This window comes from Lemur catta, chromosome 9, assembly GCF_020740605.2.
Source record: "Lemur catta isolate mLemCat1 chromosome 9, mLemCat1.pri, whole genome shotgun sequence".
In the NCBI taxonomy this organism is placed as follows: Eukaryota; Metazoa; Chordata; class Mammalia; order Primates; family Lemuridae; genus Lemur; species Lemur catta.
Window position 1 is genome coordinate 24,274,763 of NC_059136.1, and position 69,886 is coordinate 24,344,648.

The window sequence follows — 69,886 nt, forward strand, 5'->3', positions numbered from 1 at the left end:
TGGTGTGTGCAAAGAATTTAACCTTGCCCAACAAGGGGTCTGGCCTCTGACCTTGGGCCTTGCAGGTCGTCACTACGGCCTGGAATGTCCTGCTTGATAAGAACGTCCTTGTCTACTTGGGGACAGAGCCCAGGGAAGATGCAGGCACTGTGCGTGTCGGCACACAGCCTGGCCAGGGGAGGCAAGGCTGTCCACCACTTCTGTCTGGGATGGGACCTCAGAGCCAGATCCTACGACTCCGCGGGGGGAGGACACCTAGAAGCTCGGCATTTGGACCCTCCCGGACTCTGCCCCACGCACCCCTGACCTGGGTTGGTTCTCCATGGCATCTTTCCTCTGTAATCAGCCATAGCTGGGAGCGTAAACTCACGGGGGTCCTGGGAGTCCTAGAGAACTGTCAGACGTGAGGGTGGCCTTGCAGCTGGTGTTGGGAGCATGCCCCGGGGAGAAGGTACCCCAGCCTGGGAGCAGGGCCACTGGAGCAGATCCCCTGGAGCGGTCTGTGGTCTGGACAGGGACATGTCCTCTGGGCCCCATGGACTTCCTGCCCCATTGGGAAGGCCGGGGTGGGAGGCCCAGGACTATGTGCTCTAGCCCTGCCTGGCCGGGCCTCCAGACACCACCCCGTCCCAACCTCAGTCCCTCTGGGAACCCCTCAGGGCCCACGGCCGGAAGGGAGGTGCTCTCTGACCTCACAAAGCCCAGCTCATCTCTCCTCTTACCTTCCTTTTCCTCTTTGAAAAGTGCCCTTCACCCCCCACCACCCCTCCACTCCCTCCTCCCCCAGCAGCCGCAGGAGTCGGACAGCTCTGCCCCCAGCTTCCCTGCCCCCACCCCCAGCCCAGCCGGACACTTGAGGCTGGCATCGTGAGCGCTGGCCCTCTGCTTCCAGCAGCCAGATTCTCTTCAGTGTTAAAATGCTTAAAATATAAAGCACATACAATTTTGACAAAAATAACGTTTTGCGTTTGATTCTCTTTTAAATTTCTATACCAATTTCAGCTCTTTTGGGGGTTAAAAGACCCTTACCAACTAGGAAACAGTCATGACACCAACACAGTTAGAAGGGAGGGTGCTTGTGTGGCTGCTCCCGACACCAGCTGCAGGATGCCGCGAGGGCCCAAGGCCACGCTCACATCTGACAGTTCTCTAGGACTCCCAGGACCCCCCGTGAGTTTACACTCCCAGCTACGGCTGATTACAGAGGAAAGATGCCGTGGAGAACCAACCCAGGTCAGGGGTGCGTGGGGCAGAGTCCAGGAGGGTCCAAATGCAGAGCTTCCAGAGGTCCTCCCCCCTCGGGGTCGTAGATCGTGGACAGCCTTACCTCCTGTGGCCAGGCTGTGTGCCAACACGCACAGTGCCTGCATCTTCCCTGGGCTCTGTCCCCAGGCAGACAAGGACGAACCTGCTTCCCGGTCCCACAGGCCTGGGGGCCCAGACACGAGGCAGCAGCCCCAGGACAGGCTCCTCTGGCGCTCAGCCACCACTTCTGTCTGGGATGGGACCTCAGAGCCAGAGTGGCACTCCTTGTATGGATGGGGAAACTGAGGCCCAGGAGAGGCTGGAAGTCACCAGGGTGACCCAAATGGTCCCCCTCGCATGGGCAGCAGCACTGAGCTCCCCCTTCTCAGCCCACCCCATGTAGCCCTGAGCCTCTTCTGGGCACCAGGCTGGGATGGGAGTCTGGCTGGTTCCACAGCAATTGTGGGTGGGTCCCTACACCTCCCGAGCCTCAGTTTCCACACCCAGAACATGGGGTTGTGGAAGGGAGCCGCACTGCAGGGGAAGCCCAGCAGGTTCGTCCATGCAGGCCTTAGTCCATTTTCTCTGTCATAATGGAAGACCACAGATGGTTCTGGAAGCTGGAGGTCCAAGCAGGTGGCACTCTGCCCACCCAGACTGGTAGCCTCTCTCTCACCCACCGCAAATTGACCCTACCCAGATGACCACAGGTGACCTCAGTGCTGACCTCATGGGGACCTCTGTGAGAGCAGCAGCTAGGCCATAGGGACTGTGCAGTGGCCTTTCCAGAAGCCACTGTGGGGACCCATGTTGGCATGGTGGGGTTTGCTGTCCCCAAGCCCCCAAAGCTGCCAATGCCCTGCTCTTCTCCCTGGGCTGCAGCCCGCCACCCCTGGGTGCTAACACTGCTGTCGGGGCACTCCAGCTGTGATCATCCAAAGCCACACTCCTGGCCCCAGTCCTGGTCCTCCCCCTCCCCATCTCCCAAGGGCCCTGGCCCCCAGCCCACTCCCCAGCGCAGCTGGCGCAGCGTCTCCATTCCTCAGCAGAGCCACACTCACCGCCACCCCACAGTGGCGCCTCCTGCCCTCCCAGCCTCTTCCCAGCAGAGCAGACCACTGTTTTCACTAAATTAATATTCAGTGTTCAATTACTGTGAGCCATGAAATACCATCCACGGCAGACAACTATGACCACATTGCCTTTGTTATATGGCATTTTTTTTTCTGGAGTTTCAGTTGCTTCTGTCCGGAGCACTGTTCGCCTCTGCACACGCTCACCCCCCGCAGGACCCCAAGGGGCCAGTTTTGTGTTTGCTTCTCATCTCTTGCCTGGAGATGCCCCTCCTGGGATAAAAAGGTCTTTAAAAAATAAAATCACTGACTAAGGAGCTGTGAACTAAAAATAAAATCCTAAGCACCCCCTCTAACTGAACAAACTCCTCTTGGCCAAGGGGACCCCAGAAACACCTTAAAACTTAGTTCCCAGCCATGACGGGGTGGGGGGCAGAGCACGATTACACACGCACGATTTCCCTTCACAAATACTCATGACTCCTCCAATAGTTCGCTGAACACGTGTGTTTGACCACCCTGCTCAGTGTAAAATCCTGTTCCCTTTGTCAACGGAGAAATACCCGAACTCTAAAATAATTTAAAGAGGTTTGTTCTGAGCCAAGTATGAGTGATCATGGCCAGGAGCCAGGTCCAAGAAGTCTTGAGCAAGGGGCCTCCCGTGGCTGGGTTACAGTTTGGTTTTAATACATTTAGGGAGACAAGGATTGCACTTGTGACTGACTGTCACAAGTCAGCACATGTAAGGGGGACACTGGTTTGGCCTGGAAAGGCGGCATCTGGAAGCAGGGCTTTGCAGGTTACAGGTGCGTTTCAAGATTCTTTGATGTGACATTTGTTAAAGAAATGAAGCTTTGTCTCAAGGCTTGGAATGTTTTAAGTTAAGATAAGGACTCACAAGATCTGTTTGGTAAATTGAGGACCCGCAGGTGTGGTTTAAGCTTTGTCTGGCATGGCTTTAGGCCTGGTAATGAGTCACAAAGGGCATCCCCAAGAAGGGAGGGGGCATGATGAGACTGTCTGACCTCCCTTCTCATGGCCAGCAGCTCAGCTTTAGGGTATTTCTGGGGTCCTCTTGGCCAAGAGGGGGTCCCTTCAGTTGGCTGGGGGGGAGGAGCGTAAGATTTTATTTTAGCTCACACCTTTTCTCTCTTTGAAGGATGCGTGCCTGACTTCTGGCTGGGGCTCTGCTTCTCAACCTCTTGGAAGGGTTGCCCCCCAGGTTGCTACCCTTTTTGAGAAATAAAGCTCTCCTTTATCCAAAGTATAAACCTCATTAATTTTATTTTTTAGTTAACTGAGCCCAAGCCCCTATGTGGCCTCCCACTGCCTCTGGGTAAAGCTGGGATTCCAAGCCAGCTTTAGGTGCCCCCAACAGCTGCCCCAGTCCCCTGCCCCTCCCCTCCCCCCTTGCCCCTCCATCTCTCCCTCTGCCTCCCTCTCGCTCTCCAGCCCCCACCCGCCTCTCCCCATCCTGCCAGGTACTTGGTCCTTCCAAATCCCCTGAGAGCAAAGCTCCTCCAGTGGATGGGGTGGGGACCCCCCCCAGCTTTTTCCTGCCACCCTCCTCTGCTCACCTGGTGTCCCTCCCTTCCACCCGGTCTCCACCTCAGTGACCTCTGAGCACAGCCTCCTCCTTAGTTCAGCCCTGGGAAGGGCCGAGGCTGGTAGGTGTCTGTTCCCCGAGGATCTGGTCTGGAGTCCCTTCCCTGTCCACAGCTGAGTCCCAAGTGTGGCCCTGACCCTGAGGGGAAGGGGATAGGCCAGGAGGAGCCGCAGGGCTGGGGAGAGCAGGGTCAGTCCCAGCCACCGTCCTGTCTCTGAGCCGCGGCTGGATGCTGAGTGTGCCAAACCTCGGCCCAGGGGCAGTTAGAACACGCTGCTGGGTGCCTCACGAGACACAGGAGAGCCCCTGCCACAGGTGGCTCTGTTATTGCTTCAGCTTGGAGGGATGGTCAGCCCAGGGGACCCCAAGGCTGCCTCTCACAGCACCTCTGCCTGCTTCTCTGGCATCCCACTGGGAGCCACAAAGTGGCCAGGATAACCCCATCTCCACCCCTGCTGCAGGGAAGGGCCACTGTCTACCGAACTCATATTCATCCTCTAAAGCCTTGCTCTTATCCCCCTCCAGGGAAACAACCTGCACCCCACCCCTTGTGCCACTGCTGTGCCTCGGACGCCTGCCAGGTGCTCCCCAAGGACAGGTGCTCCCCAAGGACAGATGCTCCCATGTAACCCTGTGTCCACCCTCCCTGGCCAGCAACTCACAGAACCAAGTCACCCCTGAGCGCAGCTGGCGAGTGCTGCCCTGGGGCTCCCCTCCCACCTGGGCTCCCCTGTTCCTGCTGCCTGTCTGGCGTCTTCCTTGCCAGGAGTCTGGGCTGTGACGGCGGCTATTTTTAGCCCCTGTTCTCCCCCGTAATTATCTTGTCTCTGTTTTGCCTTGGCGCTGGGTACAGTCCTACCGGAAGATGTCGTCTGTCTGTCCACACCCGGGGGGAACCAGGGATAAGGCGGACCCATACCCTGAAGTGGGAGGCGGAGGGGGACGTGGTCAGAGAGCCTCGTCCATTCATGGGCTCCCGGGGGGTGTGCTGTCCACCTCAGGAGACTTGGCCCCACTCAGCAAAGGCCAAGAGGGCCTCACAGGAGGTTCTGACAACTCTCAGCAAAGGGGACGGTGCGCGGGAGGGTGGCTGGGGTTTCAGACTCTGGGTCCCCCTTGTACTCTCACAGCCCTCACAATGGGGCCTGGCCTCGGGGAGCAAAAGCGCTTGTGCTCTCTGATGCCCGGATGAAGCAGGAGGCTTGCGGTCCCCTCAGACTCCTCCATCTCTGGGAGCCCCATCTGCGGTAAGAAGCACACCGTGCACTCCTGTCGCCCTTTGCCACCCGCGAGGAGACCCCAGCCGGGCTTTGCTCCTTTCGGCACCTGCAGGTAACCCCGTGTCGTGTGAGGCTTCCCTATCAAGAACAGATGGGGCATGGGCTGGAGGGAGGTGCAGCGGGAAAGGGGGACCTGGGATGAGGGAGGTGGCCCACCTGAGGTCACTCAGCGGTGGAGGCTGGCAGAGGTGGGGCAGGAACCCCCCAGGATCCCGGTCTCCAGCCCCAGACCACGATGCCACCCCTTGGATCTGGCTCATGAGCACGCCTGGCACCAGCTGGCCCCTGCTCCCAGGGCTCCTGTGGCTCCTCTGGCCTGGCCTAAGGCCCATAACTGCGGTGGCGGCCTGCAATCGCTCTTCCTCCATCACACCTTCCGCCGGCCAACCCCAATCCCCCATCGCCAGAAGGTGGGACATGAGTTACCTCCTTCAGGAAGCCCCCGATGACGTTTGCTCTCATCCAGGTGAGTCCTAGTGTGTAATCAGCCCTAGACAGACACCCGCACCACAGCCGGTCCCCGAATCCCTGCTGTCTCCCCACCGAGGGCTCAGGGGAGGCCTGCCGGTGCCTCCCACCCCAACCCCCTAGGACAGACCCGGTCACTTGCTGCATTCCCCTCACTCCACATATCACCGCCATGGTAGGCAGAATGGCCCCCCAAATACCAGCATCCTAATGTGAGGTTACCATGCCACACGGGACTTCCAGTTACTCACCAGCTGACCTTGACTCGAAGAGGTCATCCCAGACTACCTGTGCAGGCCCAGGGTAACCAGCAGGCTCCGAAGGAGCTCAAGAGGGAGGCAGAGAGAGAGGTGCTGACAGGGTGATGTGCTGCAGCCACAAGGCTTCGAAGGAGGCAGATGGGCCTGAGAGCCAGAGACTCGGGGCCTCCAGCGGGGGCGCAGCCTGCCAACACCTTGATGTCGGCCCAGTGAGACCCAGGCTGGCCTTCCGGCCTACAGAACTGTACAGTCCATTGGGGTGTCTAAGCCACGAGCTTTGTGGTCGTGCGTCAGGGCCACAGCAGGGAACTGAGACAGCCCCGCATCCAGCCTGCTCTGCGCCTGGACTCGTCAGCCCAGTTTCCCTAAGTCCTGCAGACCCCTGGGCCCATCTGGGGTGTGGTCCTTCCTCCTTTCTGTGTGGCCACTCTGTGCCTCAGTTTCCTCACCAGTGAAATGGGAAGATGGTGCCGTCTCCTCCTGGGGCTGATGCGGGGCTGGATGCAGGTCCCGTGGGGGCGGACGGGGAGAGGCTTTTCCTCACACATTGGTAGGTGAGGCTGCCTGTCTGCTTGTCCCTTCCCAGAGCTTGTCCCCTGGGGGTCAGGTGGGGATCCCTTGTTGGAGTCTGGCAGCCCCACCAGGGCCCTGGAAGCTCCTGTGTCTCAGGGCCTGGGCGGAGGCTGGCACTGATGGGAGCTGGTTCGAGTGGGTGGAGGTGAGGGACAGGGGCTCTGCTCTGCCGGGCTTCCCCTGCCCAGGCCTGGGGCTGCCGCTCTGTGGTTATTCCTCCCTGACTGCTCATTTGTGGAGTTATTGTTCTTTATTTCGTGTCTCTCTGCATTTCCATTCTTCTCCCCTCCTCCACCCCCGGGTGTTGCTATGGGAACCAGGCCGTGGTACCCACAGCATCCTTGATAGATAGGTTTCTGGCCGGGCAGAGGTGTGGGGGGTGGCACTGGAGAAGGGTTTCTGGAGCTTGTGGCTGGGGATCCCAGGGCCAGGGAGGGGAGGGGTAATTAGACACCCACACTCCTGCGTCCAGCACCCCCACCCCGGACAGCCCCCACTGCTGCCTTCCCTTGCTTCATGGCCACGGCCACCCCTGTTGTCACCACCATGGGCCTGGGTTCATGTCATCACTGTTCAGGGGCACCTCCCTCACAGCGGCCTCAGCTCTGTCCCCTTGCCTCCCCTTTGACCTTCCCTTTGACCTTTGGGGGGAGGAAATGGGTCACACACACAACGGCTAAATGCCTGCCTCCTCCCTCACAGGGCCCAGGAATTTGCTTCAACGTGCTGGGCCTCAGCCTTCCCATGGTAGAACAGAGTGATGTGGCCCCTGCAGACACTCCATGCAAGTCCTTGCTGTCCCCTTGGCTTCCCCTCCTCTTGCCTCGGTTTCCCCATCTCTGCAATGGCAGCACTAGGGCCATTGTCAAATCACTGAAGCCTACCAGGCTCTCCATCTGCTCTGAGCTGCCCACAGGTAGGCAGAGGGGGTGGCTCCCGGGGAAGGAGGGAGGCTGCGGCTGAGCAGCCAGGCTCTGAGCTGCAGCCCAGCCCGATGTGCATCCTGCCCCTGCCCCCGCACCCTGGGAGCTGCGTGCCTGGAGTCACCACTACACAGGAGATGGGAACAGAGCAGGGGGCTGGGCCTTCCCCAGGTGGCTGCCAGAGGGGCAGGGTGCTTAGGGGTGGGCTGCAGGCAGGTGTGGGAGCAGGGAGCTGAGGGGGCTGAGAGGGGCTCTGTGCAGCCAGAAAGTGGAGGGGGGGTGTCTCATCCCACTGGGGGGTCCTGTGTTCCCTCAGACTGGGCACTGAGGGCTGTGCCTCCCCCGAGACGGGCCTCACTTTACATGTCTGTGGCCCAGTGCTACCTCAGGCTGCCAGTGTGCGCTTGTCCACGATGCCTGCAGGGGGGAGGACATGGGGACACCAGCAGGACTGATTGTCCCTCCCCAGGGCAGGGCTCCTATGCGGGTGCAGGTGAGCCTCGGGAGGCACAGGGGCTGCGTTTGCAGATCTTAAAGTGCTGGGTTGCCCGGTCCACACTCCCTCACCTTTCAACCAGGCAGGCCTGGAGCCCCAGAGGCTCCCTGCTCTGGAGAAGGCCCTGCCTGGCCGCCCTGCTCTTGGGTCAGCCAAGTCGAGTCGCCTCTGAGGCCTGGGGTGGCTGGAGATGGCCAGATGGTGGTGGAGCATCATTCCAGGAGAGTTATGGCCAGGCAAGCGGTTCTAGGACCCCTAGAGCCAGAGTGCAGTGCAGGCCAGCCCTCTCCCACCAGCCAGCGGGGCCTCCAGAGTCGAAGGCCAGTTCCACACCCAGCCCCCTAGAGATGTCCCTCCAGACCACTGCTGGGCATGGGGCTGGCAGGAATTAGGGGCTGCCTGACCCCGAGCCTGTGGCCTCCACTCACCCCATGGTAGGCACCTCAGCCCCAGCCCCGCCACAGGCCCACCCTACAGCAGCCTGCCCCATGCCCAGGCCCTCCTGACCCCACCACTACCCCCGACTGGCTCTGAGCCACCTGCCTGGGCATGGCCCCCCTCACCTGGCCTCGGCTCTTCCCAGGTCATTTTGTCCACGAGCCTGAGACTCCCTTGCGGTGGCTGTCCCAGCCCCTTGGAGCTTGAGTTACAAATGCAGACCCCCTGGCTGAATCCAGGGCCTGCCTGCCTGGGTAGAAGCTGCATGTCCATCAAGCCTCCTAATGGTGTTAAGTGGGGCTAATCAGAGTCAAGGCCCAAGTCTTAGCCTGGCCCTGGGAGACCTGCCCTCTCCCCTCTAGGCGTCCCCACCCCACACAGGAGGCCACACACCCCTGTGCCTTTGAAACCTATGTTTCAGGTGAGGGAGTGTGGACTGGGCAATGTTCAAACAATGTAGAGCCATATGGTGTAAACAGTAATCAAAGTCTGACTTTTATAGAAGTATAGATATAGCCAGAAGTTAACCAGCCACTGTTCCCTAACTTCCTCGCTGCTATAACTGGTCACTGCTTAATGGCACTGTCCTCCCTGACAGGCGCAAGCTGTGGCTGCCCCGCTACTTCTTTAGATAATATATATGGCCACCGTAAAGCCCTAGGGCTTGTGCTTCTCTAGAGAACATCACTATCACAAAGCCCAGGACTGATCTTTGAGGTGTTTTTCAGACTCTACTTTCCAGAGGGACCCACTGACACCAACCAGACCCAGGGACAGGCGTGGGAACAGATCCCACAGCCTCAAGACCCTCCCACCCAGGAAACCTCCCAACCGCGAGGATCATCACTGCTTCCCAGCCCCATGAGTTCATCCTCCACTAAAGGGACGACATTATTAAGAAGCTAACAGGAAAAAATAAACTAACAAATAAATAAATAAATAAACTCACAGCACATAATTGTCCCTTAAAAAAAGATCACAGTACACAGAACTGCCCCTTGATTGATTAACCACCTGGGACTTAAATTGTTTTATTACAGAGTATATTTTTCAACACAGCAACAACAACAAAACTAAATATATTTAAAAAGTGAGCTCTGGCCGGGCACGGTGGCTCACGCCTGTAATCCTAGCACTCTGGGAAGCCGAGGCGGAAGTATCACTAGAGGTCAGGAGTTCGGGACCAGCCTGAGCAAGAGCGAGACCCCGTCTCTACTAAAAATAGAAAGAAATGATCTGGACAGCTAAAAATATACATAGAAAAAAATTAGCCGGGCATGGTGGTGCATGCCTGTAATCCCAGCTACTCGGGAGGCTGAGGCAGGAGGATTGCTTAAGCCCAGGAGTTTGAGGTTGCTGTGAGCTAGGCTGACACCACGGCACTTTAGCCCAGGCAACACAGCAAGACTCTGTCTCCAAATAAATAAATAAATAAATAAAAATTAAAAAAAATAAAATAAAATAAAAAGTGAGCTCCTTGCGCCAGGTCCTGCCACGTCACATTCCGAGGACCCTGCTAAAGCCAGTCTCACAGAAGAAAAAAGAAAACCAGAAAGCAGACAGGGCCATTTCACAGCTGCCTTTTACTGTCGGCTGACAAGAATCATTTCATGCTCTTCCTCATAAGTAGGGAGAAGGATGAGAAGGATGTGGCGGGGGTTGCCAGGGAGAGCAGAGAACATACTCTTAGAGAACTTACTTAGCACCCACTGGGCCAGCCTCTGTGGGCTCCTTCAGGTACTTGGCCAGGAGGGGATTCCACAGGGACAGAGAGAGGAAGTGAGGTAGGACAGACACTTGTGTCTCAGGTTGGGGCAGTGGGCGGTGGGGCGGGGGTGCTCCTTGCTTTCAAATGGAGAAATAGTAATTTGTCAAACCCCAGACCCAGCTTCACAAAGACCAAGTCAAGGAAAAATATATATAGTCAGGTCTGTCACCCCCTGTGTGCTGGGGGGCACCTTCTCTTGGCAGCAGGGCAGGAAGAGTGAGGTGGGGGCCTCCACCGGGCCAGCTCCCACCCGCTCCCAGCCGGCACCATGTCACATCAGGGAGCACTTCCTGGTGGTGGCAGATCCCACAGCTGCAGCTGCCCCAACCCCAGTCTGCAAAACTCCAGAGCCAGGGGCTTCCACCTTTGTCCTCTACTTACCACCAGTGACCCGGGGTGGGTGACAGGGCCCTGTGGTGAGGCCAGGACACATGCCATGGGGTGCATAGAGCGTCCACGGCCTGCCCTGGCAGCTTCCACACATATGAGGAAGAGCATGTTTACCTGGACAAAGGTGCTCAGGTGGGCCAGGTGCAGAAGAGAGCCATCTCACGGTGGCCCTGGCTGCGTAGCGACCCCCCAGGGGCTGCAGCAGCAGCTTCTGGGCCAAAGCCTGGCCCTGGGCAACCCGCTCGCCACCGATGCCTGGAGGGAGCCCTGACCCCGACCACACCGGGCCTGGCTGTGGCCGGGTATCCCCGCCCTCCCAAGTCTACACGTGGGAAATCAGCCTGCCTCTTGCTCCACTGCTGGGGAAGAGATGTTAGAGGAAACATTTTTTAAAAAGTAAAATCAGGATTCATTCAAATATGAAGTGGACATGTGTCAAGGATTTGTTTTAACCCGTTCATTAATGGAGTAGCCAGCAGGAGATTAAAACTAGCTCGTCATTTTCAAACTCCCAAAAAGGAAATCTGCAGACCCATATGGTTTCACTGGAGAATTCTACCAAATGTTTAAAGAAGAACTAATACCACGTCTACACAATCTGTTCCAGAAAATAGAAGAGGAAGGAACACATCCCATTTCATTTTATGAAGCTGATATTACCCTAATATCGAAACAAAAGACAATAAAGAAAAAATTAAAAAGAAAGAAAGAAGGAAAACTGCAGTCTAGTCCTGCCTGCTCAGCAAGAGGGCAAACCAGTGAGTGCCACACACAGCTGGAAAACACAAAACCTCCCTGTCCCCACCCCCACGGCCCCCGAGACCTCACGGACCCCACTACACCTTACTGTGCAGACAGCCCCTCCTTGGGGCCCCGCCCTGGCTGAATGCCCAGGAAAAGGTAGGGGTGGTGGGGTGGACGGGCATTCCTTTGTTCGTGCCTCATGTCCTGGAAACCTCACTGGCCGGGCCCTGCTAGGTGCTTTGCAGGCACATCACCCATCATTCAACAGGCCTTGGCTGAGCACCCACTGAGCTGGCACTGGGACCCAGTGGCGACTCTGCTGTAGCTGGGAACACAGGGTCCGAGCTCTTCCTGCAGGCGGGCGAGGCAGGGAGGGCTCCCTGAAGAAGGGCCTTGGTGGGGTGTGAGGTGGGGTGGGGGGAACAGGACACCCAAGCTGCACCTCCCTCCTTTCTCTAATCCCCAGTGCCCGCGGCAGGGAGGAAGCAGGATCGGGGTCGGGGGTTGCCCAGGGTCCAGCAGCCCGAAGTACAGCAGAGCCTGGCGTGGGATTCCTCCTGCCTCTGCTCCCAGACCCCTGGCTGGAAGGGGTCTCAGATGCCACCCACACCCTGCTCCCTCCTCAGCTGACCCGGGTGCAGTCTTGCCCTGGTGGGAGCTGCTAGCACTCATTCGGTGCCTTCTGTGTGCCAGGCATGTTCCAGTGCATCTTGGGCCCTTCACTTGCTGTCCCAGCCCGTGAGGACCCCCGTCTGACCAGGGAGCCTGAGGCTCAGAGGCCGCAGAGCCCTCTCGCTCCATGCCATCTGGGGGGCTCTCCCTGACTGGCTGTGTCCGGCAGGTCCAGGCGGGACCACAGGACCCACTACACCCCTCAGCTGGGCTCCAGCTTTGGGGGGCCCCCAGGCCCCTTAGCTTCTCCCCTCCCTTCCTGGGCCAGGAACCCCCCCAACACCTTTTCTGCTAGGCCACGGGCAGCTGGTTGACTGTGGTGGGGACCCACTGAGAACCTGCATGTGGCAGGTGTGAGAGTGGGGCGGTGTTGTGGTCCCTTCGCAGGGTGGACATTGTAAGAGTGGCCAGAGGGGACCACATTGTCAGCCCTGAGCCCCGCAGCCAACTCTGCTTTTGGATGTGTGACTGGAGCCTTGGTGAGCAGCCAGGAAGCTCGGGGCTAGGGACATCGAGGGCAGCCAGGTGGCAAGCCCCTCTAGGCAGCTAGCTGTCCCCTGCACTCTGGCACCCAGACCCACCTTGGCCCTGGTGGGTGCTTGTTTTGTACTTGTTGAATGGACCAAGGCAGGAGGGATGTGGGGAGCAGAAACTGTCTACAAAGGGCCTTAGATCGGGCTATGCCACTCCCAGAGCCCGACATTACTCGCCCAGTCCTGGGGTCCCCGCCCCTCCCTACGAGCCTCCCTGCCCGCCAGCTCTGGCCGGCTGCCCTGCTCTTCTTCCTGCCTGCAACTCCTCCCTCTGGCACCGGCCCAACATGCGCACAGCCAGCTTCTTGCTGTTTCGCTTTGGACCTCATTCCCCGATTACCAATCTAAGGGCAGTGCCCCTGCAACCCTCACAGCCCTGTCCGTTCCCTGGGATTCACGTTAATGCTGCCTTTCTCTTACACAATTGCATTCACACCGTGGTTTTTCTGTGACTGGCTCGGAGCACTTTGCAAATAAATTTTCAGTCCATCTTCATCACAACCATCAGCTGTAGGTGCTGTCTCACAGTTGGGGAAACCAGGCACAGAGCAGTTCAGTAACCTGCCCAAGGCCACATGGCATGGAGTGCAGGAGCTGGGTTTGAGCTGAGCTCCCAGCCAGTGGAGTTTGCTCACTGCCACATGTCACACCTGGCACAGCTGGGGCCACTGTGGGGCTGAGGAAGACGCTGCTGCAGAGACTGGCTGCAGCAGGGGCCCTGCCAGGCCCAGGGCTTGGGCGCCCTGAACCCTGCTGTCCGTCCTACTAACCAGGCCCCACTCCCACCCTGCCTGCCCAGCTCTGGGGCTTTGGGAAGCCACAATCAGGCAGAAAGGGGGAGGAGCGGGAGGGAGACAGCAGGTGGTGTGGGGGGTGAGGTGGGGAGAATGTCTTAGTGGGAGTTGCTGCCTCCTAAGAGGGCAGAGGACGAGAGACGCAGGGGGAAGTGCTGGATTTGATGGGGTCATCGCCACACCTTGTGCTGTCTCCCAGCCTGGGCCAGATGGACACCATGGTGACCGCTGAGTGACCGACCGAATCAAGTGGAAGGAATTGAAGTGGCCCTGAGTCTCCTGCCTGGCCTGGCCTCCTCCTGTCTCCCTGTCAACAGGTTCCTTTATGGCTGTCCCCAGCGTGGCCTTTCCCACTACGCTATTTTGAAACCTCAGAAAGCTTCCTTTTGGCATAAGACAAAACCTAAACTCCCAAGCCCTGCATTTTTAAAGGACGTTGCAATGGACACCAACCCACTTCCCCTCCACATGAGCCTCATGGGCCTCCCTTCCAAACACACTCCCTCCTCGTGCTTGCCCACACCCCCGGCACTCCTGCCCCAGACTTGCTGGGCCCTTCCCACTCCGGGCCTTTGCATACTGTTTTCTAAGTTGTGATAGCTTTCCTTCCTCACTACTTAGCAAACTCCTATCTGTGTGTCAAGCCCCAGCTCAAACGCCCCTTCCTCCATGAGGCCTGTCCGGCTTTTCCCAGGCAAAAACTGTGTCCACCAGGCACTTGCCTTTTTGAATGGCTCTCCCTATCTGGGTCTGTCTCCCCAACTGGGCCGTGAGTCCTTAACGGTGAACACTGCCTTCATCTCGTCTTTTTGTCTCTTTCCCAAGCTGATGGGGGACAGAACATTCTGGGTGCTCAATTATTCCACGCTGAATAAATGAGTCAGCTGGTGACAGCCGGGCGCTGGGAGCCGTGGGCTGCAGCAGGACTCAGAGACTCGGAGCCTGTTCTCTCCCACCCTGTCTCTCCCCACCAAGAAGGGATCTATCCTTCAAGCACAAGTTCCATGCCTCTGCTGTCCCTCTCCCAGGCCCGCTAGTCCCACGAGTGGACCTCGGGCGGGAAGCAAGCAGGTAAAATGCACAAATCGGCTACCACAGGCACAGCATGTGGCCTTGGGCAGAGTGGGCCCCTCTCTGGGCCTGGTGTCGCCTTGTGAAGCAAGCAGTTCGGGCATCCCAGACTGTCCAGCCTCTGCCCTAATCTCTAGTGGTAAATCTAGATTTCTATATACCCCATTCTGGGTTTTCCGACGGCTTTAGTAGTGATGGGTGCTCACTGAGGAATGAAGACAAAAGTTCTGGGGACATGAGAACTCGGCAGCTAGCCCAGGGCCTCTCGGTGGGATCCCTTTCACAGACACTCGATGGGGTGGGTGGGATCGTAGACTCCGCCACCCCAACCTCAGCCCTTCTCCTGGGCCCCTCCCAACCCCCAGCCTGTCTTTGCCACCTTTTCTCACCCCCAGGATGGAGCCTCTTCTCCCTTGGGCTCAGTCCCTGGCCTGGACACCACTCTGGGGTCCTGTGGCTTAACGCCCTGGTCACTCACAAGGGCCTTGACCCTAGCCTGGCCAAAGTGGAGACCCCCTCATCTCAGCCTGCTTTGCCCGCTCGTTCACCCTGCCCCCAGGACCTTGGGGCTGCACTAGTGCAGCCTCTGCGACACCTCTCCACGACACCACCCGGCACCCCAGGCCCCCACGCTCTCCAATCCAGGCTCCCTTTCTCCATAAGCCTCACGGCTACGCCTTCCCCACCCTCCTCCTTCCTCCCTCCATCCCATCTCATGCTGCTGCAGCCTCCCCGTCACGGCCAAGCTTCTGCAAATGTACGTCTAAACGCCATTTCAATGGCACCACCTCGCCCCATCCACACCCACTGTGCCCCCCGCCCCCCACCCCTGGCACTCCTTCCTGGTGCCCCGGCCCCAGCTCTGGGTGCTGCCCCGAGGCCGCCTCTGCTGCCCACGGAGGGTGGTCCTCCTCACTTAAGCAGCTCAGAGCTCCTGGGTTCTCTCCACCTCAAGAAACACAGCCACACTGCTGGTGACAAATTCTCCCAAAAGTGTCCCTGGCGCCAGTTACGAAGCTGAGATATTCTCATGATAAAGAACCTTCCATGCCCCGCCGGGGGCGGGGTGGGGGGCGGGGTGGTGCTAAGCGTCTCTCAGAGGAGAACTCTTTAAGCAAATAAAACCTGTCCACCAACAGAGCTTCCTCAAGGAAGCTGTCCCTTTGGGCTGTTTGAGGAAGACTCTGTTGGGGCTCAAGCCACAGTGGGTGGCTGTGTCCTGGCTGCAGGCACTGAAGGGACGCCTTCCCAACACCAGAGTGTCCCCAGTGTGGGGGAAAGGGTTTACTGGTGATACTTCAGACTAACGGTGGCCGCTGGTTTAGCCACGTCCCCAGTCGGCCCACTGGTGGCACTGGGGAGAATCCCATCAAAAAGACCCTGGTGCAGCGTCCAGGACGAGGGAGGCCGCATCCCCACAGCCTCTGGACCAGTTCTATATTCAGACAATCCTGGAACAGGGTCTCAGGCAGCAGTCTGGGAGCAGAGGGACCCTAGGAAGGAAACGCTCCCCGCAAATGACCCAGCGAGCTCAGGCAGCAGCCCCTCTCGCTGGCGTCTTCCCGGCTGCAGTCAGGAGTGGGCGAGGGTCTCTTGGCACGGGAGCCCCTCCATGGAGCCCTTCCCAGAAGCCCAACTGCCAGGGTCAGGGCGTAGTGGCTTCCTGGGTTTCCTTCTCTGCCTCATGGCCACGTGTGCTCAGAAATTCCCTCAACTGTCCTCAGCGTCGGTTGGGGACACGGAATTCTCTAGGCAGCGGCTGTTGGAAACCAGCGCCTCAAGTCTCCTGGGCTCTGGACGGCCTTTCCCAGGACTCAGTCCCCGCTGACCCCTGGAGACGGTGACTTGCTGCCTCCCAGAGGGGACTCTCTTCGGGGAGGTACCCACGCCAACTCTGGCCGATGACCACTGCTTGCCCCCCTGGGGCAGGGGGGCCCTGGGCAGCCTGGTGTCAGGACTGCTCCACTAAGTCCCCTTAGAGCACTTCAAAATCTGTCCCCTGCAGCTGACGACCAAACCCCACAGTGGGGACTCAGGGATCCCTTGAAAACGCTTCCCGAATACCCACTGGTGGAGAAAAGACCTCTCTGGGACCCAGTTCCACACCCCCCTCCCCAGTCCCCAGTGACACCCTTTCTGCTGATATCTGGCAGGGGATTCGGGTGGTGGCCCCATTGCACTCTCCTGGGGTTCCCCAGCCTGCAGCCTCTCCTGGTATTTGGGTGACTTTCAGAGAGCCCAAAAAACAACTGATCCTTGGGGGTGATAGGCAGACTGGGTGGAGCTTTCTCCAGAGGCTGAGTGTGACAGCCCTGTAGGCAGCCATCTCTGGTGGGACCCCCTCCCCCGCCTCACGGTCCCTGGGGCAACTGCTGTCTCTGCTGGGCCGAGCCTGGTTTGAATTCTCCTCAGATCCCAGCTGTCCCCACAGAGCCCAGGCCAAGAGGGGAGAGCGGGTGTCCTGCTGGTGTCCTGCTCCTGCCTGGAAGGCCCGACCCCTGTCTTCTCCTCAGGCCCCCAAGGCCCCAGGCTCCCAGGACCTCACCTCGCCCTGCCTCAGGCTGCCCTCTCTGCGACACCCGGGGCCAAAGGTATTGTTTGCTGACTTGTCTTTTTCTTAACTTTTTTAAAAAAAAAACTCACACCATTTTTGGCTTTAAATGAGCATTTTCTTTTCTGATAAGGGCGATCCATGCTCACTGCAGACACACTGGAAAATTTTGAAAAGGATTCAGAAAAAAAAAATCACCTGGAATCCCAACACCTGGAGATAACCTTTAATTTTAAATTAGAATCCTGACTTCCTCATGCCCCGGAAGCCTGAGCAAATCCCACGTCATTAAATACCAGACCACTGCCCTTTCTCGCTCTGCTTTGGAACGTGCACGGCTACTGTAAACCCATAAAGAATCCTTAAGCAGTGCATTTTTTTAGGCATTTCTCATTTTTTCCATAGGTTAACATTCCTGAAGTGGGGATTCCCAGCCAAATGCTATGTTCCTTGGGGTGGGGTGCTGGTCCTTGATGGGGTCTGGTGCCACCTTGGGAACTCCCGTCCTGCCAGCTGCTCTCTTTTATGATCTTCTGAACAATCTTTGTCTTTTTGGTGTGTGCTATGTGTTTCTTGGTTAGCCTGGGTCAGAGGGCAGGGCAGGGGGCAACAGCTTAAAGGTGAGGGGTGAGGAGGTACGTGAGATCTGGGCAGGAGGACAAACAGAGAGCTCTTGCGGAGGTTGCCGGGGTGCCGAGGCACCTTCCTTCAAATAACTGAAAAGAAGGTCCTGTGGTCTGACAGGGGGCGGGAGGGGGTGCTGAGGCTGGCCACGGGGCAAGGGGAGCTGGTGGAGGGGCTGCAGGGGCTTGGGAGACTGGGGGAACCGGGGGCTCTTTCCCTGACAGCAGTGGGAGCCGAGAAGGTGGTAAGGGGGCAGGTCTCTGGGTCAGTCTGCATCTGGGAAGGTGGTAGCTGGGCCGGGGTCTTGCTGGACTAGGACGGAGAGGAGGGGCACTATCGGGAGCAGGTGGAACTGGCGTGTTGCTGGGACCTGCGGGCTCCTGTCCCAGCTGCTCTCCAGCCACCCTCTGCCTGCTCTGGCACAATTATTCTCACTGGGCCTTGGTTACCTTAGGCCACCCCAACACTACTGCTTGGGTTTGCTGTCCTATTCTCTGACTTTGGATTCCTGCAGTCTCACTTCACCTCCTCCAGGAAGCCCCCCAGGCTCACTCTCACTGTCACTGCCACCCCAGGCTTGGAATGGAATGGATTGAGTACAACTTTTGTCACCTCCATGAAAGAGTTAGGGGACTGGTTTGCAGAGGGGGCTCCAACCTCTGGAGAAAACCATCTCCTCCAAATACTTTGACAACCCCCAAGTGGCCACCTTGTGAGGTGTCTGTGGAGACAAGCCACCGGGGTGCTGAGGTGCTCTCAGGAGGGTGCCAGGAACAGCCTGCGTGGAGGAGTGAATGCTGGGACCGAGTGTGGCAATGAGATGATGTCCCCAGGATGTAGTCCCAGGCAGTGGCACGGCCAGTGCTGCAGGGGGGACAGCAGTGGCAGCTCAGACTGGGGTGGGGAAGGGCTTTGGGAAGATGAGGTGGAGTGGGCACTGGTGTGTGGTCCCAGAAGGGACGGGAACTCTGGAGCATCTGGGACAGGGGAAATCTGCTTGGCTGGTCAAACTGGGGATTGAGGACAAGGGCAGGCACTGGCCTCCTCAACCTGCCTGGCGGTTAATGCCACCAGCACTGCCTGAGCTCCCCCTCGGCCCAGGGCCCCGGAGAGGCTGAGTGCCAGCTGGGCAGGCACTCAGGACTCCAAGGGCATGTGTGACTCTGTGGCCAGCCACCCGAGAGTGGCAGCAGCAGAGTCACCTGGACACTCGTTAGAAGTGCAGATTCTGGCCCCACCCCAGACCCACTGAACCAGAAGGTGCACTTTAACCAGGTCCCAGGTGAGCCCTAACATCTGGAAGCTGGGTCTGAGCGTGAGCAGGGTGGACAGCCCAGGGTGGGGTTCATGTCAAAGAAAGGAGGGTGCCCAGCGGGTCCTGTGGGACACAGAGAGAGAGAGCAGGTAGGTGCGGGGATGGCAGAGAGGCCCCCGGATCAGGCACACCCAGGTGAGGTTGGGGTGTGGAGGAGCCGCTGCCCAGGTCATGGCTGCTGCACTACTTGCCAGCTCTCCGTGCCAGGGACGAGGCGAGGACTGTGCAAATGTGCACCACTGTCCCTGCCACTAGGGCTGAGAGCAGCGAATGCAGGGCCCCTCGAGCCAGGTGGGAGGCTGGGGAGACAGGCACTGGACCCCAGTGCTGGGGACTTGAATGCCACCCCCAGTTTGGCAGCCTGCTTCTTTCATCCTTCCCAGGTCACACAGAGACCCCTCCTGGGCTGCAGTGCCTGATGGTGGTGAGGGGCCCTGGTAAGGTTTGGGGTGACTGGTGAGGGACCCTGGCATGGGCGAGTGACTGAGGGAGGGGCAGGTGTGAGTGATGCTGCCCTTTCGTCCCTGCCCAGGACCCAACTCCCCAGGAGGCACCGCTGTCCATGGCGGCCCCCATAGAAGGCTTCCCCCTGCCTCTCTCGAGGTCTGGCCAGCAGTGTTCCACAGAGCAAGAGCTACAGTTTGGTGAGCAGGGCTGGCGGGGATGGGGCGGGCACGGCCACCAGGGCCTTGGGCCTCAGACGGCTTCACATGTGGACGCCGTGCAGGGTGGGGCGTGGGGCTGCCAGGGTGCCCAGGGCCCCGCAGGGGTTGCCTGCTCACGTCTGCTCCGTGCGGGAGGGACAAGGTCTGTCCAGACTCTGACCTTCTTGGTTCTGGGCTCTCTCTCTTAACAATGGTATGGGGAATGGGCAGGTAGAAAATTCTGGAAGGGCTTCTGTGATTCACCCCAGACCAGAGGCAAGGCTTGCTGCAGGAGCCTCTGCTCTCTGCTCCCCCACCCCATCCTCACACCCCCAGCACCTGCCGTCCAGCGAAGGGCAGCTGAAAGGGCACTGTGGCCACCCCTTCGCCCAAGAAGAAAGGGGCTCCAGAGCTGTGGGGGGAGGAGGCGGGAAGGCCTCAGCCGCCTGGGGCCTCCATCCGCTGTGAGGAGACAGGGGTGCAGAGTCACCTGTCACTCAGAGATTGAGCCAGAATGCCTTGGGGGCACAGGGAGGCAGCATGAATCCTCTAGAGGGCGCTACAAACACAGACACCGTGCAGACAGGTGGCCCCAGTGCCTGGCAGGTGGGAGGAGGCGAGTGTGTTTTTGCTGGAAGCGTCTGTGAATGACCCTGGCTGCGGTGGGTCAGACAGAGCTGTGGGCCTTGCCCCAGCTGCAGGTGTTCCAGGGCGTCCCTGCTGCCAGAACACAGGGGCCCTGGCAGGTGTGGGGGGGCTGATACTACCCCACGGCAGCCAGGGACTGGGCTAGGAGCAGGAGGATGAGTGACAACAGCCAGGTGACGTGGACCCACCCTGAGCCTGATAGGAGACTTGACCCCATTTCTATTCCAACCTGACACTGGCTTCACAGCTTTTAGCATTTTTTCCGATTTAGAAATACTATCTTTGTAAAAGCATTCAATGATTTGAAAATTCATATTTACCGTTATCGCAAAGCTTCCAGGCCTCATTCTGTTTATAATTTATCCTATTACCCGGAGCGGTTTGGGGCCATGCTTCTGTATTTCCATTTCAACACCTGCTTTTTGCTAAATGATTTTCAAGGAGGAAGAGTGACCGGCCTCCCGTTGGCGTGGGGATGTCTTTCTTCACTCTCTTTCATCTCTTTGTCTCATTGACAGATGAAAAATCGCATCTCCTCGTTGTTTAATAATTTACATTTCTTTTATTATTTCTTTTATTTAGTTATTGGCCAGTAGGGTTTCTTCTTCGGGTTGCTGTCTCTCTCCCCTTCGCCTCTGTTGAAGGAGTGGTGTGGACCCTCCCTTACCGACTTCTGAGAGCCTTCCAGACACTAGCATTAACCGCTCCTTGCAGATGTCGCAGCTATCCTTTTCAGCTTTTACTCTGTGGGGTAGATTGGGTGCCCCCAGGACGTTTATAGTGCTAACTGTGAAAGGATTTTCCCTTTGGTTTCTCCCCTTGTTTTCATATTTAGAAAGCCTTTCTCTACCCTGAAATTATGGATAATGAAACCCATAATCTCTTCTGTATATTTACAGTTTTAATTTTGAAATTTAAACATCACAACTGCCTGCTATTTATTTTGGTGCAAGGAGTAGGTAGAGATCCAGGAGGTTTTTGCTCCAAGGGATGTGCTGATCAACCGCGTTTTCCTGGTTGGTCTGAAGTTTTGGGGTCTGGGGGTGGAGCGTGTCCCTGTTCCCCAGGCTGGGTCTGCCCCCTGTCCCTACTCCCCAGTCCCGTTGGCTGCATGTGATCTTGCACTGCACTGGCCGCTGTGCCTGGGACACGTACCCTCCATGTTCTGTGCTTCCGGCTTCCCGGCTCCACTCACACCCGTTTCCCTCCAAATTCATTTTAAAGAAAGCAGTTCCCAGGGTTCTGTCTGGGGCCTCCAAGGCAGCCCAGCCTCTCCTTCGAGACCCCAGCACCCACAGAGGCCCCAGGCCGGAGGGCAGGGCCCGCACTGCCTCTCTGCTTCTCTGTCCCGCAGACAACACAGACCTAGACCTTGAGGGAGAGTCCCCAGAAGAGTCCCTCCCCTGGGAGAAAGAGCTGGCCAGCAGGGTCAGGGACATGTTGGTCTGGGAGAGGAACGATGTATTGGAAGGCATCTGCCACCACCTGCAACGGCAGAGCCAGGTAGGCCCCTGAGCCACGCTCCCTGCCCCTCTGTGGCCCCGACACGTGGAGAGCTGCAGGGCCCTGGGGAGGAGGCTGCAGGCCCGTCCAGGGCTCGCTGGGCAGCTGGAGACCCGCCAGGCCCCAGTGCCCAAGCCCCTCAGCCAGCTACTCTCTCTGCTGCTGTCACCCCTGGCTCCTGCAGGTCCTGGAGCTCCTGACTTTTCAGCCAGAAGGTGCAGAGAGTGTGAGGGGTCAGAGCAGACATTGCTGCTCCCCGGGAGGGGTGGAGCAGGGAGGACCAGAGATGCTGAGGCCGGATCCAGCCACCTCTGGGCAGACTTGCAGGATGGCAGGGCAGGGAGCGGGCAGGGCTGACACATTCCCAAGACTCCTCAGGCTCAGGCCTCCTCTGATTGTCCTCAGGATGGACCTGGGTGTGGGGGTGGCTGGACCCCAGCGCTGCCTCCATGCTCCCTGTGCCCCAGCCCTCTGCAGGGGGCTGTCCTGAGAGACCCACTGAAGGCCTGAGCCATTCCTGGGGGTCAGGAGTGTCCTGGGGCGGGTGGGGCTGTCCTGGCCCCTCCCCTCTGTGTTCCTCCTCCAGTCTTCACTTCCAGCCCCTGGGGCTGCTGCCAGCCCCCTCCACGCTGAGGAACAGATTCTTTGGGGGCCAGGGGCTGACAGAAGGGGACAGGGTACTGAGCAGACTGCAACAGCAGACTCGTGCTGGCTCCCAGGGGTAAGGAGCGAACAGGCTGTGCAAACGTCCTGGGGCCAGCATGCGGCAGCACAAAAGTGTGGGGAGCCCTCCTGGGAGATGTCAGCAGGGCCAGGTCACTCAGCCTTGCCGGCCATCGTAAGAGTCCAACCTCTGCCCTAAGAGGAGGGCCTGCTGGGGTTTTCGGTGGAGGGGTGGTGGTGACGATCAAATTGAAGAATGAGCCCCTGGCTGCTGGCGTGGCATCAGCCCCAACCTTCTCCTCACAATTTTGGGGAATGGATGGTTGTGTTTTCCACCTGCCCACGGGTCCCAGCAGGGCCCTCTCTGTCCTGTCCACTCTGGACCTAGGCTGGGCAGGGACAGGAGGCGGTGCCCTGAGCACTGTGCTCTGCCTGCAGCTCTCCAAGAAGAAGCAGGACTCCAGCACCCAGGGCACTGACATTAAGGAGCTTTTGAAGTCCATGAACCTGTATCCTGAGCAGACCTCGAAGGTCAGTACCTGGCTGGGCTGCCCAGAGCTTCCCTCGGCCTGTGACCCGTGACCCCTAAGGCCCCTCCCCTCCCTAAGGCTGGTGTTCGTGGAAAGGCTGGATAAACTGAGGCCTGTCACCCCATGGCCTCACACCCATATGTGGGGCGTGGGTGCAGGGAGAAGGTGTAGGTGGCATCCTTGCCCCTGATAGCTGGGGTCCCCACAGTGGAGGCTCTGCCCGGGCGCCCGAGGAGAGCCGGCCTGGGAGCTCCAGCATGGCCGGGGGACTTAGAGCACAGTGCAGCTCCAGCAGCAGCAGGGCACGTGACAACATGCAGGGTGCACTTGGGTGTGCTTGGGGGACCAGGCCTGGGGGTCCATGTTCTAAGGCAGTGCCCCAAGCCCTAGACTTAGGTGCCAGTCTAGATCCAGGGGACACTAAGCTTCGAGCCCACTCTTCCGCCGCGCACAGCCCTGCATGCACCGCTCACAGGTGGGGCCCCTGCCTGATGGCCGGCAGTGTCCCCATCCTGCCCTCGGCTTCTTGTCCTAGACCTTCCTCTTCCAGTTGTACGGGCTGATCCTCGGCAAGTGCACCGACGCCAGGCTGGTGAGGAAGCACCTGGCCATCCTCCTGGAGTTGTCCCACCAGTCCTCCAGCCAGCGGGAGGTGGGCCGGCACCCTGGAGACGCTCTGGCCACACAGTCCCAACCCCCGGCTTATTCCCGGCCCCTCCTGCACATCATGACCTCCCGTGACTCGCAGCGCTGGAGTGCCTCGTTACGCACTGACTGGCAGGGACCTTGGGGTCTGCTGAGCTGTGTCCTGGTCCCACCCTGGCACAGAGCGGCCCTGCTGGGAGGGCTGGGAGCATCCACACCGTCTCCTGTGGACTGGCTCACACGGTCCCCCGGCCTCCAGGGCATCTCGATTGCTGTGGGCTGGACATCCGCCTCGCACCTGGAGGAGGTGTGGGAGGTGCTGGAGCACCTGGGCCGCACCAGGTTCCTGAGGTCAGCTCTCACGTCCCCAGACGGGCAGGTAGAGAGGCCCCGGGCCAACACTGGAGAGGGCAGCGTGGCAGGGAGGGCTCCAGGCCCCGGCCCCTTGTGTCCTGGGAAACTCACTGGTGTCTCTGAGCCTTGGTTTGCTCATTGGTGACATGGGGGTCCCCCCACCCCAAGGGGCTATTCTATGGGACTCAGGCTGGATGAAAGTGAACTTGCCACCCGTGTGCTGCCTAGTCCTCAGTTTCCTTACCTGCACACCTGACCCAGGAGAATGCCTTGACCTGGGACTCCCCTGTCCTGGCCAATCTCTGCCCAGGAGCCTCACCCAGAGGGCAGATGCACAAGAGACACCCAGAGGAGGGGGCACTGCTGGGACCCAGAGGGTTCTGGAAGGGGCGCCACCTAGAGGGGCTTCCTGGAGGAGGGGCTGGCACCAGGCCTGGCACATGACCCCCCAGGGTGTGGGTACAGCTGGCTTCTGTTCTGAACCTGTGTAGAGGACTCGAAGCTCTCTCACGAGAGCCTGGCAGCCCTTGCAGGCCCACCCCCACCCCGCCCCACCACAGCTGGACCAGGACCTGCACTGGAAATGGGTGAGCAGCACCTCCCTGCTGTGCTACGGGCAGATGGCCATGCACGCCAGGGAGCACGTCCTGCCCTGGGTAGACAACATCACCTCCAGGATGGTCTACTACTTCTCATGCAGCCACTACGTGAGCTCCCACCCCTTGCCCCTCGGACGGAAGGAGGGACAGAAGGCTAGAAAAAGGGGGGCAGGGGTTCTGCACCCTCGGGGAGCCACTCAGGTGACAGACCCCTTGCCGAGGCCTCGTCCCTGTCCCCTCACCTGACTGGCACTGAGCCTGGAGGCAGCACTTACAGTGGGTGCAGGGCTGGGGAGCCCACCTGGGCTGCCTCCATAGCGCCACCCGACACTCCTGGGTCCAGCCACCCTGGCTGCAGGGGCTGCTGGGAGCCCAGGGAGGGTCGTGCCCCTCACTTCTCTTTTTCAAGGGAAGGACTCAAGGGCCCCGACATCCCGCTCCCGTACGGGAACAAACCGAGGGCAGGCCTGCTCCTGAGGGCCTGGGGTTGCCTGGCCCCTGGGCGGGGGTGTGGTGTGGGGGGTGTTTGTAGTGTAATGTGTGTGTAGGAGGGTGTATTGTGTGTATGTTGTGTGTCCATGTGTGTTCTGTGTATGTTGTAAGTTTGTTGGGTGCTGTGTGTATATTGCGTGCTCTGTGTATGTTGTATGTATGAGGGTACGTTGTGTGTTGTGTGTGTGTGTGTTGGCATGTGTGCTACTTGCAGCCTGGTCAGGGTGGATCTCAGGAGCTCTCTGCTGACACCTGCTGACGTCACCCTCACACCCATCTTGGCCCGGGCAGGACAACGTCCTGAAAATGAGCTTCCTCTCCTCGGCGATCATGCTCACCAAAGCTCTCGGGCGGGAGCACAGCGCCCAGAGCTACAAGTTCACCCAGATCCCAGAGCTCATCCAGTGTCTCCTGGTGGGTGACCCCAGCCTTGCCCAGCAGGCACACGTTGGGGGCAGGGGGCGGCCGCTGCCACTAAGCTCCTCCTCTGCTGCCCTCCCAGTGCATCCTGCAGAAGGAGCCCAACTTCCTGGCCACGTTCTCCCGGCAGAAGATCATACTGGTCATTGCGGGACTGAGGTAACTCCCCTCGTGCTCCAGGAAGGAAGTCGGTCCCGCGGAGGGTGGGGGGGTCCTCAGGAGAGGTGATGAAAGGTGGTGAGGCCAGCGCCAGGGGCTAAAACAGGGCCGGGTGGGCTGAGGCCAGGGCCACATCCTATCTCGGATGGTGAGATTTGCTTTGTTTCATGTCCACGGTGAGTTGTTAACATTGGCCTGGGCTGAACCCTGATCCTCTTTGCATGCTGAGCCCTGGCCTTGTCACCCCTTGAGTCCTGGCCCTGGCCGCAGACTCAGCCCTGACCTTTGTCACTGGCTGACTCCTGATCCTACTCACAGGCCTGACCCCGACCCCAAAAGAATCCCTAAGTTTTCTCACAAACAAATGTCAATGAACCCGAGAGCTGAGTGAGTGAGTTAGGGTGGCTCAGTGCAGACCCTGTCCCCTGTGTGCCCCTTCCAGTCCGATGAGCTCCATTTCCCCAGCTGGGTCCCCTTCACCCCCGGGCCGGAGTCAAGGGCCCGTTTGTGACCCAGACCCCTTCTACATGGTAAACTGTGCCAGCCAGGCCTTCCACACCCAGGCCCACAGCTGTGCAAAAGAAGGCCAGCCTCTCCTCTGTTTTTTCCAGCAAGCTGAGGCCCCATCTCAAACCCGTGGTCAAATCCAGGATCCTGGAGGTCTGCCTGAAGAGCCTGTACACGCTTCCACCCATTGAGAGGCTGAAGAGCACCTTGTCTCTGTGGGAGCCGGTCCCGGATGTCATGGTGACACCCTGACCCTGGGGCCACCCTCCCTGTCTCTCTGGGTGGGGGGTTCCGGGTGCTGGGCCCACTGTCAAGCCCTCGTCACACATGGTGGTTGAGGGAGTGTAGGAAAGAGCTCTGGCGCTGGGACAGCTCAACTGGGACCATCTGGCCACTGCACTGGCCAGTCCCTGGCTGTGGACCACACCCGGGGCCATCGGCAGCCAGGGAGCAGGTGCTCGGACCTGAACCCCCACCTGTGAGCTCCAGGACATCCAAGGGTGTCAGAGATGAGCTACACAGGGGCATCCCTCCTCACCCTGCACCTCTGCGGGATCCCTCCCCCTCACTTCTCTCCACCAAAAACACTATCCGGCTTCTGTCACTGTAGACTAGCTTGCGTTTTTTTTGAATTTTATATAAGTGGAATCAAATGGTAAGTATTTATCTTCATCTAGATTCTTTTAGCTCACCTTAATGACTCTGAGATCTGTCATGTTGTGGCTTGTGTCACTCCTTCCCGCTGCTGGGACTTCGTTTCATGGCTGGTCTCTCTCTGCCACCCGCTCACCGGATGATGGGGATTTGGGTTGTTTCCAGTTTGGGGCTGCTGTGAGCATTGGTGTACTGGTCTTTGTAGAGACATATGTTTTAATTTGGGGGTAAACACCTAAGAGTGGGATAGCTGGGTCATGTGGTAGGTGTACACGTAACTTTTTAACAACTTGCCAGATTATTTCCAAAGAGGCTGTGCTGTGAGCGCGAGAGTCCCGACTGCTCCACGTCCTCACTGTCCCCTGCTGTTGTGCCTATTCTAAGACCTGCGTACAGGCATCTCGTTGTGGTTTGAATTTTCACTTCCCTACTAACTAATGCTGCTGTGCGGGGACTTATTTGCCATTCCTGTATCTTCCTTGGTGAGGTGTGTGTTCAAATCCCATGCCCAATTTTAAAATTGGGTTGTTTGATTATGTAGATTTTTAGAGTTCTTTTGATATTGTAGATTGAGCCCTTTATCAGATATATGATTTGAAAATATCTCCTCGCAATTTGTAGCTTGTCTTTTTATTCTCTTAGCAGTGTTTCCTGAAGAGCAAAATTTCTTCATTTTGAGGAAATTCAATTAATCTATTTTCTGTTTTATTAATTTTAATTTATTAAAATTAATGCATTTTCTATCTATTAATCTGTAATCCTGAATGGACTGTGTTTTTAGTATTGTATCTAGGAAATCCTTGCTTTACCCAAGGTCGCAAAGATTTTATCCTATGTTTTCTTCTAGAAGTTTTGCAGTTGTAGGTTTTACACCTAGGTCCATGTTGTAGTTCATTCAAGCTGCTATAACAAGGTGCCACAGTCAGGGTGGCTCATAAGCAGCCACCAGTTCTCCTAGTTCTAGAAATTTCTCCCAGGTCTGGAGGTTGGAAGTCTGAGATCAGGGTGCCAGCAGGGTCAGGTCGTGGTGAGGGTCCTTTTCCAGGTTGCAGATGCCAACTTCTCCTCACATCCCTGCGCGCCAGAGAGCTTGCTGGGGCTCCTTTTGCACCGATCCCACCAGTGAGGACTCCATCCTCATGACTTAGTCACCTCCCAAAGGCTCCAGCTCCTTGTGCCATCACACTAAGGGTTAGGTTTCAACATGTAAACTTTGCGCAGACACAAACATTCAGTTCTTGGTCCATTTTGAATTGATTTTACATGGTGTGCTGTGTGGATTGAAGCTCAGTGTTCTGCATACGGATGCCCAGTTGTTCCAGAACCACTTGTTGGAAAGATTATCCTTTCTTTGTTCAACTACCTTTGCACCTTTGTCAAAAGTCAATTGACCATGTATCCAGGGTTCTATTTCTAATCTCCTTATTCTGCCCCATTGATCTATTGGTCTATCTTTATACCAACATCACAGTCTTGATTACAGTAGTGTCTTAATACAATTTTGTTGCTGTAATGAAATACTGGAGCCTGGGTAATTTATAAAGAAAAGAGGTTTATTTAGCTCACACTTCTGGAGGCTGGGAAGCTCAAGATCAGGCGGCTGCATCTACCAGGGCCTCGTGCTGCACCATAATGTGGCAGAGGACATCACATGGTGGGAGTGCTTGCGAGAGCAGCAAGTGACTGTGTGAAACAGAAGCAAAACAGGAGAGGCAACCTGGCTTCCTAACAGTCTGCTCTAGCAGTGGCTAATCCAGTCCCACCTCTCAAAGGTGCCACCATCTCTCATCACAGTCACGTTGGGGACCAGGCCTCAACATGGGTTTTGGTAAGGACAAGCCAGCTTCCCTGCCTTCCATGTAAGTGGGGGAGGGGAGAGCAGGACCCCAATGCTTGTGAGGAGCTCCTGGTCACGCTTGGACCCAAGGGAAGTGACTCTCCACCCTCTCTTGATGACTCCTTTCCATGGCACTGGAATAAATGGCCAACACACGATCTCTAGCTTGTTTAGATGTTTCCTTTTGGTGTAAGATTTTTCCTACCTTTCTTGCCTCTCCACTTGGACTGGGAGAGTCTTGCATTCAGGAGCCAGGCATCCACTGTCCGCCTCCCCACACGTGGGCTGCTCAGCACACTCTCAGTGAGCATCCACCACATGAGGGAGTGAATCTGTGGCCGGTGCATGGGCCTTAAAGAATGCCAGTGGTGTTCACTGTCCTCATTGCTTTATTGGCAGTCTCCTTTGAACTTGAGGGAGCCTTGGTCCTCAGGCCGGCCAAAGGGCAGATGTAGCACTATTATGCAGAGGAGCAGCTGTGATTCATCCCTTGATCAGCATGTGAGGGGATGCCACAGTTACTCCTGCATTCTGCAGATACTGCTGCAGCGCCCTGGGACAGTTCCTCATTTTCCTAGTCATCCAGCAGTCATGCAGCAGCTCCCAGGCTAAGTGCTGCACCGGACTCTTATCCACCAAGATGGCAGACCCGGGGTAGCAGGTGGCTTTGGACCCAGCGAGTTCTGAGTATTTGAGATATCAGCCAAACAATATTCCCAAGTCAAGAAGGTAGAAAGGAGAAAGCAGAGAGCCAGGCCCACCTGAGGAACCCCGGTGCTGATGAGCAGGCAGGACCCAGAGCAGCACAGGGCAGAAAGGAGGGGGACAGGAGAGGGGCGCTGTCTGAGTGGCTGAGGGCACACACCATCAGGCTGTCTGTGGCTCAAGGCTCTGCCCACGGCTGCCTTCTGTGGCCTGCAGGCAGCTCTAACCACCCCCAGCAGTTATTAACTAAGAGTCCTGTGGGTGCTGTCTCTTCTCATCCGTGAGGGCTGCACCCAAGGTACACAAGGGGACCCGCCAAGGCCTTGTGGCATGGAGTGGTCCAGTCCTCGTCTAGGGTGGTTTCCTGGGCACCTTGTGTGAGACGGAGGAGGATATTGGCTGGGGAGTTCTGCAGAGCTGGGGCCAGTGCGCCTTGCAACAGCGGTGGCCTCCTCCCTCTGCCAGGTGCTGTACAGGAAGACCATGCACACCTTGAACGTGCTCCTCCAGAACTTCATCTCTGAGAACAAGAGCATGGATGAGATCTACTTCCTTCTGCAGGTGAGGGCCGGGGGTGCATGTGGGCTCCAGGAGCAGGGCTCCCAGTGCCCACCCCAAGCCCAGGGCTGGCTTTGGATTCCCCAGGGTGTGTTCGGGGTGTCTCTGTCATAAGAAAGTGCCCAGAGGCCCAGCTGGCAGGTTTACTCTGCCCCACTGACCACGTGCCAGAGGCTGTGGAGTCCAGGCCTCCCTACCTCTCATCAGGGCTGAGGTGGGTATTTCAGAAGAGCCATGTACCCTGCCTAGGAGAGGAGTGACTCACTGACCTCACCTTGTGGTGCCACTACGGGTGGGTAGGAACAGCCCCAGGGGTGGTCTGAGGGTTCTTGGGCAGCTTGGAGCCCCATTCGGCTCTAGGTGTGGTGCCGGGACATAGGGACCATGACACACAGTCTAGAGGAAAGGACAGACAGACACAGCTGAGACTCCAGGCACAAACGTGCTCTAACAGAGTGTGAGTTTGGGGTAAGGCATCCAGAAACACTTCCTAGAGGAGGGGACAGTGGGCTGTGACTAGGAAGGTGTGAGAGAAAGGATGTGTACCTGGCCCAGGAGGCAAGAGAGGGGCAGCCTGTTCTGGAAACAGTTGAGGATGAAGGACACAGCTTCTGTGTCCTGAAGGAGACCCAGGGGTGGGGCCTCGGGTGGACAGTCAAGTTGTCTAGAAGACCTCCTGGCCCCTTCCCAGCCAGCTGCTTTGTGAACCCCTTTGCCCCACCACCTGACCCCCACAGGCTGACACCTGGGGGCCCTACTATGTGCCAGGCACCTTGCTGAACTCACTTAGTTCTAGGAGGTTTTTTTTTTTTTTTAAATAGATTCTTTAGGCTTTTCTATGTCATCTGCATGACAACCATGCCATCTGCAAAAAGAGTTCATCGTTTTCTTTCTTCCCAATCCGTGTGCGGTTTATTTACCCCTGTGCTGTTTATTTACTCCTGTGGCCATGTTTCATTGGGTAGAACTCCCAGTACCGTGCCAGTGAGAGTGGTGAGGGCAGCCAGGCTCACCTTGTCCCTGCTCTAGGAGGACTGCTTCCAGCCCTTCATCACTGAATAGGATGCTAACTGCAGTGTTTGGTAGACGCTCTTTTGTGAAGTTGAAGCAATCACTGCCTCTCCCTAACTTGCTGAGTTTTAATCATGGAGGGCTGCTGGTTTTGTCAAATGCTTTTTCTGTGTCAATTGATATGATCATGTGATCTTCTCTAGCTTGTAGGTCTGCTGGGTTGCATTGGTTGGTGTTCAAATGTTGAACCAGTCTTCAGTCTCACATAGCTGGACTCAATCCCACCTGTTCAGTGTGTAGGTGTGTACAATAGTTTGCGAACATGGTTAGATTTGGTTTGCTAATGTGTTGTTTAGAAACTTTACATCTAAGTTCATGAGATTTTTTGGTCTACAGTTTTTGCTATTGTTTGTTTCAGCCCTTTCTGTTGGTATTCTCTTTCTGGTTTTGGTATCAAGGTAATACGGGCCTCATAAAATCAACTGGGAAATGTTCCCTCTTCTTCTATTTCCTGAAAGAAATTGTAAAGTTGGTGTTAATCCTTTAAGTATTTGGTGGAATTCTCCAGGGAAACTATCTAGAGATTTATTTTCTAGAATCTTTAAATTTATGCATTCAATTTCTTCATTGGTTACAGGGATATTCAGATGGTCTATTTCATCTTGATTGACATTTTCGTCATTTGTAGTTTCCAAGGAATTGGTCCATTTCTTCTAAGTTGTTGAATTTATGAGGAGACAGTTATTTGTGATATTCCCTTATTATCTTTTTAGTGGTTATAGTGACATCCCTTATTTTATTCTTGATATTGGTGATTTGTGTCTTCCCTCTTTTAATTTTGATTAATCTTTCTAGATGTTTATTAATTTTGTTGATTTTTCTGAAGAACTAGTATTTTGTTTCATTGCTTTTCTTTGTTGTCTTTCCATTTTCAGTTTCATTGATTGTTTACATTTTATCTTTATTTTCTTCCTTCTGCTTGCTTTGGGTTTATTTTGCTCTTCTTTATCTACTTTATAGAGATCACTGATTATAGGTTATTGATCTGAGATCTTTCCTCATGTCTAACATAAACACCTTTTGCTGTAAATTTCCCTCTCAGCACAGCTATAGCTGCATTATTTCTATTAGTGTTGTATATTTTTAAATTTTTCTTTGAGACTTTCTCTTCGATCCATGGGTTATTTAAAAATGTATTTGGAGATTTTCCCATTGTCATTTTATTATTGATTTCTAGTTTGATTATATTATGGTCAGAGAACACACTCCATATAATTTCAAATTTTAAAAATTTGCTGAAGATTGTTTTGTGGCTCAGGATATGGTCTATCTTAGTGAATGATCCATGGGCACTTGAAAAAACAAGTGTATTCTGTTGTTGGGTGGAGCGTTCTATGTGTACCAGATCCTGATGGTTGGTTGTGTTCAGCTCATCCAAAACCCTGCCAGTTTTCCGTCTAGCTGTTCTATTGTTTGCTGGTTTGCTGAGAGACAATGAAGTCACCGACTATAATGTTGGATTTGTCTATTTCTCTTCCAGCTCTGTCAGTTTTTGTTTTGTGTATTTGGAGGCTCTGTTGTTTGGTGCATATACATTTAGGACGTAATGTCTTCGTAGTGGATTTGTCCTTTTATCATCATGTGATCTTCCTCTTTGTCTCTGGTAATTTATTTTCTACTTCATAAGATATAAATATAGCCATCTCTTTTTAAAATTAATGTTTTCATGGTATATATTTTCCCATCCTTTTACTTTCAATTTATGTCATTGGATTTGAAGTGCAGTTTCTTGTGAACAGTGTATCAATGGGTTGGTCTTTTTTAAAAAAGTTAACTCTGCTGATCTCTGTTTTTATTGGTGTACTTAGACCATTTGCATTTAAATATAATTATTGGAATGTTAGCACATATGTTTGCCATTTAATTATTTGTTTTATATCTTGTGGTTCTTCTTTCTTTCTGATTTTTCTTACCTTCCTGCAGGTTACTTGAGCATTTTCTAGGATTCCATTTTGATTTATTTGCAGTATTTGTGAGTCTCTCTCTTTGCGTAGTTTTTGTGCAGTAGTTTGCCCTGGGTGCTGGTTTGTAGTAGTTACTCTAGGCATCACTCTCTCTCTCTCCATGTATGTCGCAGACCTATCACAGCCTATTGGTATCAACATCTCACCACTCTGGTGATGCGTGGAGGCTTCACCTCCACACTGGTTCCTTTACCTTGTCCACATTTAAGTATCACTGTGTCGAGTACCAGACGGTGTTATGACCTTGCCCGAGTCATCAAATATGACATACAAAACTCATGAGGAAAAGTTCCACCTACTGTGTGTACCCACAGATCTGTTCTTTCTGTTGTGTCAAGAGCCCACACTAGCAGGACCTGCTGTCACAGGAGGTGCAGGACATCAGGCTCAGTGGGTCCTGGGCATGGTCTGTTGTAGAGTTTCGCTTATCTTGTCTTCTGCAGACACACAGGTGGTGAGAGACTCTGTAGTTATCTCGTGGCTGCTAGGAGGTTCTGCCATTCCTGGGAAAGAAACTCAAAAGATTATGTTGGTGCACTAGAAAGTTACAAAGTTCTGGTCAGCAAATCTTACTGAGAGTTCTGTTTATTTTCTTTCTATTCTGAGACTGTAGCTGCTAAGCTACCAGGGCTGAGATAAATCTTACTGTCAAGGCCACTTAGAGCTGCCAGCCCCAGCCACAGTGCGAACACCGAAAACTCATTTGAAATATGGGGGAACTAAAAACATTATTGAGAAAACATTTCTTCATTTGTGGAGCTGGTTATATCAGCTTGGAGACCTGGCTGACCCCACGCATAAGCCAGAGTGGTCAGTCTAGGACAGAGGTGTCCCCTCTGCCCACCTTGTTGGCCAGGAGCTCTGCCAGGACCCCTGGGGGACGGGCAAGTATCTCAGGGGCAGGTGCCAGCACCTGTCCTCAAGTGGCCTAGGTCAGCAAGGGGTGGGGCCAGCACCCAGCCTGGGGTCCAGCCCAGGACAAGAGACTCCAGGAGGAGGGACAGCTGGGAGCGGGAAGCGGGGCCCCAAGCAGCAGCTAAGAAAAGCTAAGAAAAGCTAAGGAAGCGTGTCAGTCGCAGACGCTTGTCTCTTGGAAACCCCGGGAAGTGGCTCAGGAAATGAGAAGCAGGGGAGGAGCAAAGCTCTGTGTCCTCCACCTTCCCTCTGCCCCCACCCCAATGAAGTCCTGCCACGAGGCCCCTCGGCAGACCCAGGCTTCTTGGGACACCAGTCACCTCTGGAACGGCAGTGAACTCAGGGTTTTCTTGAGTGTTCTGGAAGCTCTACGGTGGCCTGTGATATTGTGAGACATATATTTGATTTTCGTCCCCATTTCTTGACATACAGCTCCTAAAACCCTTGGACTCTCTTGGTGATAAGAGTGTCTTGTATGCTAATGAGTAGACTGGTGGCTGGGGGCTCCTGGATCACCTCAGAGGGGAGCTGGTTGCCAAGGGAACCAACTGTGTGATGGGGAAAGGGGCTGCAGGTTGAGTTGACCATCAGTGAAAAATGATTTGATCAATCATGCCTACGTAATGAATCCTCCTTAAAACACAAGGTTAGGGTTTGGGGACCTTCCAGACAGCTGAACATACCCAGGTGCCTGGAGGTTGGTGCATCCGGGAGGGCCTGGCACTCTGTGCCTCCCCCGTGCCGTGCCCTGTGCATCTCTCCCACTGGCTGCTCACCTGTATCCTTGGTCACACCCTTTATAATAAATGGGTAAATGTAAGTGTTGACCTTGATTAATAATGGTTAGAAAATCTGATTAAGTACAGAGTTTGTTGAGCACAAAGCTTGAGGATGACCATCCAGAAAACACGACTCCAAAGGGAAGTGGTCAGTGCCCCAAAGTGGAGGAGTTAAGGTCTCACCTACGCAGGCGGAGACAGAGAAGTTTAGCAGGGCCATAACCCTTCCCACACCCGGTTAGTATGTACGTTATAGTGATTTGACTGGTTACAGCTTGCTGTAGCCCAAGGAAGTTTGCAGGTTCTGCAAGGAGGAGTGACGGTCTTGAGGGGTCTTATCTCTGGTGCCATTTGGTCTTTCCTACTCATTTACAGGAAAAAGCACAAGTCGCAGCTGCGTGCTGTCTGACTGAGGCCACATAGCCACATTCCTCTCAGGGCTTAAAATAGTTTAAAGTTCCAAAAGCTTTAAGTTTGAATTGCTTAATTTCACATAAGTGTTTCCCTGAGTTCTGTGAGTTGCTCTAGCAAATTAATCAAACCCAAGGAAGGGTTGTGCAAACTTCAATTTACAGCCAGTTGGTCAGAAGCGCAGGACACAACCCAGGGCTTGCAACTGGCATCTGAAGGGGGCAGTCTTGTGGGACTGAGCCCTCAGCCTGTGGGGTCCGACACTACCTCCAGGTAGATGACGTCAGACTGAATTGGACTGGAGGACACACAGGTGGCATCTGCTGCAGAACTGCTTGCTTGGTGTGTGGTGAAAACACCCCATGTCTAGTGTCAGAGAGTTGTGGTGGCTGTGCGAGAGTAGGACAACATGCTTTGGTTTTCCCTGCATCTCAGATGCCCCAGGCCCAGATAGGGAAATAGACCCTTTAGCTGAAGGAGCCAGGCTGCCATGCGGGCCAGGATGGCCAATGGTCTGGCTGACCACAGTGCCTGCTCAGGGCCATGCCTGAGCTGGGTGTCTTGGGTGGGCCCGAGGGACTTGGCTGTTCCCTCAGGCTCTCCTGTCTCTGTTCCAGCACATAGAACCCTGGTTGAGCTCAGAAAAGATCCACGAACGCAAGCGGGCGGTGGAGTCTATCTTCCTGCTCCTGAAGTTCGTGGTGGAGTCCCTGAAGTTCACTGTGAGTCCCTGGGACCCCGAGACCCTCAGGGAGGGAGGGCAGCCAGGCAGGCCTGGCTCTCCAGGAGCATGTGGGGTGGAGGGAGGACCAGGAAGCGCCCTGCCAAATATAAACCCATAGATCCAAGAATACCAATGAGCCCCTAGCAAGGTAAGTACAAAACCCTACTGAGGCACATCATAATCAAATTGCTGAAAACCAATCATAAATTTTAAAAAAACCTTAAAGCAGCCAGGAGAAATACATGCATGCACACACTTAACCATACAGGTACACGTAAAGGGAGATGACCATAGGTACAGCACAGGCAGTGGAAGTGTCCCTTTTACAGATGAGGAATCGGAGGTCGGGGCTGAAGGGCTCTCCTAGATGCGGAGCCGCAGCATTTGCCACCAGACACTGAGCGCTGCAACGGGCTGAGAGGGTCTGGAAGTTGGAGGGCCTGAGACAGCACAAGTGGCACCAAGAAGCCAGCTTGGCTGTGCTCACTGCCCCCTGCTCCCCAGGAGGAGGCTGCACCCTCCATGCTGGGCCACCAGATAGGCCTGCTCCTGCTGCTGTGCAGGGACAAGGACGAGGACACCCGGAACCACTCCCAGCAGTGCATCTACTTCCTCCTGCAGCTTCTGGTGCAGCAGAAGGGTGAGCGGGGGCGAGGGGGAGCAGTGGAGGGCAGAATCTGGGCACCCCGCTATTTCCTGGTGAGCTGACCCTGCTCCTTGGCTTTTCCGGGCCTCACTCCTGGCCTGAGCTGGGGTGATCGTGCCAGAGAGGAGGGTGCCGCTTCCCCGAGCTAAAGCAGTTCTCCCGACCACGGGTCTTGGGACAGGGAGGACCGCGGACCTCAAGCACATGAACAGGATACAGCAACTGGAAGGGATCACCTCCAGGGCATGGGAGGCGAAGCTCCACGACCTGATGAAGGTGAGGTCTCTCCGGGCCGGGCGGCTTCCACAGAACCCCGACTACCCAAGAGTGCGGCAGCATTCCAGAGCCCTCACCTCCCCAGCCCACTGTACGGATGGGGATAGTGGAGGCCCCACATGGCCTGTGCCAGGGACAGGCTGGGCAGAGCCCGGATGAGGGCACAGCACCTGGGTGCTCTTCCCAGGGAAAGTGTCCTATCTCTGCTTCCCCTGAAACCCTGCCCGGGCCCTTCAGCCTCTGACTTGGTTGTGGGCTGGGCCCACTTGGAGCAGCATGTTCCAGGGTTCCCGCTGGCATCTTCAGAGCCCACTCTGGGCTCCCTCACTTCTCTGGCCTCTCCTCTGGGCTCCTCACGGGGGCTGGCAGGGACTATCTGGTCCAGCATCTACTCTCAGGCCCAGGCCCTCCCAACACGCTCTCCTTTCGGGCCACCCTCCCCGTCTCCTCACTGCACGGGACTCAGGAATTAGTTTGAGGGTGAGCTCCGGCCTATTGGGCCAGCCCAAACTCAGTGACTGTTGGGTAGGTCTTTCAATCTTTCAGTGCCTCGGTTTACCCAACTTTCAAGTGACGGTCACTTAGGCCTGAGATCCTGGGACAGGCTGTGATAGGAACAGTGACTCCTTCAATCAGGAGTCCCCTGGGAACCCCTCTCAGGGAGCCCTGGACTCAGAGGCCTGTTGTCTTAGGCTCCTGGCTCCTGGAGGATGTGCTCTCAGGGAAGGGGAGCTGAGGAGGAGGTGGTCTTGAGCCTGAGCCGCAGGCAGGGGCTTGGTCACTGGCTGCCAGGTGGGGCTGGGGGCTGCTCCCTCCCATTGTCCCCAGCACAGTTCTCCAGAGAAGGGGTAGCTGTGAATCTGCAGCAGCCATACTTGCTGCTGCTGGGTGACAGTGCACGGCCTGGAGAGGGCAGCAGGTGGCACAGACGCATGTGGGATTTGCACGTGTCAGGGTGAGAGCCTGGACTGATGCTGACCACGGGGGGCCCCCTGGCCCCTCCCCCTTGCCGCTTTGGCACAGGCCTTCGAGGAGAACCTGACGGTGGCCCAGCACACGCAGCTGGTCCTCACGCTCCTGCACAGCCTCCAGGACCATGACCGGCTGCGCTGCGACCTGGCCTCCCAGCTCCTTCTGCTGGCCTTCCAGGATCCGGGCATCAAGCTGGAGCAGGTGGGGGCTCAGGGTAGGGACAGCCCATCCTCAGTCCATACCTGTGTACCTCCTTGCAGGACCAGGAGGGGCCCACGTGCCCACATGCCTATGTGCCATGTGTGCACACCACACACCGCACCTCTTTGAGGAGACCACCGCGGGTACCCCTCCTGGCAGCCCTGCCCCCAGCAGCCTGCGTCTGTCAGCATGGGGCAGCTGTGGGTAGCAAGGCCAAGGCCAGTGATGTCAGCGGGTCCTGGCTCACCTCAAGGTCACAGGGCCCTGCTGCAGCAATAGGAGTGACACATCGCCTTGTTCACAGCCAGCAGGTGATGGCAAGGTCACTCGTTGACACCCACCTTAGTCTGGCTCTGCCAATAGTTCCAGACCCACCCAGACCTAATGACATGCAGCGACTGCCTGTCCCCACTGACGGAGGCTCTTCTGTGGTCAACCACACTGTCCCCCCGAAGCCTAGTATCTCTGTGGTCCCAGGGACACAAAGGGAACAAAGGTGTATGAACAAGGGGTGGCACAAGCAGCCAGCCCCAGAGCCAGTCCCACCCAGGGATGCACGCAGGGTCACACCGCGGGCCCTAGAGATCCAAGATGGCCTCTTGGAGGAGGCGGCCCCCAGCAGAGCAGGGCCCTATCTGAGGCTGCCCGCTGCCCACCCTTCCCTGCAGGTGGCCGAAATCCTGCAAGGCCTGTTCCGGGAGCTGCCGGGTATCATCTTCAAGAACATCCAGGAGACCATGATGAAGGCCATGGCAGCACTGGGGGCCCAGCACTCCCAGGAGACGGTCGATGTGGTCCTGTCCCTGTGCCACCCCTCAGAGAGGTAGCCCCTCCTCAGTACACACCCAAAGGTGGACACCTGCCCATCCGTCCTTTGGTCCACACTCAGTCTGTAGACACTTCTGAACACAGACTCGTGCTGGGCACTGTGAAGGCAGGAGTGTTTGAGAGCGGCTGCCAGGCTCAGCCCTCCTTCCTGGACTCCAGGGCTGGGGCTGGCAGAGTCCCCAAAGGCGTGCCAGGCAGAGGGGGTTAAGGCTCCAGCAGTCCCAGGGAAGGCTTCCACATGAAAGCATCCCTCAGACTCGGAGAACCCCCGAGGCTGACCTGCAGAGAGGCTGGCGGTCAGCTGGGTGACATGAAGCATATCTAATGACCCCCTGCAGGTACCCCAGAGCCCCAGCACGCACAGTTTTGGCCACCCTTTGGGTAATGCTGGTCTTTCCAAGGTGCATTCTGTGGACAGGGATGCCTCGCCATGCAAACTATGGACCAAGGGCCAGCAGGGCCACACTACCTGGGAGCTCGTCAGAAATGCAGTCTCAGGCTTGGCCTCTCCTGCTGAGTCAGAAGTGGCACTCTCATAGCCCCAAGTGGTGTGCAAGCACTTCACAGCCTGAGGCGGGTAGGGACATGGGCCAGTCACAGGCTGCACAGCCTTTGACAGGGAGCACGGTGTCACCAGGCATGAGTGAGTCTTGCCCACCGAGGTTCTTGGCCTTGTAGGGCTGTCTGAGGGGTGAGTCCTCCCTTCGCACGTGGAGAGACAGGCTGGGTGGGCAGCGGTGTGCTCAGGGTCACATGTTGAGGGGGTGCGAGCAAGAACATCAGGGAAACTAACCTGCGCTCAGAGCTCTAGCAGGGGCCCAAGCCACACTGGTCGTGAGAACGCAGCCTCCGGGACCCTCCACAGAGGGATCACCCTTCCCAAGGGACCCCGCCATCTCCACTCTAACATGCCCGGCAGGCTGTTCTGTGGCCTTCGGAGTGCACAGAAGGCCTTGCACCCATGGGTCCCCCCGCGGGGTGTGAGCCCACCCCTGTCTCCTCAGGCTAACCCTCCCGCTGTGGAAGGCGCTGGCCGCCAACGGCGAGCTGGCCCGCAAGGTCATCACCCTGCTCTACACGAAGATGAAGTTGCGGCCCCCTGAGCAGTTAATCGGGCCCACCCAGCAGGCCCAGCTCATCTCCCTGCTGGTGAGCAGCATCCCCCCTCCATGTCCCCACTCTGTTCTCCCACAGCAATGGCATTTGTCATTCAAGGGCCCCAAGGGATCCCAGGTGACACAACGCCAGCGCCACGGTGGCAACTGCGAATTCAGGAGTGGATTGCTGTGTGGGAAGGTGGGCACTGTGGTCGACCTGCTCACCACAAGTTCCTGGCCCTGTGCACTTCAGGGGCCCAGTGGGCACCCGGGGCATCAGCTGACTGATCAGCCTCACCGCTGCCGTGAGCACTGTCTCCGCATGAGGATTCCCGCCAGGACAGAAAAGTCAAGCTTCCCACAGACTTACAGCCAGTGGGAACACGTGAGGGAGCTGTGGAGACTCCTCACGGGACTCACAGTTGCAAATAACCACACACCGCGCGTCGGGCAGATGGGAGGGGGAGGAGGGGATGGGTATATGCACACGTAATGAGTGCAGTGCGCACCGTCTGGGGTTCGATGCACTTGGGGTTCTGACTCGGGTGGGGCAAGGGCAATGTACATAGTCTAGACATTTGTACCCCCATAATATGCTGAAATAGAAAAAAAAAAAAAAGAACAAGAGGCCCCAGGGCTGGGCTGAGCAGGAAGCTGAGGGAGGTGGGGGAGGCCCGGGAGCCAGGGCCATGGGCAGGCTGGCACTGAGAGGCAGGGGGCCTGGCCACGCAGGGCCCGTGGGCTGTGGCCTGTGCTGAACTTCCCCACAAAAGCAAAGCACAGCGTGGAAGGGTTCCACTTAGGGGTGACCTGGTTAGCTCTGCCCTTTGAAAAGGCAAGGGGAGGGGCAGCAGGAAGCAGACAAGGCAGGCAGGGGGCATGGTGACTACAGGACTGACCAGAGGACTGTTTGGGGGAAGATTGAGTGAAGAGCTAGAGCAGGTCTCAGTGGCCACTCACAGCCCGACCCAAGGAAAGGGACCCTGGGGGGTCAGCCACATGAAATGAGGTGCCCAGGACAGGGAGCCAGAGGGTCTGAGGGTGGGTGGTCTGGGAAGGACCTCCTGACTGGGAAGGGCATCTGGAGAGGGGTTGGTGAGGGCCAGGCAGGTCACCAGAGGGTGGAGCTGGCCCAGGGAAGGGAAGGCCAGCGGTGCGAGAGGCCAGGAAGGGCTTGGGGTTAGAGGCAAAGCCATGAGATCAGAGGCCCCGGAGGGTGGGGCTCGCTTCCTGCCTGTCTCGGCGGCCAGCCTCGCACGGGCCCGGCCTCCGAGCTCCTGCGCGAGTGGGGTGCGAGGCAACAGGAATGGCCAGAAGCAGCCAGGGGCTCTTGATGCTGATTCCTAGGGTGAGGCCAGACACAGGCAGTGGTGGCTGGGGACACAGTGGCTGTGTGGTTGCTGCTCTCAGCTCCTTTGCTCACTGGGCCCCATCTGGGCCCCCCTCTGTCGCCCGCTACAGGCCCTGGGCACCATGTACGAACTCCTCTACACCCAGGAGTACAAACCCGCGGTCCAGTGGGCCTTTGCAGGGATCCTGCTGGTCCTACTCACCCAGCTCCACTACCTGTTAGAGCTGGGCATGGTTGAGGGCATCTCAGACTACCAGGACGACGTCCTAGACTCGAAGCCCCTTGGCCCGGGCAGGTGGGACGCAGGGCTGAGCCTCACCCTCTCAGGACCCCTATCTACCCCTCCTTCTGGCTCCTCCCACATACATGGTGCCCCCCGGGCTAAGTGCTGGGGACCCAGAAGGGAAGGGACTCTAGCCCCACCTGTGGGCTTACAGTCTAGGGTGGGGGAAGCAGGGGACAGAGTGCCCAACAGCAGCCAAGAGAGGCTCCTGAGTGAGGGGAACCCAGCAGGCAACAACTCACCCAGACCCCAGGTGGATAACGAGCCCCTCACTCTGCCTCCACCTCCAAACTCCTCTCCACCTGCCCCCAGGATGTGCCTGGAAGCCCTGAAGGGCCTCTTCTGGACCACCGACAACTGGGAGGTGTTCGCCCACCTCAAGCTACTGAAGGCCTGGGAGCTCTTTGAGCACCTGGAAACCTACACAGAGGGAGTGACCCTCTTGGCCAGGTGAGCACCAAACTTGGGCACCAAGACCACATCCCGAGGGGGCTCCTGCCTGCACCCCACTCCCACACTGGGACCCTGCACCCCACTCTCAGTCTCCTGGGTCAGCTCCCTAATTGAGTGAAGTCTACCAGGAGTGAGGGGGTGTTGGGTCTCCCTCTGGCCCAGGTCTGAGAATGGGGCCCTTGGGGACCGTATGACTGCCCCTTCTATCTGACAGGGCCATAGCCCACTATGACTGTGAGCTCAAGGCTATTTTGGGGCAGGCATCCATCTCCCTGAAGAGCACCGAGGAACGGGACAATATCGTGGCCATCCTCTTCATCACAGAGGTCAGCGTCTCAGCCCCTCCCTCCCCGCTCATCACCACAGCATTCTGTCCTTTAGGAAGGTCAGAGATTGAACTTCCATTCCTGTCCTCCAGCATTAAGGCATTCTAACTTCTGCATTACATGTCATATCTGCTTGCTGTCTGGAAGTGCTTCTTTGTGTCTAACCACACTAGCTCATGCTGTGGTACAGGCTGATTTTCCCTGGAAGTCATAATAGACTGGTGGGCTGACGGTGCCAACTCTTGTCAGTTTCTCAACAGCCCGAATATCTCTCACTTTGCATCTCGGAGAACCATGAACAACTTCCTGAGCCTGGGCCTAAAAAATCCCAACCAGCTGGTGCAGGCCTTGAGCCTGAAGGGCTTCAGCAGTACCCTGATGCAACCTGAGAAGGTGAGAGATGTGGGCAGATGGCCAGGTCTATCCTAGGACGACTGCAGAAGGCATCTGAAGAGTCTCCATGGGAGCCAATTGCATGAGAAGGGGCACATGGGGGAAGCGAGTTGGGCCTGGGGACAGAGAAGGTAGTGGTGTTTGGGAGACCCTGCGGCACTGGATAGGGCTGGGGAGTTTAGAATTTCTGAGCTGGGGGAGGTCTGAGATCAGCGACTTTGGCCTCCTTTCCAGGTAGGAATCCTAAGCCACCTGTCAGGTCCTTGGTTCATGCTTCAGGCAGGATGGGGGACTCACACCTCGCTCGAGCGGGATGTCCTTTCCTCCTCCTGCCCTTTGTGCCTTCCAGAACATGTTGGTCCCCACACGATGCAGTCGGAGGTCTGGAACTGAGATTCCCAGGCTTTGCTTTCCCCTGATAAACTGCCGTAGTTTTTAACCACTTCCCTGTCATTTACGAAAGGGAGGCAGGGAGGGGGCCTGGAGCCAGCCTCAGTCAGGGACTCAATCCTCCCTCCACTCAATAACCCTGACCCTCCCAGACGTGGTTTGGAGATAAGCGATCCATCCCCGCCCAGGAAACTCAGTGCCTGGTGGGACAGTCAGAGGAGCCCAGGCCCGTGTGCCAGTGCTGTGACCAGGCAGCCTGGCGAGCTCGTCCCACTGGGGGAGGCCCGGGGATGAGGGATGCCCGGGAGTCCGTGCGCGATGCTGGGCAGGGGTCCCAGATGCAGGGCTGGGTCTCCCCGCAGGAGATCCTGCTCCAGAACCGGCTGCTGGAGCTGCTGGGCAGTTTCCTGAAGCCCCAGCCCGAGGACCCCATGGGCCTGATGCAGGTCCTGGGTGACATCCTGCACCACCTGAGTGTCCAGGGCATCGGCGCCCTCAGCCTCAAGATCGCACAGCACCTGCTGGCCTTGTTTGAGGACGTGAGTAGGCCCCGAGTGGTGTGGTGCGGAGGGGTGGCGGGTGGCCCCAGGGGTGCAGAGCTGTCTGGCCTGCGCCCACCAACAGGGCAGCCCAGAAAACCTGGCCCTGGGGAAGGGAGGTTCTGCCTGAGTGGCCCACTCCCCATCCTTTCCCCGAGGGGCACTGGGGGCTGCGGTGGGGAGAGAGGGCCTGGCTGTGCCCAGTGCCTTGAGAAAGAGCCTTCAGGCGGCCACGTGGAAAATGGATGGGGAGCAGGCAAGCCTGGGGCAGGATCAGCAGTTTCTGGGGCTTCGAGTAACTTAGCGAAAGCGAGGAGTGAGGAGGGTTTAAGCCAAGCAGGGGCTACAGAGTGAACAGGGGCTTCGAGCGGCACCTGTGATCGAGTGGATGCTGGGTGTGGGGGAGTCAAGGACCAGCCCCAGGGGGCATGGGGAGACTAATGCTGCAGTTCCTGGAGGGGAGGAAGAGGGAGGCGCCTTTGCTGGAGGTGTCCAGGGAGCTGCTGGATAAAGTCTGAGGAGGTGGCGGCAGCAGCAGAAGGTCCAAGGCCAAGGACACCAGGCCCCACTGCAGGTGCTGGGCTCCCTCCTCTCCACAACCCAAAGGCAAAGGCCCTGTTATTAGCCACTACTTACAAAAGGTGAAACTGAGTCACACACTGGAGGAGCCTTGCCCCTGATCAGGGAGTGGAAAAGTGACTGATCTGGTAGCAGGGTCTGCTTGGGAGTGGAAGTGTGGCCGCTGTCCACCCCAGGCTTCCTGGGGAAACCCCAGCAGAGGGACCACGGAGAAGAAGCAGATCCAGGAAAATGTGCAGGAGCCCGAAGGGAGAGAAGGCAGCCCCAGACAGGAAAAGAGCAGCTCACGACAGGGGCAGTGGGCTGGAGTGTCAGGTGCCGAGGGGCAACTGGGGAGCATGGTCCATGGGGTCTGGGTGAGGTCATTGGCCCTGAGCTAAAGAGGGGTAGAAGTGGGGGCAAGTCCTGGCCACTCCGTCAAGTCCGTGGGCAGAAAGGAAGGTAGAAGACGGGCAGTGGCTGGAAAGGCTCTGTCCAGAGCCAAGGAGGCTTCAGCTTGTTGCCTGCCTGCCTGTCTCCCCAGGAGAGGGCAGCGGTGCGTGGAGGAGCCATCTTCCTGTTTGGAGATGTCATGTACAGTGGTGGCAAGAAGTTTCAGCAGCCACTTGAGACGGTTGCCTTCCAGGCCCTGGTGCCGCTGCTCTTCCACCTGGCCGACCCCTGCCCCGAAGTGATCACAGTGAGTGGGCTCTGGCCATTCTGGGGCGGGCAGGGGAGCTGGGGAGGGCAGGGGAGCCAGGGGGGGCACCCACCTGCCAGCTGGGTCGGTGGGCAGCTCAGGAGGACTCAGCCCAGTGAGTGGAGCCCAGAGTGTGGCTGCATCCTGGAGAGACCACCTGGGCCAGGCAGGGCAGGCTGGGCCTGGCTTTACAGGCAGATGGACAAGAGAGGGCCCCATCCAGGTGGCAGTTCCCTCAACCACCTGCCTCCAGGTTCTCCACCCCCACCCCACCCTGTCAACCCAGGACCTTGGGAACCTCCACTGCTTCAGACACCCCCCACACACACACTTACAACCAGCCTTGGGAGCCTGGCCTCCAGGGTCCTTCTCCTGCCTTCACTCTCTCCCCTCCTCTGGGGCCAGTGGTGCAAACCCAGCCCTGCACAAGGGCACCCACCTGCACCCTGCCTGCCCGATGCCCCTATCCCAGGGAGGGCACTATGTTTTCTCCACAGAGGACTGTATGGGTGGCCTGGACCTACCAGCTGCAGCACATGGCCCAGGTCATGCAGGCCATGGCTTTGTGAGGCCGCCAGGTGCCCCTTCTCACCTCTGCACTGCATAACCACTTGGCCCTGGGGACCAGTCCCAGTGCTACCTCCTCAGGGAAGCCTTCCAGCCCCCAACCCCTGGCCACAGGCCGGGCAGCATCTCTGCTGGCCCTGGGCGCCACTCTGTGCAGACCATTCCTCCAGCATTAGCCTGCATCACTGGCCTCTAGGGCCTTCCCCCCACCACCACCCCGCATCCCAGTCTCCGATCCCCACAGAGCCAGAGCGAGCCCTCACCCGACAACCAGACAGCCCGGCCCAGGCCTGTCTGCGCTGGGGGAGGTCTGGCCCCTCCTCCAGGCAGGGGCTCCCAGGATAAGCCCCAGGGGTCCTCCTTCTTCTTCCACCCCAAACCCTCACCCCTCCTTGAGCTCTTGGGGAACTGCTTGGAATTCTCATTTCTTCCCCACAAGCTGGCTTCCCTCAGTCCCAACCTGCTTTCTGCCTGTGCCCAAGATCCATCAAACCCAAGGGACACAGCTGTAGTCCAGAAGGAGGGAGAGGGCTGAGGTAACCCGAGAGGATGCTGGGGGCCGGCCTCTGCCCAGGCCAGCAAGGGAGGGCAGTGTGTTCTCCGAGCAGATAGGCAAAGGCAGGAAGGCGAGGCCGGTTCCAGCCTGGGAGGGAGGCAGAAAGTCCTCCTGGGTCCATTGTCGACCATGGCATCGATGAAGTGCTGCTGTGAGCAGGGCCTGTCGTGGGTGCTGGAGAGGAGGTGGCCCTCCCTTGAGGAGCACAGCTTCACGGGGGACAGAGGGGTGAGCCCTGGAGCACAGGCAGGGCCCTAGCAGGGAGGACTCAGGAGGAGGCTGTGGGCTTTGGAGAATGAAAACCAGGTGGGGCAGTCCCCCCAGCTCAGCAAGGGAGTGGGAGGCCAGCCTGGGATGGGGACTGTGTGGGTGTGCCAGGGCCGTCACAACCAAGTACCAAAGGCGGGTGGCTAAATGGCAGACACGTCCCAGCTCTGGAGGCTGGAAGTCAAGATCAAGGCATTGCAGAGCTGGCTCCTCCTGAGGCTCCTCTCCTTGGTGTGTAGATGGCCATCTTCTCCCTATGTCCTCACAGGGTCATCCCTCTGCATGTGTCTGTGTCCTCATCTCCTCCTCTGATAAGGATACCAGGCATACTGGACCAGGGCCCACCTGCATGACTTTGTTTTACCCTAATCACAGCTTTAAAGACCCTTTCCCCAAACACAGTCAAACTCTGAGGTCCTGGGGGGTAGGACTTCAATATAGGAATCTGGGGGACACAGGTCAGCCCAGGACAGGGACTTTCTAAGGAGTCCTGAGACCAGGGGCCAGTGGCTGTCAGGTGCTGGTGAGCTGTCGGTCCCTTCCTTGCATGTCTGTCCCTCTTCCCTCTGGCCTTTGGGTTGGGAAGGATGCCAGGGTGACGCCTGGCCTGCCTGGAAGCTTGGTGTGAATTAGAGCAGGACACCCATGGGGCTTAGGGAGTGAAGACACCAATGTGGGGTCATTTTTCTCCTGGCGGGCGCAGCAGGCAGATGGACACGCACAGGCTACATAGCCTGAGACCCTCAGTGCCCGGGGACAGAGGGCTGCAGGAGCCTGCTCCCTGAGGGGTCTGCCCAGGGGGGATAAGGACGGGGAAGAGAGGGCAGGGACACCGGTGGGTGACCCATGTCTCTGCTCTGCACCCACAGAAGACCAAGTTCACCTTCCTGCGCTGTGCCATCTTGCTGAAGTGGGAGTTCCAGAAGGAGCTGTTTGGCAAGTTGGCATGGGGCCATGGGCTGAGTGCTGAGAATGACATCTTTATCTTCACAGTAAGATGTGGGCGCCCTCCTGGAGGAGGGATGGGGGGCTGTGTGCAGTCACCCAGCTCTCTGGGGGGTGTCCCCTCTCTCCTGAGTGATGGAGCTCAGGTCCCCCCTAGGGAGCCAAGCAGGAGGCACCCATCGTGTGCCTGGAATTGTGTGTCTGAGGCCCCATCAAGGGGCCCTGGGGAGACACTTGCACCCACTGGGGTCCCTGTGCAGATGTGAGGAAGGCCCTTTAGTTCCCCGTACCCCAGGAAGGGGCCAAGCCTCCTCCGCACACACGGTGAGTGGACACTATTCATTTTTACTACTTATTTTTAGATCAAAAAAATAAAAGTCTTCCCCCTCTGGAAAGTGGAGAATCCTACATTGCCCCAATTTTTCCAAGAAAAAAGAGGTTTTTTCCCCCATGGAATAACATCCCCATCTATTGGGCACATCAGTGGACGTGGGTGGATGTGAGTGGACATCAGTGTACATGAGTGGACGTGAGTGGATGTGGGTGGACATGAGTGGACGTGGGTGGACATCAGTGGACATGAGTGGACATCAGCGGACATGAGTAGACGTGGGTGGACGTGAGTGGATATCGGTGGATGTGGGTGGATGTGAGTGGACATCAGTGGACGTGAGTGAGTGGACATGAGTGACCGTGAGTGGACTTTGGTGGACATGAGTGGATGTGAGTGGACATTCGTGGATATGAGTGGACGTGAGTGGACATTAGTGGACATGCATGGATGTGTGTGGACATGAGTGGACGTCAGTGGATGTGAGTGGACAGGAGTGGACATCAGTGGACATTAGTGGATAGTGTCCGCCCTCTGTGAGGAGCCTATGCAGGCGCAGAGGGGAAGAGGGGTGAGCAGAAGCACCACCCTGTGTCTTCTAGCAGCCGGTTCAATCCCCGCCTCCAGCCTCTCATTCTGTCCCACCTTGGGGGAAATCAACAGACCCTTAGCCTCAGCCTGGCTTTTGGGAAAACAGGCCTAGGCTCTTTAGTATGGCCAAGGCTGCAGGCCCTCCCTGCCTGTCACTCCAGCCTCTGGGAGAATTCCTTCTCAACTGGTGTGCTTTAAAACACCTGCCACACCTGCCGTGCTTCCTAAGGGCTCAGGCTTTGTGAGACACAAAAGGCAGAAAGATTTGCTATTATCTGTATTTTTGTCCCTGCCACTACCTTCCTCCAAGGGGACGAAGGGCAGAGCCACTACCTGCTTGCACATGGAGAGAGGAAAACATGGAAGGAGGGGAAAGCTCAGGGAAAACCCCCCCTAATACTGTCCAGCCAGCGTGGGTCTGGCGGTCCTGAGCAGGCGGCATGGGGTAGGTGTGGACAGCAAGAGAGGCCGCATTTCTCCAGACACGAGCAGTTGGGGAGAGCTTCCTGGAGGAGGCAGAGCCCAGGTTGGATGTGGGGAGAGCTGCAGGAGTTTCCTGGAAGGGTGGGGAGGCCATTCTCCAAGGCGGGTGGTTGGGCGTGAATTTGCTGGAGCAAAGGTTCCCAGGCAGAGCCGCCTTTGGCTTCTGCAGGGAAGGGAACAGAGTAAGCGGCCCCCCAGTGCAGCGGCTTGGCCTTCCTGGGGTCAGCGTGACCTCTGGGCGAGCTCCAGGCAGGGCTCCTCAGCCACGAGTTGCTTCTTCAGAGCTTCCCCCCATTTTATGTTGGGTTGTTTGTTGCTTGGAAATGTGTATGACTTCCTCATATGCTCTGCATGTGGATCCCCGGCCAGTTGTTTGTATTGTAAATATTTTTGCAGTTAGCGACTGGTCCTTTTACTTTGCTTATGGTGTCTCTAGTTGTACAGAAGTTTCCACTTATAATGTAGGCAAATGTATTACTTTTCTGTGGTCTGTGCTTTGGGGTCTTATTAAGAAATTCCTCTGACTGTTCCTTATTAGAGCAGTCCACTCTCTACTATCTTTGAGAGCATTTTCTAAAAGAAAAGAAAAGAAATTCCTCCTTGCTCTATGAAATAGTGCTGGCATCAAGAGTGGTCCCAGAGGTAGATCTGCACAGACAAGATTTGGGGATGGGTGGGGTTGTGCTACCCATGGGCAATGGGATGATGGTTACCCGCTGCATTGCAGTGGTGCCCTGTGTCATCAGGCTGTCACCTGTGGTTGGGGATGGTGACAGTGGAAGCATGCATGGACCACAATCGTGACTGAATGTCTGTATCTGTCATAGTCCACTTAGGAGACAGGCAGTGCACAGCAATTTGAGCAGGGAAAGCTTAATATAAAGATTTATTGGCCGGGTACAGTGACTCATGCCTGTAATGCCAGCACTTCAGGAGGCTGAGGTGGGAGGATGGCTTGAGCCCCAGGAGTTTGAGTTTACAGTCAGCTGTGATTGCACCATTACACTTCAGCCTAGGTGACAGAGTGAGACCCTGTCTCTAAAAAATAAATTTAAAAAAAAAAACACAACGATTAACTGACGCAGGGGATTGGAGTTACAAGGGATTGGCTAATAAGAAGTAAAGAGAACCTTAAAGGATACAAGAACAGCAGGAATAACGTGTCCGTAACACGCAACACGCTAGCATGTGTGATGTAACATGACATGACGTATAATAGCCATTCCCTGGGCCTGGGGCAAGTGCCCAGGGAACCCCCCTTGCCTCCTGGGCAGCTCACTGTGCAGCAGAGACACGGGCGGTGCAGAAATTGCTGGACTCGAACTCTCTGAGATGCCGGGAGAAGTCGCTCACAGGGAGAAGTCACCTGGGAGACGGTCTCTTACAAAACTGGCTGTGGGTGTTGGGGAAGCTGCCCTGGGGTGCTGAGCGAGCGCTGGAGACCCTGCAGCCCGGAGCAGCCGAGCTGAGGGCTGGGAGGCCCGGTCGCTCCCTCCTGCAGTGCCCCTCCATTGTCTGCACCCCAAGGCCTCTGGCAAAGGCAAAGACTCAAAGGGCTCAGATCCATTTTCACAGAGCAGGCTAAATGGGCACACTTGGAGCTGAGAGGCCGAAGGGAAAGAAAAGAAAAACCAGTAAGAGGCACAAAGATCGCTCACATGCGACACACACTGGCGCTTCTCAGTCTACTGCGGTCCAGGTGTCTTGACCCCACTCTCGTATTTTCTATGTCTTTCATTTCTCGGTGCTGCATTTTGGGTTATTTTTTTTCCAAACTTATCTCCCAGTTCACTAATTCTATGTTCCTCCATCTCTGATTTGCTCTTAGAACGTCCACTGACTTTGTCTTGTCAACTGCTGTCGTTTCGTTTGTTTCTCTTTTGCTTCTTTTCTGAGTCGGCCTGTTCTTCCTTCTTAGAATCCATCTAGTCCTTTTCTTACGAGGCCCATTTTGCCACAGATGTAGTCACTTACAAAATACTTCCTTATGTCTTCTGAGTGGCTCCCTTCTCCGGAATTCTCGAGGCTCCAGTCTTGCTGTTTGCTGTGCTTCCTGCCTCCTGCTCACGGTGGGTTCCCCGTGTTCACCTTGTCATTGTGCACTGCGGGCCCCATAGCTGCGCTCAAGGTGACTCATTCCCGGCTGTCTTTGTGTTGGCTGTTGATCTGGAACGAATTTTTACCTGCATTTCCCAGCTCTGAAGTCCTCCTAGAACGCAGCAATGTAAACCCAAACTCTAAATCCTTCCATGGCCCTAGGCCAAGAAAAGGGGTGAAGATAGAGACAAACTTCCTTTTGGTGTCTCTGCCTGCCCTTGGCGCCATCCCAGTCCAGGTCTCAAGGTGCCTGTTTCATGCCGGGGTCCTTCTTCCTCCCCAGAATCCCCCGGCGCCGCCCGGCCTCAGCCCTGGGAGATGGCCTGTGCTCAGGGCGGCTGGAGTGTCAGCTCACACGCTCAGGGCTCCACTGTGTCCCTGCCCAGCTCTGCCTTGGGGTTCCCCTTTTGTCTTAGCCAATTCAGCTGGGGACGGTTAAGAGAAATTTGTTGTTAACAGATTCTTTCATCTTGGAGGTATTTGTGTGCATGGAGAGGTATATGCACTACCACTTGTATGCATTTTATATAAACCCAGTTTATTAACCTTGTTAATGTATTCAACTTTCCACCTTTGAAAGCATTAAACAGTCAACATTACTAACATAACATTTGCCCATCACTAAGACAATTAATAACGTAAAACTTATGCATTTAACAAAGTAAATTTCCTGAACGTTTTCATATTGATTACAGACTTATTGACTCTAAACGTTTAGTTAAAATCCTACATTCAAACATTGGCTTCTCCCAAGTGTTTCGAGTACTGTGAGAAAGACATGGTGGCGTCAGGACTATGAACGTGATCGTTGGAATGTGCGTCTTCATTGCCTGATATGCTCGTTTCCTTCCTTTTCCTCATCGTTCTCCCTTCCCTGCATAGACCTTCCTGAGTTTTCAGAGATCTCCCCATCTTCACGCCTTCCTAGGAGTTCTGTAGTTTTATCAGACCCAAAAGGAAACGGCTGCTGTCTTAGGCCGGCACAGGTTTCAGAGCTGGCTGTCCACCAGTGCCCCGGGTCAGAGCACGCTGCCGGGTACTGCCTGCAGGGCCCTGTCTATGGTGACTTCCACTTGCCTCGTCATGCAAATTCTACTTCCCAGAAGTCAGCATCTTCTCCAGAAATCGTATCTTTCCGTTCCAACGGCCAGCATGCGTTTCCTATCTCACCGTCACCCTGATGTGTCCACCCAATCTGTAGTCACTGTTAAAAGCTCCTTTAATCTGGCATTTTGTAATAATTGAACCTGTGGATTATGTGTTCATCACTAGTGAACAGGTAGCTCATTGCTCTCTACTTGCAATCAGTGGTCTGCCTGTGGGGTGCACTGCTGGAGCCATGCCTGGCCCGGTGGCTGGGTGGGGACATGGGGCTGACCTGCAGCCACAGCTGATGGCTCCCTCATGTCCCCATAGCCCCCTTGAGCCCCCTGATCCCTCTCAAACCCCTGGCCCCCACACCGAGCGGTGCACTCCCAGCCGCACCTGTTCTTCCCTGATTGCATGGATAGAGCAAGTGCGTGTCAGTACCTTATTTTGAAAAATCATAAATAGAAGAAAAAAGATACCCATATTTAACCACTTTCCTACTTATTAATACCAATAAAAATTAAATGTATTAAATTATAATTTCCCTTCTTTTATGTTATCACCCCCTTTCTGTTCATTTTGTGCTAACTCTACTCCTTGGAGTGGCATGATCAAGTCATGGCCTGTCTTCACTCACCAGGGCCACTGTAACAAAGTGCCACAAACGGAGTGGCTCAAATGACAAATGATTCTCTCACAGTTTTGGAGGTCCGAAGTCCGAGCTCAAAGTGTCAGCAGAACCGTGCTCCCTTAGAAGGGGCTGGGAGGATCTGCCCCAGGCCTCTCTCCTCCCTTCTGTAGTTCCTTTAACTCCAGGCCCCACACGGCGTTCTTCCACGAGAGTCTGTGTCCTAATCTCCCCTCCTCATGAGGACACCAGCATGGAGGATTAAGACCCACTCTACTGACCTCATTTTAACTTGGTTATCTCTTTTAAGACCAAATGGGGTCACATTCTGAGGTCCTGGAGACTCAGGCTTTAGCACGTGACTGTTGGGGGATTCCCCACTCGGCCCGTCGCAGACCTAGCTCAGTGCAGGGAACCGGGATCACCACTGTCCTGGCAGCCCTGCAGGACGGTCGCTGCAACCTGGTGACGTCTGCTCGCTTCACTTGCCCCTTTTTTCTTTGAGCACAGCCCCTGGATGTGTGTTTATTTTTTGTTTTTGTTTCTTGCCCCTGGATCTATTTTAAAGCATCCTTCTTTCTTGCAATGTTCCAAACCCTTGTGAACTTTCTCCCACTCCAAGGCTCGGAGTCCACACCTCCATGGGGTCCTGGTGTCTGTGTGGAAAGTGTCCTGAAGGGCTGGAGTCTGGGCCCTGGGAGGACACGGGGGGTTGGCGGCAGCCAGCACTGCTGTTCAGCCCCAGCGTGGGCCCAAGGTGGGAAAGTGTGTGTCTTTTAAAGTCATGGGCTGATGAGCAAATTTCCAGCGTGTGGGTTTGCCGACAACTGAGATGCTCTTCTGCCTAGAAGGTGAATGGAACCGCGCGTGTCTGGGGTTTGGAGTGAGGGTTTTAACAGACCCCAGGCTGCCTTGTGGCTGTAATTGCAAGTCCAGACTACAGTGGGGCTCTGTTGCCTGTGGAAGAAGAAAAGGAAGGGAGGAGGCTTGGGTGGGAAGGGCCACAGAGCACTGGCAGTTTGGAGTCAGCCCAGCCTGCGGGGAGCCCGTTGGTGAGTCCCAGGTGGGGCAGGAGTGACCTGGAGTTAGTGACCCTAGAAGTGGCCCAGGAGACCATGCCTGGGTGTAACAAGGACAGTAGTCCAAGGGCCTATCTGAGAAGCGCAGGGGATGTGATGGCCTGGGGGGCCAAGGTGATCTATCTACTCATTAGGATTCTTGGTAGTGCAGGCGGCAGAACAGCCAATTCAAACAGGCTTGGACAGTAAGACAATTTGGTTTCTAAAGCTGAAAAGCCTCAGGGTCGCTCACCGTAGAAGAGCTTGATCTAGCAGGTCAAGGGCAGCTCCCGGGTCCTCTCCATCACCTGCCCGCCTGCCTTAGTGTTGGCTTTGTCCCAGGAGTCCACAGTGGCCCCTATCCTGCTGTAGGCCCCACATGCACCCAGTACATCCACAGGGGCATGAGCACGGCTGTGAGCCATGCTGGGCTAAGCTGGTGCGGACGGCTGGCTCCTCACCCAGCTGCCAGGCCTGCCATCCCGTTGGCTCTGAAGGGGCTGTGGACTCCACGCTGGACCAGGTGCGACAGCCGTTGTGTGGGGTGCAGACAAGGCATGGGAGGAGCCAGGCAATTGCCTGGGGCATGTCCAGGACAACGTCAGGAAGGGGCATATGGGTGGTTGGTCTCAGATCCCTGACCTGGGTCCCACCCAAGATGGGATCGAGTGAGGAGCTGGTCCCGCAGCGCTAGGCAACTCCAGCTCCTCCCACCACAGTCCTGTGGGGGCCCAGGTCCTGCCCTGAACCAGGCAGGTGGCCTGCCCTCCTCGAGTGCAGGCATGGTCAGCGGGAGGTGGGGCTGGCGTGGGGACCCCAGTCTGGCCGCAGCCCATGTCTTCTGCCCTCCCCAGGTGGAGAGCAACTTTGGCAAGTACCACCGGCTTCTCATGCAGGCCTTAACTTACCTGGACAGCCCCCACAACAGCCTGAAGCTGGCAGCTGTGAAGTTCATTGGTAGGTGCAGGCCTGACGGCGCCCCCACGGCCACGGTGCCCACCAAGCCCAGCCCACGTCCCACCACCCCGAGCCTGCCGCTCAGACTCTGAGCTCCTGTACCATGGGGGGTGGAGAGGACTACCCCAGCAGCCACACACTGGTGGCCTGCCCCCCTCAGTGGGCGTGGGACACCCCAGCACCAGCCCTGGAGGAGCGGGGCCCAGGCCCCCGCCCACCTGCCTGCCTGTCCAGGGGCGATGCTGCAGGAATACTTCACCGAGCTCTGCTTCAGCCTGAAGAAGAACGACATGATGACCTTCAAGAGACGTGAGCTGGGCCTCGGCCCCCAGCCCCAGGGCTGGGTGGCCAGGGGGGACATGTTCCTTCCCTGACGCTTGAAGAGGTCCCCTGGCTGGTGTTCCCCCCAAACCAGGCTTTCCTGAGAGTAAGACATCATCTTCTCCTTCAGACTGGGGCTCGGGGACAGGTTGTGCCCCCCACCTGGCCCCCCAGCTCCACAGCAGGCTGCCCTGCCCCTCCCAGGACTGGCCCTGGTAGGCTATGGCCTCACGGTCAGACCCGTGGTCTCTGCCGTAGGCTTTGAGGCCCTCCAGCATGACCTGGACCCCAGATGCCGCAAGTTCTACCTGAACTTCTTGGATGACATCATAGAACTGTCCCAAAACGTGGCCTGAGCTGCAGGCCTTGGTGACCCACTCAGCTAGTCTTCATTGTTGTGTTGTTGTTTTTTGTCTTTATTAAATGCTAACAGAGTTTGCCCTGCCTCTTGGGCTCCTCCTGCCCTGTGCCCTCCTCAGTGCCCCCCAGGCTCTCCCCTCCAGACCCAGACACCATCTGCTGTGGATCATAACAGCCTGGGCCTCAAGCAGGAGGATCCCCAAACCTTGGGGGTCATCCTTGGTGGCCATTTCCCACCTGTCCCCACCCTTAGTGGGTCTGTGATCCTCCCTCCAGAGTCTAGAATTGTCCCACATGCCCACCCTGGCCCAGGCTGCCCCGCCTCCCCCGCTTGCCCTGTCTGTTCTCCACTCCATAGCCCAAGTAGAGTTTCCTAAAAGCACATCTGATACCAGGTCTTGGCCTCAGGAGCCAGTTTAAATCTGGACCGTGCTCCTGGGTCCCCACCCTGGCCCCCAGCCTCCTCTGTCTCTAGCCCGTCTCTGCTCTCTGTCTGCCACCACCCAGCTCACTCTGCTGCAGCTACTGGGCCCTCTGGGCCCTCACCCGCCAAGGCCCAGGCCTCTGCAGAGCTCTGTCTCCCTGGGACTCCATCCTGCCTCCCCACGACTTGGCGGCTTCTCTTTTGCTGTGTGTGTGTCCCAGTGTGGACATGCACCCCCTCTGCAAAGTCTTCCCCCTTCCCCAAGCCCAGCTTAGGAGCCCTTCAGCGGTGCCCCAGCCCCCTGCTCCCTGGTGGTGGCACTGGAGCCCCAGTGCCATCTGAGGAGGGCATCCAAGGGTCCTTGGAGAGTTCTTGGCTCATGGTCATCACCCACTAAATGCGTGTCAGATGAATGGAAAGAGTGACGACAATGCTTTGGATGTGGTTCTTGTCCTCAAGAGGCACCACAAGCCTTGAGGGAAAAGCACTGATGCATTTTGTGGAATTCCAGCTTTTCATGGTTGGATGGAAGAGAATGTCCCAGCAAGGGATGCTCAGAAGCAGCATCCAGAGGGAGGACAGGAATCAGGGCAGTGTGGAGGTGCAGGTGCCACTAAGGGGTGCAGCCGTGAGAAGGAAAGGGTGGTCGACTATGTGGGATGCTCCTGAGAGGCTGGGATGAGGAAGGTGGAAAGGGACCTACGTGTGTCTTCAGAGCCCTTTGAGGGGGTGGTGGGGACAGAGGCCAGGACAGAGGTCTCCAACCTCTGCAGTGTGCAGACTAGATGCTCTGAAGATCCCTCCCACTACAACACAACCAGATCTTGGATAAATTAATATAAATGTACTTTTTAATGTATTGCTGGCTCTCCAAAAGAAAAAAAAGCAGGGGAAATCTCTAAAGGCTTAGAAACAAAAGACAAATTGAAGACCCCAATAGCTAACACTAGAATGGTGAGGGGAGAAAAACTGAAAAATCCAGTTCAGCCTTGGGACCAATACTGAAGTTGGGGCTGGGGTTGGAAAACAGGCCTTGGCTCCCCAAGAAGAGGGGGGAGGGAGAGCTGAACCCAACACTGCTCTAGGCCACTGCTCTAGCCTTGCTCTGCAAGGTTCCTCCGAGGCAGCAGCACCCACTGATTCTAAGCAGAAGCAAGTGCAAAGCTGCTCTGGAGGAAGGCATTCCCACCGTTAGCCCTCTGCAGGCAGACAGGCCGCATTAAACCAGATATGAGCTCCCAGTAAAAGCTGGGAGACACAAGGAAAGAAGGCCCACAAGTGAGAGTCCGCAGAGAAGTCGCAATAGTTTTAGGCTCCCAGGAACTTCAGATACTAGAATTAACACAAACAATTTACAAAATAATGATGTGTGAAATATTTAAAAAACAAAAGATGGAACCAAAAAATGAGCAAGGATAGGGAAATCTCCAAAATGACCAAGCAGATTTGAAAACAAATCAAACAGAACTTTTAGATAGGAAACATGAGTTGTTAAATCTCAATGGCTAAATTATTAGCACATTAGATATAGCTGAAGAGAGAATTAATGAACCGAGAGCTCAATATGAAATTACTAGTTCTCCAAAGTTGATGAAAGACATGAATCCACAGTTATGGGAAGCACAACATATATTTAGCAAGGTAAATAAACAGAAATCTACATGTAGATGTATCGCATAGAGCACAAAAGAAAAAAATCTTAAAAATAGAGTGGAAAGGAGATGCCCAGATAGGAAAGACAAATCAACAGCAGACTTTTGAATGACAATAATGTAAGCCAGAAGAGGGTGGAATGATCCTTTATAACTGCAAACCTGGTATTGTAAGCCCACCAGAAACTAGCTTTCAAGCATGAAGATGAAATAAATATGTTTTAAGATGCACAAAAGCTGATAATGTCTTGCCAAGATGGTTAGCACAGGCTACTGTGTTCCTACCCCCACGGCAGCCTGGAGAAATGGAAAAGCAAGAGGGAAATGTGGATTCCAGAAACCAACATGCAAAGTGTTAAACTCCTGGGGACACTGAAGTTGACTTCGAACTGGTAAATGTTGGGGTGCAGCAGAGGTGATGGAGCTTGGGAGTGGGGCAGGCAGCTGGAGGTGGCAGTGAGAGGACAGGCTGGAGGAGAGCTTCTGAAGTCCCACTTGTCACACCCCCACCCCCGCTGTACATGTTCCCTTGGGATAGCCGGTGTCTGCCTCTTCAGTGAAGAAGACGGGTGGCAGCCCGGGCACCAGGGCAGGGGTCCTTGGGTGACATCAGGGGCCAGCATCTGTTCTCAGGTGGCAAAGTGATGAAAATGCGTGTGGACTAACAGCAGCACTTGGACATTTACCCACCCCTCCCTCTCTGCAAACACCAGTGTCTCATGGGTTACAAGCCAGGGAGACAGCTTCCTGCAGGTGCTGCTTCTCCCTAAGGGCTCAAGGTGCCTCCCTTAATTCTGGGGTGTTGGGGCCCCCCATCCTGAGGCTCGCCCTCAACCCTGTCTTTGAAGACAGTAGGCCTAACTTAGATTGAAACCTGGACTCAGCACCTCCCTGTCTTACCTAAAAGAACATCTGATACACCCAAATAGCCAGACACCTGAGAAGACAACTGCCTAGAAGAAAATTGACAAATGGCAGCGTCTATTACCTGAAGCAGAGTTGTTGGAAAAGGTGGACCAAGAACATTAAGCAAATTCTGTATACTTAAAGAGAAAAAGGAAGGCATTAGCATATAAGTAAGAACAAGAAATTATCCAAAAAATAAGCCAGAAGAACCATTTGGTATTAAAACCACTGTAATAGGAACAAACAGCATGATACACGGGGTAAGTGCCAGGTGGGGAGGCTGCAGTGTGAGTTAGTGTGCTGTAAGGTCAGCCGAGGGAATCTCCCAGAAGACAGCAAGAGAGGATAGAAAGAGGGAAGTGTGAAAGGAAAAGTGAGGTACGGAGGACCTAAGGAGTTGAAATAAACTTCCTAGAACTTAAAAGATGAGAGACCTCAGACTGAGCAGGCTCATGCAGTGTCAAAGAGGGAAGATAAGGAAAAACACAATCTCATTATAATACATTTTAAGAACATTAAAAACAAAAGTATAAAAGAGCCCACACAAGAAAAGCAAAGCTTTAATATTAAAAGTAGCAAGAATAAGTTTGCTGTCAGACATTTCAATAACTGTGAATATGGGAAATAACAGAATAACATTTTTAAAATACTGAAGGCAAATAGCTATGAACTTAGAATTTTATATTCAACCAAACTGTCCCTCAAATGTGAGAGTATAATAAAAATATAACTAGGCATATAAACCCTCAAGAGATTTGCTACACAAAGACCACACTGAAGACACTTTAGGAAGAAGTGCTTAAATAATAAGAGAAATAGATCCCATAGATTTTGACAAAGGCTTGGGAAGTAAGAGTGATTAAATAGCTTGGTAAGGTTTACAATTATCTTAAATGAAAGGACAGGGAAAGATATACTAACCACCGATGATCCCGAAGAGCTGTGTTAATCTTATCTGGCAAACTATTAATAGAATCCAAGACACAAAAACTATTATAATGGACAAAATGGATGTGTATAATAGTAAAAATGTCAACAGAATAAGAAGCTATATTCATCATAAACATATAAGCACCAATACATATAGCTCAAAATGTATCAAGCAACAACTGATAAAATCTTCCCAAATTGTAAGACATACTGTAAAGTCATGGTAGTAAACTTTAAAAACGGTAACAGAAAAGAAAAACGGTGTGTTTTGCCTTAAGAACAGACAAACAGAACAGCAGAGTGCTCAGGGACAGATCCCTCCTCACACATATAGGAAATCTGATATATTGTCAGGATGGCAGACAGGTCAACAGGGAAAATGAATTGTTTCAGTGCTCATGTTACACGTAGGCAGCCGGGCATGGTGGTGGTGCCTGTAGTCCCAGCTACTCGGGAGGCTGAGGCAGGCTGATACCTTGAGCCCAGGAGTTTGAGGCTGCAGTGAGCTATGGTGATAGCATTGCATTATAGCCTGGGTGACAGAGTGAGATCCTATCTCAAACAAAACAAAACAAAACAAAACAAAAAAACCTCTCTATAAGGAGAAAAACTAACTTCTCCTCTGTTCAATGCCACATGAAAGTTGGCTCCAGAACTAAATATGCGAGGAAAGGCTTTGAGATTAATAGAATACAATCTCAAATATTGTGGTGTATGGACAATGAAGGATCTGATAAACTTCCAGAGCATAAACCATAAGACAAAATTTGATTACATCAAAAATAAAATTAAAAACACGATACTAGGCTGGGTGTGGTGGCTCATGCCTGTAAACCTAGCACTCTGGGAGGCCGAGGCGGGAGGATCACTAGAGGTCAGGAGTTTGAGACCAGCAAGAGCGAGACCCCATCTCTACTAAAAATAGAAAAAATTAGCTGGGCATGGTGACACGTGCCTGTAGTCCCAGCTACTTGGGAGGCTGAGGCAGAAGGATTGCTTGAGCCCAGGAGTTTGAGGTTGCTGTGAGCTAGGCTGACGCCGCAGCACTCCAGCCTGGGCAACAGAGTGAGACTCTGGCCCCCATCCCCCAAAAAGCCACAATACTAAAGCCAAAGAAGAGAAAAAGAAGACAACCCACAACAACTGAAAACAAAAGTTATAGGTAATATCACCATAATTGTGTTTCTGTTTAATGAAGAACATTGTGGATAAAGTGAAGAGATAGCGCCTTGCGTGTTACCGACCCTGAACACCTTCCAGTGGGACAAGATGTGGGGGTGGAAGCCAGTGATAGGCAGGATCCCAACCCTGTGGGGGCCTAGGCTAATGCGTGTGCTTGTGTCTCAGTTTTTAACAAAAAAGTTTAAAAAGTAAAAAAAAAAATTAGAAAAAATCTTATAGGGTAAGGATATAAAGAAAGAAAATATTTTTGTACAGCTGTACAATGTGTTTATACTTTAAGCTAAGTGTTACTGCAAAAGAGTCAAAAAGTTAAAGAAAATTCAAAATTTTATAAAATAAAGTTACAGTAAGCTAAGGTTAATTTATTATTGAAGAAAAACGTTTTTATACATTTATGTAGTCTAACTGTGCAGTGTGTATGGAAGTGTACAGCTGTGTACAGCAATGTCCTAGGCCCTCACGTTCACTCACTCGCTGACTTGCTCAGAGCAACTTCCAGTCCTGCAAGCTCCAGTCATGGCAAGTGGCCTGTGCAGGTGTGACATTTGTTATCTTTTGTACCATATTTTTACTGTACTTGTAGAAAACGTTTAGATATGTTTAGATACACACAGCACCATTGTGTTACAATCGCCTACAGTATTCAGCACAGTCACATGCTGTACAGGTTGGTGGCCTAGGCTAGACCGTACATGCAGAGGTGTCGCAGGGTGTCCCACCTAGGTCTGGGGAAGTGCACTCTGTGATACTTGCACGACGATGAAATCGCCTGGTGCCGCATGTCTTGGAACACCTCCCTGTCCTTAAGTGACACATGACTGTACAGGGATGAAGAGCAGAGTAGCGGTTGCCAGGAGAGAAGGACGGGGAGAAAAGGTTTGACTAGAAACGGGCCACGGGAGGGAACTGGGCGGATGGTGGGACTCCTCTGCTCATTGTGACAGTTACTGAGTATCACTCACAGGGCCGTCTACCGGTCCATGAGGGTGGTGGCTCCCCAGTGTATAGATATGGCAAAACTCGTCAAGCATTTAAAATGGGTGAATCTCATTATATGTAAATTACACCTCAAAGTTGAATCAAAATTGTAAAATTCAAGTACACGCATCACTGTTAGTCACCATGCACAGAGAATGTAATTATCATAGCTTCATAATCTGCGGTACACATTTGGCAGTATTTTTATTAAAATAAACCAGGTCAAGAAAAAACAAAGGAAATAACAGATCAGATCCATGCATAGCAACCCAGATGTATAATTTTTTAAAAGTGCTTAGTGGAAAAAAGTGAAAAACAGATTGAGATATATAACAATATAATTTAAATAAATATACACTTTGATCATTGCACCATGGTTATGTAAGATGTTAATAGTAGGGGAACCTTGCGAAGGGTATAGCAAACCTTTATTTGAGAATAAACTCATAAAAATACTATTTAACAAAGGACAGTGAGGGTATTTATATTAATATCAAAGAAGACAGACTTAAAAGAAAAAAGTTATTATGTATAGAGATGGTTACTTCAAAATGATAAATTCAGTTCTCTAGGAAGATATAGCCATTCTAAACTTGTATTCCTCAAAAAATACATACAAAGCAGAATTTGATAGGATTAAAAAGAAAAAAGAAACAATCCTCGGACTTAGCAGGGCATTTCAATACATCCGTTCCAATTATTGATCGGCCAAGCAGATTCAAAGCAGTTGAAGGTTATGAGAGATAAGGAAAACCAAACTAGAATGTTCTCCCTCCTCTCTCTGCACACACTCAACACAACGCAGCGCACTTCTGTGAGCAGACGTGCGGGGGCCTCCCCACACAGCAAGCGGTTCTGCAGGGACACCAGGTGGGTGTCCTCTAATCCAGGTCAGTTCTGACACTGTCTACGTGGAGGTCGCGTCAGACCACACGGGTTGAGGGCTCAGTCCCACAAGACTGCCCCCTCTTGAGATGCCAGTCTCTAGGGGGTGGTGTCCTGTGCTTCCGACCGATGGCTATAAATCGGGGTTCCCATGACCTCCTCCTGGGGGTTGATTAATTCGCTGGTGCACTCACAGAACTCAGGAAAATGTTTTACTTACGTTTACCTATTTATTATAAAGGGTGTGGCCAAGGATACAGGTGAGCAGCTGGAGGGAGAGATGCTCAGGGCAAGGGGGGCGGAGGGTGTGGAGCTCCCCAGGCCCTCCTGAGGGCATCATTCTCCAGGCACCTTGTGTTCAGCCAGGGACTCAGAGCCAGGGGTGGGGTGAGGTCAGACCCGTGAAGAGGGAGCCCCGCAAGCTTTGGGGCCAGGAGCCCTCTGGGAGCCACAGGCAGAGACGCCCGGAGGTTGGTGAGGGTCTGGGGGACAGGGATCCAGGAATCAGGACATTTCTAGGGTTGGTCAAGCCGTGGTCCAGGCCTCAGCTGTGTGACCCTGGCCAAACCCTCTCCTAGTGACCTGTCAGTGACCTGGGTGGGCCAGAGCAGCACCTCAGGGTGGGGCCTTAGAGCTGAGCCTCTCCTCCTGTCCATCCAGCAGGTGGGGCTCTGCTGAGCACCTGAGTCCCCCAGGCCTCCGAGGACAGGCACCCTCCTGTGCCATCAGTAGCTGCCTCCAAGCCTGCCCCCCCTCATACCTCCCACTTCCACCTCCAGGCTCAGCCCAGTCCCCTGCTCCAGGAAGCCTGTGGGGTGGGGGTCCTGTCCCTGCTCTGCACCCCTCCCCCTGCTCTCAAGCTCCCGTCCCCTGGCTGTGCCCCTCCTCTCTCCGACAGTGCAGCCCCCAGGACCTGTCATACCTCCCCTTTCCTGCCCTGGGCCCCCAGCCCACTTGTCCACAGGGAGGTGAAGTGTTGCCCTTTGGGGGCACTGGGTGGAGTCTGTCCCTTGCTTCCCCTCTAAGGGCTGGGGGTCCCTGAGTCTGGACATGGGCTGGGAGGGCCCAGAAAGGACAGAGAGGAGAGGCGGGTGGGGGCAGGTGGAGGAGCACCCCACTCCCGTGCAGACCATGAGACTAGCCAGGGACAGGCCCCTGTGTCGCCAGCACCTGGACCATCCCGGAGCTCTGGTGTGTGGCCCCTAAAATTCCAGTCGAGAAAGCCCAGGAGGTTGCTGAGGGGGTGCTGCTTCCTGCCTCCCTCCCACCCCCTTCCTGGGCGGGGTCCATATGGTGTTCCCAGAGAGCCTTGTTGAGCCCGCAACACCTCCTCTGCCTTCCCGGGACAGCTGGCCTGCGGGGGCACCCAGCTGCCTCGCCACCCTGAGCTGGGGTCCCTCTTCCCCCAGGAGGCCGGGCGTGGGGTGTGGGGAGGGAAGGCCACCTGACCTCAGGAGGTCCTGTTTGCAGCCAGTGTCCTCTGAGATTGGGGGCATGTGTCTGAATTTGATTGTTCTGAGATTCCATACATTTAAATATAAGTTTCTAGAAGAGTAAATTCTTAGATTCCGTAATTATAAATTCCAGAATCCCAAATGCAAAGAGCTGTCATCCCTGGTGGGCTCTGGGCATCTAGAAGGAGCCAGACTTGTCAGGCCCCCAACCCAGCGGCCTGGAGACCCTGGGGTGCTGGTAGCTGCCCTGCTTGGTGGCGGCCCTGGCTCGGCTTCCGGCTCTGCCATGGCCTTATTTGGAAGTGTTTCCGCTGCGCACGCGGCGGGTGACTTGTTCACGAGCTATTCGGGGATGTTCCTCCCTCCTGGTTATTTTTAGGGCCTGACAGGGTACTCGGGGAGCCCGCTGCTTCCCAACTCCTGGAGAAGTGCCGAGTCACAGACTGCTGGCCCCAGAGGGCTCTTAGAAAGCACCCAGCCCTGCTCCCACAACTCCTGTGGGGAAACTGAGACCCAGAAGGGGAGGGACTGTGGCAGGGCCAGGAGCGGGTCTGGCCCCTGCTTGCAGCCGTCCCTGGGTGCCCAGGCGGTGGGAGCACAAGGCTGAACCTCCCACCCCAGGCCCCCATGGCAGGGTCTCACCTACCTCCGTGGGCAGCTCTGAGCAGACCCAGCTGGGGACACAGGATGCCCCAGTGGGCAGAGGCACAACACATGGGGTCCCAGGAGGTGACCCGCACCATCTCTGCACGGTTCCCCAGCTACAGGTGGGTCTGAGGCCCCCCAGCCCACAGGGAGTAGGTGGCAGAGCAGGAATGTGGTGGAGGCCCGGGGCCCCTCCTGGTTCAGTGCACTCAAAGGCCTGGGAGCAGGGTGTAGGGCACTCCTGGCTAGTGGAGGAATCCAGAACAAATCCTGGAGCAGGAAGCACACTGTATTTGCTCCTGTCTGGAGTCAAGCCCTGTGGGAAGCAGGGCCGGGGGAGTGGGTGGGCCCAGCCTGGAGGGTCCAGGCGAGGTTGGGGGGTGGACCCACTAAATGGGCATGGAGCAGCCACACACGGGTGAGAGGGTGGCCAGTCGGGATGGATGGAGGGGATGAGTAAGAACTGAGGAACAGAATCTGCTGAGGGGAAGGGGAGCCCTCTCATATACTGCAGCACAAACCATATAGGTTAGACTTGAGGAAGGACTTACTGACAGCACTGTGATTGCTGCTGAGTGGGGGGCAGGGAAGTGGGGTGAGGGAGGTGCCTGTGAAGGGCTTTGCCAGAAGGAGTCTCTAGCCTGCCTAGAAGCAAGGTCACTTAGGGCAGGTGCGGGGAAACCTTCTTCAACACTGTTTGTGTCGGTGACAGGAAGGGGAAGGAGAGACAGAAGTCAGGTGAGAAGGAGCTTCCTCCACATCTCAGGAGTGTGGGTGCTGACAAGATGCACAGTGCCTGGGCGGCTGCTGCTCCTGTCAGCTCCACCCCCCAGGTGACTCAGAGACTCTAGTCGTTGTCCTTATGTATCCTTCCTTCCATTCCTCCACCCATCCATCCATCTATCCATCCATCTCCATCCATTCATCTGTCCATCCATCCATCCACCTACCCACCCATCCACATATCCATCCATCCATCCATTCGTCTAACCATCCATTTATCAATCCATCCAACCATCCATCATCCACCTATCCATGTACCCACCTACCACCTACCCACTCATCCATCTGTCCATCCATCCTCCATCCATCCATCCATCCACCCACCCATCCATTCATTTAACCATCCATCCATCTCCATCCATTCATCTGTCCATCCAACCATCCACCTACCCACCCATCCACATATCCATCCATCCATCCATTCGTCTAACCATCCATTTATCAATCCATCCAACCATCCATCATCCACCTATCCATGTACCCACCTACCACCTACCCACTCATCCATCTATCTGTCCATCCATCCATCCATCTGTCCATCCATCCATCCATCCTCCAGACACTCTCAGTTTGTAGGAGTGGGAGACAGAGTAAGCTGGTGAGATAATCATTTCCAATCCCATAAGCACCATCACCAGCAACGGAGATCATGGTGACTCCTGTCTCGGGCATCACAGCACCAAAATCTCTCTCCACCACCATCACTATCACAACCACCACAATCAGTTCTATCACAATAACCATTCCACCATCCTCCTCCTCATCACCATCACCACCACCATCTCCAGTCACAAACTAGCCACAAGACTGTCACCACCACCTTTGGCCCCCCAGTGTTCCTGGCCCTCACAGTGGCCACCACCATTCTCAGCCCCACGGCTCTCCCTAGGGCAGGGTTAGGTGCCGATGATGGCAGAGGAGGTGCTCTCAGCTTCACCAGTGACAGGTTGCCAAGGAGGGTGGCACTTGCACAAGGAGGCCAAGACAACCAAGGGAACACAAGGCCCAGGAAGATCTTTCTGATGACCTGGTCAGCTCTGGACTCCACAGGAGAGAAGTGGCTTCTGGTGGGGGATGGCAGGTGGAGATGCCACTGCTGCTCTTGGGAAAGTCACCCACTGTGGGGATGGTCCAGAATTAGAGCCAGGGGAGCTGGGTTCCTGGTGCAGCCTTGCTCTCACTGCCTGTGGGACACTGGCAGCATCCCTTGGCCACCCTGGGTCTGGGTGTCCTCACCTACAGATAGGATCACGGTCCCTGCCTTGCTCAGAGCACATCACTCTGAGCAGCTGGCTGAAGTAGAGAAACCAGCAGCGATCTGAGAGGCACCTGTCCTAGCTCTGAGCGTCTCCATGGCCCTTGGCCCAAACACCAGCCAGCTGTGCCACAAGAAGGTGACTGGGCAGACCCGAGAAGGGCTCAGGGGTTTCAGCAAATCCTGTGGGGCTGCCCCTGGCTGGCTCCCTGCTCTGAGAGGCATGGAACAGACAGTAATTTCTGTGACGAGTCATCACGAGAGGAGGTCATGGAGTGCAGAACAGCTGTGAACACTGGGGCAGGGACATGGGATGTGGCCTCTCCCAGCACAGATAAGGCCTCCTGGGAGGGAGAGACAGCAATGGAAGAGAAATTAGATTCCGGCCACAGACTGAGTTTTGACTATGGTGACACTGAGCCCTGACCCTGCTCACACACTGAACCCTGATCCTGGTCCCCTACTGAGTCCTGACCCTGGCCACACGCTGAGGCCTGACCCCAGCAGTGCACACTGTTCTGAGTTGTTCCCCTTGCATGCAGGAAATGTGTGGTTTGGGTCCTTCTTGCTGTTTTTTGTTGTATTTTGTTTTGTTGCAGCTTCTGTTGCAAGTGGTGCTGGGTGTGAGCAGGGACTGGGGAGGTCAGGGAGCTGCCCCAGTCACTCCACGAGGACAGTGGTGACCCGAAGGCAAGCCCAACCCTCAGACTCTGGCCTGTGCCATGTGCTTCCTTCCGCAGGAGAGGAACCGGGGCTCGGTGCTTTCTCCATGTGCTCCCAGGTTCCTTCCACCTTCCTCTGTACCTGCGGAAGGATGAGGACGTGACCGCAGCCCACAGCTTGGCACCTGAAACCCTGGGGCCGGATGGGTCTGGGATTCGGGATCTGTCTGGGTTCAGAGAGAGAATAGGATGGGTGTGACATTCACTGAACATCCCGGAGGGGCCACAATAACTGCATTAACCTCCCTGCAGCCCATGTACTCGTGCATTCTGGGGTTCAAAGGGACTATATGGAGCCCGGCTCAGTTTCGGTCAGGTTTTGTTGCCAAATCTCACTGAAACATTTAGGTTTGGGGGTGTTTAGATTGTGGCTCAGGGACTGTGCTTTCTGACTGCTGCACCCGGGGCCTTTGCTCCACCTCCTCTGGCCACTGCAGACACACTGCCTCCCTCCCTGTCGTCCACTCACCATCCTCCCACTCAGTGCGGTCACCTGTGGTCACTCATGATCATCCACGATCACCCTTATTTACTGTGGTCACTGTGCCCACCGTGCCCACCAGGCACCTTCCCCGTGCCGTCCCTGCCACGGGCGAGCACTCCGGGGTTCACACTCACGTCCACACGCGGGAGACCAGCAGGCACTGGGCAGAGAGGGTGTGACAAGGCCCTGTGTGGCTGCAGAGGGCCCAGGCCAGGCTGTGCCCCGCTTAGCAGGCGGGCTTGGCGATGTTTTCATTTGGATGACATAGTTGGGGGCTATAATCTCGGGGTCCTCGGGCCTCCCAACGGCCCACCCTGCACACCCTCTGTCCTGGGCCGGCAGCCTCTGTGACCACTGCCTCTAGTGGCCTAGCGGGAGTGGGGAACTGTGGGGTTTGAGGAGGGGGCCCCACAGGTCAGCCCCCTGCCTGTCTAGGAGCAGGTTGCTCTGGCCCTGGCGACCCCCAGGGTGGGGAGCCTGGCCTGAGAGAAGAGGCCTGGCTAAGGCTAGTGTTCCCCAGCCTGGTGGCTCTTCCTGCTCCCACCCAGCCAGGCTTCCTGCCAGGGCTCGGGCGCCCCCTGCTGGACACGCGGAGAGAGGCGGGATGTGCATCTCAAAGCTCCTCAGAGATGTGGCCCTGGGACAGGATGGGGTGGGGCAGGGCAGGGCAGGGCAGTGTCCCAGCCCCTACCTCCTCCCCTCCGTGCCTGCTGGAGTGGCTGGGGCTGCCTGGCCCTAAGTGTCTGGGGAGGCGACTTAAGGACCCACCTCGAAGTCCAGTTCTGCATACCGAGACTTCAGCCGCTGCGGGGAGAAGCGGCTTGTGAGCATCGGCAAAGGGCTCCCTGAAGTCTCCCAGACCACAAGTCCAGGCCTCCTTTGCCTGAGAGTGGAGACCAGAGTCCCCCTGACCCTTCGCCTGCCTTCGGGAGACCTGGGGATGTGCGTTTGGGGTGCACGCCAGGTGCCCAGGCTCCAGTGCAGGCCCCTTCACCAGAGACAGGGGGAGCCCAGCCGAGGGCTCGGGGCATGGGGTGGGGCCCCTGGGGCTGCAGGAAAGAGGTCAGAAGCTGAGGCCCCAGGTGACAGGGACAGGTGGCAAGTGTGTCTCCCAGGTCAGTGCCCTCCTCCCCAGGCCAGTCTGTGTCCTCCTGGGCCAGGAGACCACAGAAGTCCTCACCTTCCTCCCCTTCCAGCTCAAAGGGGCCTGCCTGCCCCTGGGCCGCCCCCACATGAGGCAGCCCCCCTAGCTACACACTGGGTGTCAGGGACCAGCACCAGGACTGGGCAAGGGTCTCGCTTGGCCTGCCCAGGACATGCTCCCCAGGGCCAGGGAGACCTGGACGCAGAGGCACGTGCTGGGCACACACAAGGGCTCAGGAAGGGATGACTCATATGTCAAGGGCATATCTGTCACCTCCTACACCTGTCCCCAATCCCCTAGCCTGGCTTGAAGCTGGAAAGATGGAGGGATGAGAGAAGTGTTCACCCTGAGGACACCCCAGCCTGCCTGGATCCTTGGTGGCAGCGTAGTTCCCCAGCTGTAATTGTCACCCCATTCCACCATCGGATGCCCTCTATTGTTGTTGCTGATATTAGGTACTTATGTGGCCATGTTCACGTGTCCCCACAGGACAGTGGGCCACAGAGTTCTGCCCCATCCACCTCAAGGAGCCATCAGCCTTGCTGAAACTGACGGGTGTGCTTGGGAAATTGAGTCACAAGACCCAGCAGCCCTCCCTGACTCCACCAGCCCACTTGGGAGCCCCTTCTGGCTCCTGAGGTGCTTCATCCTGCTGGTTCTCGAAGGTGGTCCTCACCTGTTTGGTGGGGATGTGGCAGAATAAAAACTAACTCTCAGACATCGCTAGGGTGAAAATTGACATAGGCTCCTCATGGAACAACTGAAGAATCTGGAACTGGATTTCAAGTGCACACACACTTAGACCTGACAATTCCGATTTTAGGAATTCATTCCACAGATACACTCACATGCTCAGAGGAACCAGGGAAAATCCCTTCTGTGGAACCTCTGCCGTATGGACTGATGGGGCTGACCCTCAAGACAAAGTATCAAAACCCAGGCATAGAACAGTGAATATGGGATGTTCTCAGTAGTGTAAAAATCCGAAGGACTATGCAGAATTATGTGCTCGAATATGTATAGACTATTTCCAGGATACACTCCAGATACTGCTAACAGTGGGTGCCTCCTCGGGTATTTTGCCTTTTTACAAAATAACAATGGGCTAGAGGTGGGAAGGAGACTGATTCTACAGCCTTGATAAAGTTCAGAGGGAACAAAATGGAACAAAGACAATTTAATGAATTTAAAAATGAAACAAAATGAAGTATGATTAATTGAAAATACAAAGTAAGATGACTGCATAGGTCCAAATAGACCAACAACTACAGTAAATGTTAATGTCTTCAACTGACCTATTAAAAGGCAGAGACTCTCAGATAGGTATTTATGAAGCCTGCTATGTGTGCTGACAGGAGGTGAAGCATCTCAAAAGCTCCCTCAGGGCTGGAGTCCTGCCTGTCAACTCCTCCCCATTCCACGTGACCTCACCTGTCCTGATGCTCCAAGCCTTTCATCCTCAGGGCTCACCATTGGGCCCCTGCTCCCTGGGTGGCTGAGGAGTATCTGTTGTTTACTCCAGATGGGATGGGTTGGTTATTGCAATCCCTTCTCAATCTGCACGTCAGTCTGC

At 55.6% G+C, this 69,886-nt stretch overlaps 1 protein-coding gene and 1 long non-coding RNA gene across 2 annotated transcripts; both read left to right on the top strand.

Moving 5' to 3' along the window:
- The first annotated feature begins 36,191 nt into the window (after positions 1-36,191).
- LOC123644651 lies at positions 36,192-37,615 on the top strand. The gene is made up of 3 exons (XR_006737202.1): positions 36,192-36,246; positions 36,434-36,528; positions 37,552-37,615. It is a non-coding gene; the product is annotated as an uncharacterized LOC123644651 (long non-coding RNA).
- A 3,370-nt stretch (positions 37,616-40,985) lies between these two features.
- Positions 40,986-45,382, top strand: LOC123644384 (maestro heat-like repeat family member 5). Its single transcript, XM_045560463.1, has 8 exons — positions 40,986-41,272; positions 41,573-41,710; positions 41,928-42,039; positions 42,289-42,432; positions 43,185-43,361; positions 44,464-44,619; positions 45,117-45,184; positions 45,268-45,382. Exons 1-8 carry the CDS (start codon positions 41,100-41,102, stop codon positions 45,380-45,382), a joined length of 1,083 nt encoding a protein of 360 aa, XP_045416419.1. The 5' UTR covers positions 40,986-41,099.
- The last annotated feature ends 24,504 nt before the right edge of the window (positions 45,383-69,886 follow it).

What these genes read in the sequence shown, in the direction of transcription:
- LOC123644384 (XM_045560463.1), top strand. Translation starts at nt 41,100, where the DNA reads ATGTACGAACTCCTCTACACCCAGGAGTACAAACCCGCGGTCCAGTGG. An exon ending in AAGCCCCTTGGCCCGGGCAG is followed by an intron (nt 41,273 to 41,572) that starts GTGGGACGCAGG and finishes ACCTGCCCCCAG; the next exon opens with GATGTGCCTGGAAGCCCTGA. An exon ending in CCTGCCCCGAAGTGATCACA is followed by an intron (nt 44,620 to 45,116) that starts GTGAGTGGGCTC and finishes TTTTCTCCACAG; the next exon opens with AGGACTGTATGGGTGGCCTG.